The sequence below is a fragment of the Cornus florida genome, unplaced genomic scaffold (genome assembly GCF_030987335.1).
Source record: "Cornus florida cultivar Cherokee Brave unplaced genomic scaffold, ASM3098733v1 CherokeeBrave_3.0.0_Hap2_Chr05, whole genome shotgun sequence".
NCBI lineage: Eukaryota > Viridiplantae > Streptophyta > Magnoliopsida > Cornales > Cornaceae > Cornus > Cornus florida.
Window position 1 is genome coordinate 55947966 of NW_026775575.1, and position 72089 is coordinate 56020054.

The 72089-nt window shown below is 35.9% G+C and overlaps 2 protein-coding genes and 1 pseudogene across 2 annotated transcripts; 2 read left to right on the forward strand and 1 right to left on the reverse strand.

Annotated features, from left to right (window-relative positions):
• The first annotated feature begins 12674 nt into the window (after nt 1-12674).
• Nucleotides 12675-15781, forward strand: LOC132306528 (cytochrome P450 714C2-like). Its single transcript, XM_059803938.1, has 5 exons — nt 12675-13069; nt 13550-13776; nt 13872-14119; nt 14336-14690; nt 14777-15781. The coding sequence occupies exons 1-5, from the start codon at nt 12775-12777 to the stop codon at nt 15200-15202; spliced, it is 1551 nt and encodes a 516-aa protein (XP_059659921.1). The 5' UTR covers nt 12675-12774; the 3' UTR covers nt 15203-15781.
• A 12962-nt stretch (nt 15782-28743) lies between these two features.
• On the reverse strand, nt 28744-28842 carry LOC132310771 (small nucleolar RNA R71; annotated as a pseudogene).
• Nucleotides 28843-52491: 23649 nt separating this feature from the next.
• LOC132310158 (cytochrome P450 714C2-like) lies at nt 52492-56028 on the forward strand. The gene is made up of 5 exons (XM_059808377.1): nt 52492-52780; nt 52946-53172; nt 53279-53529; nt 55049-55403; nt 55603-56028. The coding sequence occupies exons 1-5, from the start codon at nt 52492-52494 to the stop codon at nt 56026-56028; spliced, it is 1548 nt and encodes a 515-aa protein (XP_059664360.1).
• Nucleotides 56029-72089: the final 16061 nt, after the last annotated feature.

Here is a 72089-nt window from a genome sequence, read left to right on the forward strand (position 1 = left end):
GTATTCGAATGTGCTTTTGTCATGTTGTATGGACTACTCTAGACCTAGTTCAATTACAATTAGAAACATGATTCATGTTAACTATAAACTTGTTGTATTAATTGGATTATTCCAATCTTAATTTGTTTCACATATATATATACATTATGATTCTTGTTGTTTATACTCCATGATAGCTTATGATGATCCCTGAGTCTCACTTTGACATAGATGTTAGGTGGCATGATCCCTTTGAACTATATCATGTTAGTCCTAAAAATCTTCAAGAAATCGAGTCATGCATGCTCATCCTCTACGAATAAACTTGTTAGACTTGTTTATTCACCCCGAAGTTACTGGATGTTTTACAGGTAAAGAAGCTTTGTTGTGGGATACATAACACTCTTAGACATACTAGAAGTCTTGGAGTATTTTTTATGATATTGAATATGCACATGTTAGCATATCATGTTTACTTTTGTGTATTTTGACAAAACTTGTATTCTTTGATTCCACATATGTAAAGTGTACATAAATACACTCTTTTTCATTGTATTCAACATGTATAAGATGAGGCTGGAGGCTAATATCATGTATCTCGTATTCTATACACTTGTGCTTTCAAAGTTCATATGGAAATATTGAAAATTCATGTGTTGTTATGGCATAACTTTTGCATTGGGCGTGCGAATTCCATTCTGATTCTTTCATAGGGTCTCATTAATCATATATGAAGTATAGCCAAGGGCCAAACGGTCATTTGAAGTCATTCATTGATTTTGGTTTTCACTTTTCTCGTTTCAAGTTAATTTTCGCATTTTTAGCCGTTGGGGGGTTGGATTTTGACTCGGCCATTTTCGGGAGCCGCGGACTATTCCCGCGTACTTAAAATCATCATTTACGTTTGCGTAAATGATCGTTTCCATGAAAAACCTTTTCATTTGTGTTTTGAGCCTCCAATGGACTCATTTCACCTTTTGTTGAAAAACTCATCCCAAGGGCATTTTGGGGATTTCCTTTGGGGTTCTCGACTCTGTCACATAGACAATGTGATTTTAAGGAGAGTTTCTTCACGATATTTTTCCGAAAAATGTCATATTGACCTCGAAAATCGTGCTCCAAACTCATTTTTCTGTTAAAACACTGTTTCTGCTGCATTTTTAGCATTCAGTTAAAGTTGAACCGATTCAAGAATAGTTGAACCGGTTCAAGGTGTCATTTTGGTTTAGCTTGGGTGTACTGCCAAAGTTGAACCGGTTCAAGTCTTCCAGAGTTTTCAGTTTTGGATTTCGAACTTCAAACTAATGTAACTTCTTCGTTTTAACTCCGAATTGGTCCTTTCTTGAGTCTAAACTGACCGCGTCGAAGTCCGCTTTCCAATGGTACTAATTTTAGTTTCAGATTCTTTTCCTAACTCGAGATATCCTTATTTTAGTGAAAGGGTGTCAGTTTTAGTTCGAACCGGGATAGAATTCTTTTGAGATTTCTCTTCCTTTGGCCTTGGGACTTCATGTGAAATTGCCAAAGGTTGTTTTTGAATGTTTTTGGATTCATTTGACTTTTTGGAAGTCAAATTCCTTCCTCTTAGGGTAAAATGACCATTTTACCTTTGGTCCTTCCTTCGGTAGGGTTTTCATACCCTTGTCCTTGTGTTGCTTTCGCACTTTGTTCCTTCGGGTTCCGTGACCTCATGAAAGGTTATCAAAGGGTCTTAGAGGTGTGTTATGCCTTGGGAGATCATTGTTTTGTTTCTTGCTTCAGCATCTGGATCCGTTAACGCGTCAATCTTCTGTTCATCACTGAACCACCGGGTTGAATCAAAACCCGGGTCGTTACAAGTTGTATCAGAGCGTCCGGGTTCGAATACCTTGGACGACGGGTTTTGGGTGCATATCATGCTCATTTATTTTGCTTTGATATGTCATTTATATCTTGATAACATGCCTTATTTGATAACATGTTTTGTTTGATAACATGTTTCGAGTTGATAACATGTCTGTTTGCTTATGTGGCAACTTGTTTAGAAGCTTACTGTGACTGTCTTAACATATGATATATGCTCATTGCCTTACATGGTACCTGTTTATTATCTTAGCATATAGTATATGCTCATCAATCTGAGTAGATTGCATATACTTATTCATCTTGACATGATTATATGCAGCATCTCATCATGCTTTACGTCCTTCTCCTGTATACACTGACATGCTATATGTGATTCTTACTACTTGTGTGGGTAGATAATTCGTTGTTATGTTACATTCTAAATGTCTCCTTTTATGTCTGGTTTTGACATTGTCTCGCAGAATCTATCGTATCCCTTGGATGCATTCTTGTTTCATGAGTTGCTTCCTTGAATAGGAGAAATTCATTTTGTAAGGACCTATGTCAGGAACTTTTTTTTGTCTGTCTTTTTGTCTATTCTGTCGATTGATGCGAGTAAGGCTCATATGAGCATAAAGGACTGCGATTCATTTTTTTTCCTTGTCTGGTGGAATGAGACGTGGGCTAGGGAGGCACCGTTTCATTTCCTTTTTCCTTCGTGGCTTCTAGATCTAAGTCCTTAAGCGTAATGGTGCTAGTGTCACTGTTATCAGAGTTTTGGAATTAGTTACCCCAACTCTCACAGATGTCTGGTTCCCGTGGTGCTTTTGGTAATGATCATTTTTGACATTGATGTCATTTGTATCGAAAAGTTCCCTTCTGAAGCATCTTACGAACTAGTGCATTATACTATCATGCTACCTTACTGACGAGTAAGTGTGGGCGGGTTCTGGTTACTGTTCGTACTGCTTTGTCACTCTTGTCTTTCACCGCGTTTGACGTTTTGTTTTTTTGGGATTTTCTCAGTGGTTGACGTTGAGTTAATGTACCTGTTCATATGAGGTGTTGTCTCAGTTCTTGGTTTCGCGTTCCTTCAGTTGATCTTTAGACTTCAGGATTTATCCTTCAGTGCGTTGTGAGCTGTCCTTTGATTTGACCTTTTGTTCGGTCATTATTCTGTTCTCTCTGGTATGTTCCTAATTTCGGGGACGAAATTCCTTTAAGGAGGGTAGTGTCACGTCCTGACAATTCCAATAAAATCCATAATTTATTCAAATACAAATACATCAAAATACACCCAGGATCACAAATCAAAATTCAAAACCCACTAATTTTAATAAATAAATAATTAAATTAAACAGTCTAAAAGTCATAAAATAATTAAATTAAAATTTCAAAAATTCAGGTTATCACAGGTAGGTTGTAACGACCTGGTCATTTGCCTTCCTTTCATTTTTCCTGAAATTTTACAAATGAATTTTTTTCGTTTAATTTTCTTTTCTGAGCTCTGTTTCATGTCGCTTAGTGTCATCTCGAGTGCTCGGAATTGGTTTCTGAGACTCTTTCATGTGAATTGACAACTTCTTTTGAGGATCGAGTCATTTTCGCATTTTCACTTTTTGGACACTATGCGCCTTTCGCCCTTTTCCCTGTTTCGTCTTTTTCCCTATTCTGTCTTTTCCCCGTTTGTCATTTGTTTGGAAAAACCTCACTTTTCATGCTCGGAGTTAGTTTTTGACTTCACATGCCTTCATCTTGAGTGATTTCCTCAAAATACGTATCTTTACTTTTGCAAGAAAGTACTCTGGTTGCTCCCGGTGTCCATAGGGGCATGAATGCACAATTCTTCAGAATCTTTTTTATTTCTTGGGGTATTTTTCATAAATGTCTTTTGAAGATATTTTATTTTAGGGTTATCTAAGAAAATATCTTTTGGAAAATATTTTCATTCTACGGCAGTTTCGTAATTAACCCTTTTTGCAGGGGCCATTGTGCAATTAACGAAAGTTATTGTAAAATGCCTCGTCTGGAGCCTGGATCCTCGTATGGGATTTATTTTCACATTTTGTCAAGTTATGGACTCTTAGAATTCCGTTCTGGTCGTTTTTCTCCAGTTTCAGAGTTTCTGGACCTGGTTGCCTCTGAACTTGTTTGGGGCATAACTTTCTATTCGGGACTTGGTTTTTGACGCTATTTCTTTCGTTATTCATATTTTCTCATTTTGAATCTTTTTTTGTTCACACAGTTTTGACGTTTAAGCGCGTTTGCTTAAATTTCACTTTTCCGGATCCGGCGGGGCCCTTTCAGGGCACTTTTTGAGATTTCTATAAATAGGTTGCCCTAATCTTTAAAATCAGATTTTCAGCCTTCTTCTTCCTCTTTGGCCGGCAGCCATGGGAGCCCCTTGAGCTGCCACTTTCTCTCTCCTCCTTTGGACCACTTTTCCTTGGTAAAAATCCTTCGCCTTAGGATTTGTTGTTCGCCTCGTCGTGCTCTTCCATTACCCCTTATTAGAAACCATTTTTGGCCAAGTTTTGAGTTTGGGTTTGAGGCCAAGTTTGGATTTTCATGGGGCTTTTTGGGGATTCATATAGATCGGGTTGTCCCTAACAAAACCTAGGAGTTTCATCGGATTCGGAGCCGTTTCAATTCGGTGGGGATTTGGAATTTTCATCTCAAATTGAGGTAAGGGGTGTTATAATACACTTTCTTGCTCTATTACATGCTTGTGATGCTTATTCAACTCAATTGCATGCTTGGATATTAAATCTAGAATTTTTAATTATTTATTTTCTAGTAAGAAATTTAATTTTCCCGGCGAGTTATAGCATGTTTTAAACTTGTGGCTTGACATTATATTACACCTTGATATGTTAATTAACATATATTAAAATTGGAGCATTTGGATAAGAAATGAAGATTTTATTTAATATTTATCTTGAATGAAATATTAAATCATATGGCCTTATCTAGCTTGAAATCAATATGTGATAACATATTATATTAGGCCTTAGCATGCTCTTTAACATAGTTTAACTTGAAAGTAATTAGAGATATTTTGAAATCTAGAGATTTTTAATTAATTTGATTAATTAATTTGCCCCAAGTGCACTATTCACTCCATTTGAATTCTGACTTGATATTCTTGATCTACATGCCATATAGCTTCACATATATTTGATTTAGAATATTTGGTGAGGTTTTGAAACCTTTAATTTAATTAATTTCCTTGTTTAAGATTTAATCCTCATGGTGATATACAACTTGGAATTAAATTGTGGCATGCTAGAAAATTAAGCTTTGGTATGGTTGTTTACATATATTAAATTGGGATTAATTGCATGAGAATTACAACTTTTATTTTATATTTAACTTTAGTGAAAGTTTAATTCACATGGTCGTAAACTGAATGAAATATACTTGTAATGTGATATTACATTAGTCCTTGGCATATTGTCTAAGATATGTTAAATTGAGAGCATTTGGTTAAGTTTGAAAATCTAGAGATTTTAATTAAAAGAATTAATTAAAATCTATTTTGTGGTCCCATTAGCTTAATTAAGATTTTAACTTGATATTTGTACTGGCCAGGACTTGTTTACTAGTGTATATTAATTGTGGGCCATTTGAAGTTACTTTAGAACCTTAGTAATTAAATTAGCATGATTTAATTAGAGTTCTACTTTGTTATTCTAATAACCGAATTGAGTTTTAGAACGGATATAGGTGATGACCATGACATGTTCTTTAATATGTATTAATTTGAGGTTATTTGGAATTGAATTAGAATTTAGGGAATTTAATTATTTTTATTTAATTAAATTCTATCTAATTGAGTCATGGATTTAATTGTGTTTGAAAGTCGTTTTTATATCAAAATCCTGGACGTGGACTTGTTGTATATTCATTTGGTTCTGTTTTGAGCATTAGATAACATAGTTGCTATGTTTATACTCATGAGAATATGTTTTCCTTATTGCATATATTGTTGCCTTGTGTAATGATTTGCATACTTCGTATTTAACATCTTTCATGCATAGCGTGTAACGAATCGCACACTGAAGATTCGACATTCATCATATCATATTAGTTGTGGACTTAGAGCATGTATTGTATAGGTTCCCAAATTTGGTTGTGCTTGGTAGATAGTTGATTATCTTGTATATACATGCTGATGTATATGTTGTTGCACAATTTGTTGATTTTGGAAACTTGGGGATGTCGTTGTTTGGCTACGGCTAGGACGTAGTTCTAGTACGGGAGATAGTACCTCTATGTAGTCTAGTGCACACATAGAGAGGTTTACCATGGGCTAGTAACCCTAAAGTGACCAAGGTGTCGGCCTGATCCGACTGATGTCCGAGTATCCACTTTATTTGATTTCGCATTTCATTTTCAAGTTGATAACTAGATGATGTTGTAACTTGTTGTTCCTTATTTGTTTTTCCATTTTAAGTTACATGATGTTAACTTTGCGAAATTGTGCTTTATGCGTTGCATTAGAAGTTCCAATGTAGGTTAAATTGCATAAGTATTGTAAATTGTGTTTTGATATTCTAATATAGCTTAGGAGTGATCCTATAGATACATTGTGAACATAGACTTTAGGTGGCATGACCTACTTCTGTTAATTTCATGCTTTAGATTTTGAGTTGAAGGCTTTAAGAGTTTATACTTTGTTGCATTGTATAACTTGCTCTTAGGTTATTGAATTGTATGGATAATGTGATTCTTGTTAACTTGTATTCAAATATGCTTTTGTCATGTTGTATGGATTACTCTAAACCTAGTTCAATTACAATTGGAAATGTGATTCATGTTAACTATAAACTTGTTGTATTAATTGGATTATTCCAATCTTAATTTGTTTCACATATATATATACATTATGATTCTTGTTGTTTATACTCCATGATAGCTTAAGATGATCCCTGAGTCTCACTTTGACATAGACGTTAGGTGGCATGATCCCTTGGAACTATATCATGTTAGTCCTAAAAATCTTCAAGAAATCGAGTCATGCATGCTCATCCCCTACGAATAAACTTGTTAGACTTGTTTATTCACCCCGAAATTACTGGGTGTTTTGCAGGTAAAGAAGTTTTGTTGTGGGATACACAACACTCTTAGACATACTAGAAGTCTTGGAGTATTTTTAATGATATTGAATATGCACATGTTAGCATATCATGTTTACTTTTGTGTATTTTGACAAAACTTGTATTCTTTGATTCCACATATGTAAAGTGTACATAAGTACACTCCTTTTCATTGTATTCAACATGTATAAGATGAGACCGGAGGCCAATATCATGTATCTCGTATTCTATACACTTGTGCTTTCAAAGTTCATATGGAAATATTGAAAATTCATGTGTTGTTATGGCATAACTTTTGCATCGGGCGTGCGAATTCCATTCTGATTCTTTCATAGGATCTCATTAATCATGTATGAAGTGTGGGCAAGGGCCAAACTGTCATTTGAAGTCATTCGTTGATTTTGGTTTTCACTTTTCTCATTTCAAGTTAATTTTCACCTTTTTGGCGGTTGGGGGGTCGGATTTTGACTCGGCCATTTTCGGGAGCCGCGAACCATTCCCGCATACTCAAAATCATCATTTACGTTTGCGTAAATGATCATTTCCATGAAAAACCCTTTCGTTTGTGTGTTTGAGCCTCCAATGGACTCATTTCACCTTTTTGTTGAAAAACTCGGCCCAAGGGCATTTTGGGGATTTTTTTTGGGAAATAAATTCCGTTCTTGACTCCGTCACATAGAAAATGTGATTTTAAGGGGAGTTTCTTCATGACATTTTTTTGAAAAATGTCATCTTGACCTCGAAAATCGTGCTCCAAACTCATTTTTCTGTTAAAACATTGTTTTTGCTGCATTTTTAGCATTCGGTTCAAGTTGAACCAGTTCAAGAATAGTTGAACCGGTTCAAGGTGTCATTTTGGTTCAGCTTGGGCGTACTTCCAAAGTTGAACCGGTTCAAGAATGTTGAACCGGTTCAAGTCTTCCAGAGTTTTCAGTTTTGGACTTTGAACTTCAAACTGATGTAACTTCTTCGTTTTAACTCCGAATTGGTTTGTTCTTGAGTCTAAACTGATTGCGTTGAAGTCATCTTTCCAATGGTACTAATTTTAGTTTTATATTATTTTCCTAACTTAAGATATCCTCATTTTAGTGAGAGGGTGTCAGTTTTAGTTCGAACCGGGATAGGGTTCTTTTGAGATTTCTCTTCCTTTGGCCTTGGGACTTGTTGTGAAGTTGCCAAAGGTTGTTTTTGAATGTTTTTGAATCTCATTGACTTGTTGGAAGTTAAATTCCTTCCTCTTAGGGTAAAATGACCATTTTACCCTTGGTCCTTCCTTCGGTAGGGTTTCGATACCCTTGTCCTTGTTTTGCTTCCACACTTTATTCCTTTGAGTTCCATGACCTCATAGAAGGTTATCAAAGAGTCTTAGAGGTGTGTTATGCCTTGGGAGATCATTGTTTTGTTTCTTACTTCCGCATCTGGATCCGTTAACGGGTCAATCTTCGGTTCATCACTGACCCACCGGGTTGAATCAAAACCCGGGTCGTTTCATTTCCTTTTCGATGTTACACTGATAATAAGTAATTTCATGTTAATCAAATTTTCATCGACACACTAATCAATTTCGCATTGATAACAAGCAACACGTGCCATAGGGGTTAAGGCAAATTCTCTCCCTTTGCTTTTTTAATATTACTTTGGTCCCACCTTTAAGGGTAGAATGTGAAATTATAGTAATAACCTCTACGGTGTTGATAGTTAATTCTACTATGACTATACCCATGACCATGTCTATGACCGTGAAATGAGCAGATTTCATTTTAGAAATCGTTTTCGATTTAGTGGGACTGGTAATATCACAATAAAAGCTCATAATTTTACTCTGCCATAATCGAACCTGATATTAGCTGTACATAAATCCACGCATTCCCAGCATGATCATTGGAGTATCTCTTTGTCAATATATAACCTTCAGTAATATTTTCTCCACATCAAATATTTCATAAATCTACGCCCTCGACGTGATAAGTGATATTCTTTTCAACATATATTCATGAGTAATTATTTCTCTACATCATCTCAATCTAGCTGATTATAAATAAGGCCGAATTATATTCGTCAATAATTTCATAATCCTACAACCACAGTTGCATCCATTCATACTGAGTTTTTTAGAAGGATCACAATACTCTGTGTTTTTTTTTTTTTTTTTCCTCCCATAAAATAAGTGGGTCTATCACCGCAAGATATTCAATTTTCAAGTTATTATAAAATTGAAGTACCATAATCACTATGGTATGTATAACAATTTAATTAAAAAATTAGGTATAATAAAATTCCAATAGTGATCATATAATTAATTTGTACTTTATTTGATTGCCTGTAAAAATTGTCCAAGACAGGGGTAGTACCATGGTTATAACTAATGACAAGTGATTCGGTGGTTTATAATTACATTTAAGTGCATGGTTTGATTCTTAAAGTAAACATTCTTATTAACAATCTCTGTTTATGTTCCACCCACTTCAAAAAACTCAGTATGAATGGATGAAGGAAATTCACTTGGGGATATCTAATAATACGAAAATAGAAATTAAAATATACTCCGTAATAAATTTCTCTTTATAATAGAATTCTTTATATAAACAAAATCCAAGATAAAGATTATCTATAAATGAAAACTACTTGATCACTGTTAGTGATACATATATATATATATATATGCTCAATGGAAATATACTTGGCTATCTTTCAGAAAATAAAATTTTCATTTTTATTGTGTTTAACAAAACAAACAAACCCAATAATGTATCAAAATTAATATCACAAGTAAGATATATGAGTTGAGATAGAGAGAAGGAGAGTTGAGATAGAGAGAAGGAGTGTGAGCTTCTTGTTCAAGTCTCAATTGGTTAAAGACTCGTGCTGATAAGTATTGTGAATCTAATAGAAAATATAAAATATAAAATTATTTCTACAATATAGAGAGAAGAATGTAGAGAGGGTAGAGAGATATTATTCTTTTCTCTTAAATCCAAATACATCCATATAACAATAAACAATTCCTATTTATAACCAAACTTTGTATTAGTCAACATTCTTAATGCACCATTAACAAATACATTTACCACTTACATAATGCATACACATTCACATCTCAATTTACTACTTACATAATAATTACTACTTACATAATACACACACATTCACATCCCAATTCATATGGTCCCCACATGATTAGATATATAACAGTATAACACAATGTGCTTAATTGGAGTTTGATGTAAGGCTTAGGTGTGTTAATGCCTTTACAATAAAGAATAAAATGTATGTTAATTAGTTGTAACTGAAGCTACGTAAGAATAAAATATATTTATGTGATATGGTTAAATTTATTTAAATGACAAATTGTAATAATAATATTATTATTTATTATTAATGAATCTACAAGAGAAAAAATTTATTTATTCAAACAAATTGCAAATTAATTTTGTTCTATTATTATTATTATTATTATTTTGATAATTCTATATAAGGGATTTTAATAAAGATTATCCTGGTATTACATGTACCTAGAGTTTCTATACATTTTTTTCTTGTCTTTTATACAGTAATATTTTATTATAATTAATTATTTTTACCAAGCTAAATTACTTTAATAATTGTCTTTAACTATTAAATTGTATTCAAACTTGTAACATTATAGAGTTCCATCAGAATAACCAGTGTCTAGGATATATAAATCAGTTATTGTATCCTACGTACTCAAACTTCTTCTTTTTCAATTCTATACATTTTTTTTTTTTAGAAAATATCAACAATAGAGTTTAATGACTATATATACACAATTACACATTTAAATTAAAATTATTCCTTGGTAGGTATATATTAATCTCATTCCGGACCCAATTCAATTTTTTTTTTTTTTTTTGAAAGATATTCCAAACCCAACTCACCAGAAAGAAAAAAAACGATACCAATCTAACGTCCATAGTGTACTAAATTGTTGTAATGGATAGGGGTTTGTCCATTTACCTAAAAGCTTAAATTGTTGGGTAATTTACATACCCACATATTTATACATCTTTCACTTCCTATCTGAATCTGATGTGGGATAAGTATCCCTTGTAACATTCTCCCCCACCCGAACTCGCAATGCCTTCGTTGTAGTTGGTAGGGGCAAAGCCAGGAATTCATTTTAGGGGGGCTGCCGTATTAAAAAAGATAAATTATGTTTTTCAAGTGAATAGTGCTGCAAGACAATAAGCCAAAAAATAGAACTGTAATAATGGTGGAATAATAGCATTTAATTTTTGGAAAAACAATTATTTTTTAAAAAAAAAAAGAAACATAAAATACCGATCTTAAGAGTCCTTTTAGCAACAAATGTAATTACCAAACTTTGAATAGAAAAAAAATATATAGTTTGAATAAAGGAATGCAACTTTTTTTTAAAGAGAAGAAGAAAAAGAAGAAGAAGGAGGAGGAGTAAGAATGAAAGAAAGGAAAAATTGAAGATATTTTTAAAAAAAAAATTATTTTAGTGGGCATTTTTTGTAAAATTTTATAAATTATAGGCCTATTTGCAATAAAAATTTATTGGCCCAAGGGTAAATAATTTTTTTAGGGGGTAATTTTCACTTTTTAATAAATTATTGGCCTATGTGTTATAAAAATTAATGGCCGTTTTTTAGAAAAAAAAATTGTTTTAGGGGGGCATTTTGAAAACTATTACAAATCATAGGCCAATTTGTAATTAAAACTAATGGGCTAGCATGGGCGCAGTGGGGGCATGCGCCCCCTTGGGCGTATGCTAGCTCCGCCCTTGATAGTCGAGCCACCCTACCTATCTGGATAACTCACTCAAACATCTTTTGGATCGGGCGCTTGGCGTGACACTGGATTAAGGTTTGGGTTTGACTCTGACACCAACTGTAATGGACAGACGTTTACCTTTTTACCTATAAATTTAAATTTTTGAATAATGTTACATATTAACTCATTTATACTTATTTCACTTTGTATTCAAATTCGATAGGACACAACTACCCTTCTACCTACTAAGAATTGTCCTAATCACTAAAAGTCTACAATCAATATTGTCTTGAGTGGAGGAAAATTCTGTCAAAATAGCTGGGACTACGTAAGCACTGCTTACAGAAAGTCGCATCCCCCGATCAATAATGCACCTCTCTAGGCCAAACAACAAAGAACATCTAGAACGCATAGCTTGGTCATATTGTCTTCCAATATATATATATATATATATATATATATATATATATAGTGCGTGCCTATAACGGAGTTTCGAGTACTTGTTTTAGCTGGGTACTAAAACAAGTGTCATATTTTTGTATTTTGTTGTTTCAAAATAAATGTCTCATTTGATTCAAATACTTGTTTTAGTTGAGTACTAAAACAAGTGCCGTATTTTTGTATTTTTAATAATTTCAAAATAAGTGTCTCATTTAAAAATGCAATGTTCATTTTATAATATTACTAATTTAACATTCCTGTATTGAACTTATATAAAATAAATAACATCGCTGCACCTAGTTTGATAATTTATTCACTAATAGTACAATAATAATAATAATACTAATAATAATAATCACAATTTTAAATAATTAGACTCCGTCGCATGGCCAGATCAATAATGCATCTCTCTAGGCCAACCAACGGAGAGCCTCTAGAACATGTAGCTTATTGTCTTCCTATTGTGTGTGTATATATACACACATTCATGTGTGTATAATATTCCGAGAATGACGTGACCGAATTAAATAATGACATTAAATATCATACAAGGCCAATTATATAAAGGCCGGCCTCGGAGGTGGGAATTAAGATGAGAAAGCCAAGTCTCCCCATGGAAAAGAAATTGTGTTGTGTATGTGGAGACTTCATTGTAAACTGAAAAGAGTTTTTGGCCATGGAAGTCAATACCCTGGTGAAGATGTTCTTGTCACTTGCTTTAGTTGCTGTAGTAGGATTGTTTGTACGTTTGTACAATTCGCTGGTGGCGAAGCCGGGGAGGCTCCGATCAATGCTGAGGAAGCAGGGGATCAATGGGCCGCCGCCAACCATTCTACTTGGGAACTTAAGGGAGGTCATGAAGGCCCGAAATGGCCCTCAAAAGGCTCCGGCCGCCAGCGCTGAACCCCCCGTTGACCACAACTGTGCCGCAGTTATCTTTCCCTTCTTTGAGCAATGGAGGAACCAATACGGTATGCATTGCTATGTTTTGAGTTTTTCAAGTTGCATGCATCATCTCAAAGAAATAGTCATGAAACCTTCAGTTATAAAGATGGGAGGAAAAAAAATTAATGATAATAAAATAAAAAATTGAATTCAGTGACCAATCCAAAAAATAATTGTAGTAAAGTAACCTAAATTCATGCTCATTGAACAAATAATTATTAGCAAATTAATATGATCCCTAGAGTTTGCTAGCTTTATTTATTTATGTGGAGAGTTGAACCATCAACTTTTTACTTTGGAAGACGGTAAAGTAGCCTATTATTTTATTTATTTTATTATTTATTTATTATTGTATGGCAAAATAATTATTCACTTTTGTTCACGCTTGGAATCAAATCCTCCTTCCCTTCCTCTTGGAAAATAGGAGGTTATACCGTTAGACTAGATATCATATGACCATACAGATTGTTAACTAGATATGTTCCAATCGATCTATGTTTGTACAGGTCAAGTGTTTATGTTTTCACTTGGTGGTACACAAATCCTACATGTGAATGAACCTGATACAGTGAGAGAGATAACCACATGCACATCCTTGGACTTGGGGAAGCCTTCATATCAACACAAAGAGCATGGTGCTTTGCTTGGCCAGGGAATACTAACTTCTAATGGAGCTGTTTGGGCTCATCAGAGAAAAATCCTTGCTCCTGAACTGTACATGGAGAAGGTTAAGGTATGATATACCACAGTATACATCACATTAATTAGGTTGATTATAGCTTTCTTTTGTTATAAAATGATGGCATTTAAACTAAAAATTTCTTGCAGGGAATGATGAATCTTATAACAGAGTCCACAATCGCACTATTAAACTCATGGAATAGTAGAATTGAAACTGAAGGTGGAGTCGCGGACATAAAAATCGACCAGGACATGAGAAGCTTCTCAGGAGATGTAATATCGAGAGCTTGTTTTGGGAGCAACTTTTCCAAGGGTGGAGAGATTTTTAAGAAGCTTAGAGCTCTTCAAGAAGCTTCATCCAAGAAATTTCTGTCTATGGGGATCCCTGGCACTAGGTACGCTGTATACGTATCCTCGTGACTAAAATCTAAGTTTGATACGTATCCTCGTGACTAAAATCTAAACTGTTTGATACAATGCTAAAAACTTATACTCAAATTTTGATTTTTAAAATAGTCAACATTTACAAAATAATATTTAGAAGTTGGATATATTCTAGAACTTTACTAGCAATAAAAAAGGAAAATAAATAATTGAATGGTATTTTTCAGGCATCTTCCTACCAAGAGCAATAGGGAAGCATGGGCATTGGAAAAGGAGGTCCGCACATTGATCCTCGACGTAGTGAAAGAGAGGAAGAAAATTGGATATGAGAAGGACCTATTGCAAATGGTTCTTGAAGGTGCTGAGAATAGTGACCTGAGCCAAGATGAAATTGATCGATTCATTGTTGACAACTGCAAGAACATATACTTGGCTGGGTATGAGACCACAGCAGTTTCAGCAACATGGTGCCTTATGCTTTTGGCTGCAAATCAAGAATGGCAAGCCCGTGTTCGCGCTGAGGTTGTTGAAGTTTGCGGAGGGAAAATCCCGAATGCTGATATGATTCGAAAGATGAAACAGGTATATATTACTAGCTAGCATTACTCAAGGCATCAAAATAAGGTAGCTCTCCTAGATATTATACTAACTGAAATTTTGATTTGCAGCTAACAATGGTGATTAATGAATCCTTGCGCCTTTATCCTCCTGTATCTGTGGTCTCAAGAGAGGCCTTGAAGGACGTGAAATTCGGAAACATACAAATCCCACAGGGTTTCAACCTCTGGACCCTAGTGGTGACATTGCACACTGACCCTAAAATTTGGGGTACTGATGCCTGTAAGTTCAATCCAGACAGGTTTGTGAATGGCATCACTGGTGCATGCAAGCTCCCCCACTTGTACATGCCATTTGGGGTCGGACCCCGGGTGTGTCTTGGACAGTATCTGGCCATGGTTGAACTCAAGACACTGATTGCTCTCATTCTGTCCAACTTCTCCTTCTCCCTCTCACCCAAGTACGTCCATACACCGGCCCTTCATATGGTTATAGAGCCCAAATATGGAGTAAATCTCCTGGTGAAGAAGCTGTGAGCTTGTGAGATTGAAGTGAAGCTATTGATTTTCCAATTTCAAGCCTAGATATTGTTGTCTCCATTTCTTGTTCCAGTGTTTGTTTTAGTTGGTGTATACTTATTCAGAAAGAAGAAAATAAAAAAGGATATAAATTTCTTGTTCTTCAAAATTGGTTGTTAAAAATATTTTTTTAGCTCCTGTTACAATATCAATCAATTACAGTTACAAAGGTCTATCCTTATTTTATTATTATTCTGTAGTTTAAAGTTTAAACCACACAAGGTGGTGCTAAGGAACATGCCTAGAGGAAAATGGAGACCACAATTGGCAGAGCAGCTAATATTTGAATGGGGTGAGTCAAAGTAGATGGTAAACTCCAAGAGCTTCCCAAGATAAATCTGCTCACAAGAGTCTTGGACCAAAAACTAAATGTCAGATTTTTGGCTTATGCAATTCGTTGAACAAATAGAGGGCCGATAGGGAGTCAATTGCCATACCAGAAAAATGTAGAACTTGCAGCTGGTTTGACTTGAATTTTTTTTCTCCATGCTGAAGCTTTGAAGCTTCAACTTTGTGAAGTTAATTTATGTGTGTGTGTGTAAATATATATGAGTAGTGATTTATGGACAATTGTCGGATTCATCGATCGCGGTCACGATATTGATTGCAGTGTAATGAATACGAGCGAATATTTATATAAACCAAATGATTCATGAAGGTATGTAAAAATATCACACATTTAAAAACGAATAGCATATCAGCCAATATTGCGATCTGTGGTAGGATCCCATTTATCTAGTGGGTTGGTAGGCTCCACGGCTCCACCACCTGACATCTCATAAATGGTGGGCTGAATTCAGCCCAGAAATTATAATTCTCTATATATATTGTATGGTAGTAGTCCACATCGTTAGCAAAACAAAGATTTTCAATTGCTTATTTAACAGAACACTGAAGGCTACCAACTTCCGGTTTGATACGTGTTTTGATTTTAGTGTTTTTGTTTTTGTCCGTAACAATAAATGATGAAAAAAATGTGTTCAGTAAAAATAATTTTGTTTTATATAGTATCAAAACGTTTCATGAATAATATTTTTACATGTTCTGGTACTGAAAGATACCCAAAGAAAAAAATTCAAAATTTTTTAAATTATCTTTTTAAACTAGCCATTATATTAAACATGCAACATTTTTTTTACAAAATATGTTTTTTATGTTTTTATTTTCAAAATTTGTGCAATAAATAGACATTCACAAACATACCTCCAATTAGTATAGCAAAATAGTTATTTTGTTTTGGGTTAAAACAAAAAACCTAAAACAAAATACGTACCAAACATAATTTTATTTTCTGAATATTATTGCAAGTGTTTTAGCTCCACAATATTTTTAACTCATGGGCCTAGTCCGTTTAACATTAGGATAGTACAAATTCAAAACAGACTTGGCCCAAACAAGGCTCAAAGGCACCCACCCAAAACCAAAAGACTACAACAAAGATTGGTTGGGATTAACGTATTGACCCAGTTGGCTTAAAGAATATATGATTAGACCCCAGAAATTAGTTTTTATCCTCCTCTTTCTTTTTCTTTTTTCCGATATTTAAATTAGAACTTAAAACTAACACACAGAGACACACAACTACTAACACACACAGACACACAACTGTGCATATGACAATTGACACCAGAATCGACTAGGTTTGGTTGGGATGCAAATACAGATGAAAAATGTTGACAAAGATATTTGTAGCAAAAAAAAACTAATAAATTCATTCTTTTAGTTAGTCAACTATTTTAATATTTTTATTTATACTATATTCTTTCTTTCTTTTTTGACAAAAAAAATAAAAATAAAAAGAGCTGCTGCCTATTATATAGATGAAAAGCGTGAGTTGGAGGATGAGTTCCTTCATGCATGCGTCCATATCCAACTCCTAAGGCAGCAATCATCATCGTCATAACTCCACACCCACCACCGATCGTTGTGCAAGAAAGGAATCTAGAATGAGCTAAATGAATGATGCTATTATTTTTCCAAGTGAGGCTTCTAAAGCAAGAACTGAAACTTCATTAATTAAGGCGAAAAGTAATAAAAAAAAATTGCACAAAATCAAGACGCAAGGATAGGTGACGACACATATGTGAAGGTATTGGAAAAGTTAAAGATCAATATTTAGTATCATGGATAGGTGACGACACATATGTGATGGTATTGGAAAAGTTCAATAATTGAGACTACAGTTAAAAGTTCATTTAACTTTGTATTGGAAGGAAGTAAGCTTCTTGTCATGGTCTTCATTCCACTGACAGGCAAAGAATTTCAGATAACATCTCACAAAGTTGGCCATAGCGGCAACAAATCAAATACTTGAGACTAGACAGTGATAGAGTAATTGCATACGAAGACTTTTGTAATATTTTCTTAATTTATAATGAATTCGATTCATATATTAGTTAATATAAGAGTTCATTCTTAATTATCAACAATAATTATTTATGATTGCTATTTATATACTTGTATTGGACGCCTCACATGTACATAACTATCAAGTGGAATCAAGTGAATAACATCAATTCCTTAATGAATTGAAACATAATATATTGCATTCGTCAGTTGTATACAGAGTAAATATAATTTCAGATAAGCTAGGAACATAAAACTTTATAATCTAAATAGAATTCGCTATGTCAAGGCATACAAAAACCAACAGGGCGCATCATCAATCCGGATGTTTTTGAACATTCTAATTGTGAGTGCAATGCGACTCTAGGTGTTTAAAAGGTTTTGGGATATTCCAAACATCATGGTGAAGCTGGATCTTCAATTCAACAATTGAATTTTCTCAGGTAAAATTTCTTACCAATTGACAGGAAAATGTGAAAGGGCAAAATGATGATATGATCGTTTGAAAGACGGGATTGGTTGATCGGTTACTCAAAACTCTAATTTCATAAGAGTGTGTTGTGTTTGAACTCCTTAATTACTTAAAACCAACGCTAAAGATCTATTTTTCAATTGCGTCACCAATAGAGATCCACAATCAAATCTCTTTCACATATGTATTCCCTAAAAAATAAAAAATAAAAAGATCATAATGGTGAATTTCGCTTGCTCATCTGACCATCAGATCTTCATGAGTTTTGGCTATAGGTGCAAACTGGATGCACAAGTGTCTTTTGCCAATGTTTTGGTCAGGACTAGAATAAACAGGAAGGGTAACAACTTTGTCCTCATAAGAAACTGACAATCTGCACTTGAGTATACCTAGCACCCTGCCACATAGTACTCATCAAACGTCCAACCGTGAACACCCAATCTCACCCGAAATAAAATTGAACTTCTTAAACACAAGGATATGAACCACTCAATACAACATGCATGAAACTTCTAATCACATGGAACCCGTACTCATATCTACATAATCTCGCCACAAATCAACCATCTCGCACTACCCATGCCATTGGGAAACCATAAGGGAACCCAACACCGAAACCTCGTATAGTCGATGCTAAACAAAACGAATCTAACACGCAACTCCTACACACTAAGTGCAAAACACAGCCCACAACAGGACTACAATACAAGAGCGCCAATGCTCGCAACCTACTAACACCAGGAATGATCCCTACCTGTCGGACAACATGTCCTGATCAATCTAAAAATAATCCTTCCCAAATGGAACCTCTGTGCCGTAAAACGAGGCTTCGACCTCCATTCCATCTCTACTTTCCCAAGTGACACAACCTCCAACACTATACACTGATAATCATAACCTCAGTTAGAGCAACCCACTGACTCATCAGAAAAATGGCCCGCCTAGATGGAAACACGGTCCTTACTAACCCCAAGAGGTGAAACTAATCACGACCGTCCTGACTGTGATATCCCTCGATTCCGGAACACGGATTGATCAGGTCCGCACACGAGACCAAGTGATATCAAACAATTAATAATAAACAATTATAGAATACAAGAGGAATAATAATAATAAAATAAATAAATAAATATCGCTGAAAGGAAAAAACTATAATAATAATTAAATGATAAATCCTCTGATACCATAATCTCCAATAAAATCCCATCATAATAATAAATCTCCAGCGTACAACTCAGAAATCCAAATAACATGGACCCCTAAATGAACTAGTCTCATAAACTGAAATAATAATATTCTAGTCTAAACACGAAATAAGCCAGATAATATCCTACGTTGTCAAATCCGGAAGAATGAATAGGAATGTCTCTGATCAGCACGAATAAGAATGTCTCTAATCGGCACGAACAACTTCTAAGTCTGGAAGTGACCTAGACCTGAAAAATAAATTGTGGGTTAGACTCATGAGTAAGCCCTTTCCACTACAACCCAATCAGAGAACTGATAATTAATACATCCTTAACCAAACTCATGTTATATCTATATAGTCGATATATACATAAATACATACTAGGACTCTCACTAAAAATAGGGCAGCCTCAACCGTGTAGTAGGCGTTATGTAAGGCGCACACAAACTGGTCATGAATACCATCATCTTCAAGGACACACACATCTCCTACTCCAGCTACCCATCTAGATCCGACAATATACACCTCGTACCTAACTATAAATCCCGAGACCTCAAGCTCGTATCATGACTCCCATATATATATATATATATATATATATATATATATATATATATATATAAAATATCAATAAATAAATACCATATCTAACAATAGCACAATGTAGCGTGTCTTGACTTATTAGTTAATCTCTCTACTCATCCAATATCAAAGCCATATCCAACAATGACGCATAATATCAAAAAGCGTAACTTATTAACTATCTCAATAATCACATCACGCACAACCATTAATCTCATCCGTAATATATAAATCAGAGATGTAATAAATACCACAGCCATAGATCATGTTTATAGATCACAAGGATATCAATTCATATAATTAAATCATGATTAATAATATGAAATTAATTAAATAGATATAACATTATTCCAAAATGATTTGCAACTTAATAATTAAATTAATCATTTATTAATATAATTACGTGTATTTAAATAAATATCACGTACCAATTTAAACATTATATCCATTCTCCACTAAAGTAGTAAAATCGACCAACCACTAACCTAGTGTCCAAAAGTGGTTATATTAATTATTTAAATAATACGTTACATGTTATATAAATATTTCGGACTAATCGACCAACATCTAACCAATGCATCATTATCCTATTGGTTATAATGTATGATATAATTTTACCAATACATAACAATGCAACGTTATTCAAATAGCCAATAACCGCTTAACCAAAAGCAAATACCATTTACAGCTAGTGTTAAAATAAATCAAAAACCATTAAATTCAAACAACAAAAATATGTTACCTTAATAGGAAGTTTCGCTCAACTGATACCCTCATTCGGTCGGCCGAAACACCCACGTCAGTCAACCGATACACTCCATCGGTTGACCGAAACATGCTGTCTGCTACTTCGCGACTTCTGTTTCAGACTTCCAACTCCTCCGTTCAGGTTCTAAATCGTTGTATCTAAGTCTCATATCATCACCAATAATAATTACGACAAAAATACATAAGCCCCAACAATTAAAACAAAGAATCATGCATTAATTTGATAAATCAAACAAGTATACGTATATATATATATATATATATATATATATATATGAAACCATGTAAAACAGTTTACCCAATTCATATAACCTTAAATAATTAATCTGTTTCATTCTCTATTTTAGTCCCTAAAATTTAGCATTTAGATGTAGAGACTACAAATTCAAGGGGGAAGAGATATAAAAGAGACTTGCCTTAAGGTTTCGGATTGAAAACCTTGAAACTCCTTTTTCTCTAGCCAAAACCTCAACGCCGGTAGCCTCTGTTTGCCGTTGTCTGCATCTATAGGTCTGGTCTTAACCCCACGCACAACTTCTCCTTCCTTCTCCTTGGTTCAACCTAACCTTTTTGGCCAAATCTCACTTTTTCCCTATCTGCACGCTTCTCTCTCTCTCTCTAAAACTTTCTCTGTATTACTCTGCGTGAACAAGGGTTTGTAACCCTTTGGTAGACCTAATACATACATATATATACTAATATAACTAATCATAATCATATTCCTTCCCCAATTCTAATTCTGTCTTAAAGAAGAAAAAAAAGAAAAAATATAATAATTATAGTAATTATATTACTAACTATACACGTATACACATAAATATATATATATAAACATTTAATATATATATATATATATATATATATATATATATATTAGTAAGGATATTATTAGTATTATTATTATCAATTATCAATATTATTAATGATATACGGATAGTCAGATAGTCAGATATTATTAATGATATATTGATAATTGATAATAATAATACTAATAATATCCTTACTAATATATATATATATATATATATATATATACACACACACACACACACACTAATGCCCATGGGTCATATCCATACCCATTTAGGCTTCCTATCCAAGTAATCCATGTGACCCATTTGGTTGGTCCATTACTACTATCAAAATTCATCATTTTAAATAAAATAAAATAAATAAAAATAAAATACAACATCTAAACCTATCAATTAATTACAAATAATTACACAAAATAATAAATAATTTCACACAATTAAATTAATTAAAACAAACAATTAAAACACATACTCATTTAAATAATTTAAATCAAACAATACATAAACAATTAGCCACATAATCAAATAAATGCAATAAAAAAATACAATTAAATCCCTTAAAAAATAGGGGTATTACACCGACCGATGCATAACCCCATCATACACTCAACCATGGTAAGCAAGCAGCCATTGCTTTTAGCCAGACATTTAAATTGTACCCTAAACCACCTTACTCATTCGTATCAAAACATCACACCATAACACCTCTATCTCCAGTCTTCCCGAATGACAACTCAAACTTCTCATCCCATCGAAACAATAACCAACGACTAGTTAACTTCTCCTTTAGTATCCCTAAGATGATACAAACACAGTGCGAGAGTACTTATATATTACTCTCGACACCCCCTACAACAACCACTAATCCGCCATGAGGATAAGAATCTTTATACAGCAACGCCATATCGACGAATCCCAAAAGAGAAAATGAGTACCGTAATCATAATGATCAACACACCACAGTCTCCCAAGGTCAACCACGAAACAATAATCAGTTTCGGACATCTAATCGGTCACTCAATTTGCCCTTTTCACAGTAACCTAAGTACCAGTCAAAAAACTTCATGCCCTAGCTTCAACATACCATTATCTCTCCCCTTTGCCGTTTCTTAGAACATCTTTGGCCCCGATAGAAAGTCAAATAAGGCTACTTCCTAAATATACAATGTCACCCTCGTCCCAAATCATTCTATATAATAGTTTATCATTTTGGATCCTCAAACAATGAGTACTACCTTCTAACACCCTAAGCACATCTGAAGTACCACTCCAGTTCATAGCCATATGATTTCTAAAATACGATCCACCAAGTAACACAGTACTTACCATCCACTACCTCATCCGTAAACAACCAAACGCTTCAATAACCACATATTATTTGCATTGTGCAACTCCGTACCATCCTACTAAAATTGACTGTTATGTGCAACCTCATGACTCTATCGACAACCGCGCCGACCTACCAACCCATTCATCAACTGAGCTAATCAAATAACTTACCGAGAGTCAAAACATCCTTAACGCATCCCTTTAGGTTTTCCAAAATAGAAATCACCTCTTAACCAGTTAGCCCCTAAAACGGACTCCTTGCAAGACCATCAAATGAATCCCAACAATCAGTCAGTCACCCATCAGGAATGACTCTTTACGATACTTACATCAATCTACACTTACTAGTACCAAACAAGTATCCCTTAACAGCAATAACCAATACTCTTCATCAAACCCCGCAGAGGCACACGAAATATACATTCAAAATCTGTATACAATGCATGAGTACAACCGATATCTATCTCCACGACCCTAAAATCGTACTCGTGACTCCACTAACCTCTATCACACCTACCACAAATCGGTTCAAAGAGAACCTTCACCCCAAATCGTGATCTAAAACCTAGATACTGAATCTTTAAAATCACACGTCCTTTACGAAAGTCCCATATTATAAACCCGACCTCCACGGTCATAAGACCCCACATACCGATGCATGAAACTCATACATAACATGAACACCGTGTCATGAAACACGAACCCATTCTAAAGTCGTGCCCCAAACACCACACATCAATAGCTCAATCCATGAGCTAGAAACCCATGTCATTCGTTCAATAAGAACTAATACCCAAACAAACTTTGGAGCAACCGAACTCCTCGTCTACTTAGGTCATGACCCTCAAAGTGAACTACACCGTCAATAAGTACTCAACCATACTAATAACTATCACATACCCATCCGCATACTCTTACACATGCATACATTTATATATATAATAACCGGAACATATACCCTAACACAACCATGTCCTATCACATCAATTTAAATAATGTGTCCATTAAATCATTATGTGAAATTAAACATCCCGTTCATCTTCATCATCCTTCCATATAATACACGTTTACACAACCCATGCTCGACTATCCGTCACATTACCATGCACAACATACTTGGCATCATATCACGTATAAAATGCTTTTGTCATTTACAAACAACTTAACATATAAACATGTAACTCAAAGATCACGCTTTAAACAACTAATTAATTCATGAATCAAGTAATCCGTTCACACATAAATATTCTACATAAGTGCTTCTAAATTTCATGCAACTTTCATTTACATGACCATGCATTTAACATATATCAGCATTTAAACACATACGCACTTAGCAAGTAAACATGTTTCTCAAAACCGTAAGCACTTAAACATGAAACATGTAGTCAATGCAAGTTAACTCTCTACCCTGTCTAGGTAGGCCACTACCCATCGTCTGAAAGGTATTCAAACTATGCTCTGATACCAAGTTTGTAATATCCAGAACTCGAGGGTTCAAATCATTATCCTGGTTCTTAATCGAACCCAAGGTCGTCTAAGGGAAATATAGTCATTTTTTATGTTAAAATACAATTCATGCGTCTTACTAGTCCTAATGATACACCTTAGTATCACTAATTGGACTGGACTATGTAAAATAGAAGAGAAAACAAAAATGGAGGGGCAACAGGAATCGGTCGATGTGTGCAAGGTACACGTCGACCGGTTCATGCAAATTTGCCCCGTCGACTAGTTCTCTACTAAGGCTGCTTTCAAGTTCTTTTTTAGTGTTCAGGCCATTGGCGACTTTGTTGGTTCATTCATGGACTTAAATACGATGCAAACTTGCCCCTGGAACATGCATAGAATAACCATTCATCAACTTTTAATATCAATCTAACATTATATAATTTATTTTGTATCCAAATCCTTAAATGATGTTAACATGGCTAATGCTTACTTGAATCGCTATTACATGGTTCATATTTCATCAAATGATCCCAAAAGAATAAGGTTACATGCGTAGGCCCTTAATGCGTCAAATACAATGCTTTGCAAAAGAATAGCCAGAACTAAGCATTGATTACAAAAAAAAAAAAAAAAAAAAAAAAAAAAAAAAAAAGTAGAAGAAGAAGTTATATCTATGTCATTCATCCTTGGGAAGGTCCGTCATCAACCACATCCTTGCCATGATCTGAAAAATGTTAAAGAAAAGAGTGAGCACGGAAGCTCAGTAAAAGATATCTAAGGCACCAACTTTGAACTCCCTTGAACCATACATCATATGCACATTGGGGAAAAAAGAGACCGGGATCATACATTAGGGATTTTATGAAATTTAAACCACATTCCAATCTAACTAAAGGCACAATTACGACTTTGCACACCATGAAAGCATATGCAATGCAATGCATACCCATCCTCATACTTGGTCTCAAACTAACCCCATATCCCACTTACACTAAATGACTTTACCGAGCCGGGATTGACGTTATCCCTAGCCTCTTGGCCATTCAAGGCCTAGTATCAACTTTTTTACGTCTTACACCGAACCTTGCCTCCTCTAGGTCAAGTTAGCACCAGGCTCGCGCTGCCTGATCCATTTCTAAATTTCTCTTTCCCGCCCATCCTAAGATGGCTAACTTGTCAATCTCTTTCAATTTCCTCACCATTCTAAAATGGCCCAAATATCTTTCTTTTTCAATTCCCCCACTATGCCATACACATTAATGCAATTGCATCAATTAACCTCAATTTTCTAATATGCAATAGCAATGACATCAACATTCCTTATAATTTTACACACAAGTACTGCATTCTTAATACTCTAATTACAAGCATGCTTCCTATGTAATTCATACCAACAAAATCATGCCATAATCATCATTTAAACAAGTTTTGCACCAAAGCTATGTTATACACATTGATGAGCGCTGAAAAGTGCGCATTTAAACCTCCCTAAGCTTAGGTATTATAAAACCTTTATCTATCTTATTTTCCCGCTTTAGATTGATTTTGTATTATTTTAATTTTTAGGTACTTATCCCCAAAATAAGCTAACTCAGCTAAATAAGAGCATAATTGAAGCAATCTTGAGATGAATCAAAGAAAGGAGCAAAGTGGGAGCAAAAGGAAACAAGTGGTGGAAATTCAGCAAGTTCGATCAATCTCAGAAAATATTCGATTGATCGAAAGTTCATCGATCTCAGCATTTCAAGATGGATCCAAGCTCTTTTGTCCTTATCCAAAGATCCCACAAAGTTCGATCGATCTAACTTTTTTCCGATCAATCGAAAAGATTCCATCTTATCCAGTTATACCACCCTACCTGCCACACTTGTCTCTTTTCCAAAAATATCTTCAAAATATCTCAGATTTGTCTTTATCCAAAAAGGCGCTGCCATAGAGGATCGATCCAGCTTAAATTCGATAGATCTCAGCCATGTTCGATCGATCTCACCACAAGTTTGATCGATCGAACTTCCTCAAGCCCGAGAAAATCTAATTTCCAACTCATTAAAAGTTGTCTCATATCCAATTATTGGAAGGAATATTGGTGTACGAGCCCAGCTCATTGGGGGTGACATTTAACCTACCTATATAAGGAATATGAGCCATTCTTGAGATATACTAGATACGTACACTAGAGACACAATTTCCATATTCTTAGTGAGGAAGAAAAAAAAGGAGGAGACTAGAGACACAAGCTTGGAGTTCTTCCATCAACCAAGAAGAGGAGCAATCTCTACCATGGAGTTAGCCCTTGAGGGTTGGAGGACACCATTCATGAGTAGCTAGACATCCTCTTGGGGCTAGAGTTAGCCCTAAGCATGCTTTCTACATCTTGATTTATGTATTTTTGAGGGGATTTGTATTGTGATAGATGTTTTGACATATTTATATACATAGATCTTCTTTATTCAATGATTTGTGTGGTTTAATGCTTCCAATTGACCATTTCATTCTATCCATATGTCTATGTATGCTAGAATAGAAATTCATGTGTTTGACTCTATTTCTTGTGTTATTGATGCATGTCTATGTGTACTAATGCTATAGATCTAGAGATTGTCAAGACATAGTGCTTAATGGAATGCTCTTGTGGTTTATTTGATGGTTCATACTCATTTCTTGATAGATTATGCCTCTCCCTTAGTTTAATTAGTTTAATTTCATGTCATTAACTTAATTGTAGTGTAGTTGTAATTTAGATGTTAAATGGGAAGACAATCCATGCTTGTTATTTGATGTTCCATACTTATGAAAGCAAGTAGCATATATCTCTAACCTTGTGATGTGTTTGGATTGTAAGCTTAAAGAAATGATTAATGGCTTAGTCTGATATATTGTGCTATCCACCATATTGCTTAGACAATATATGCTAAATTTGTCATCCATGTTTATTGAAACAACCACACACACACACTATGTTGCAATACATGTTTTCCCCCTCCTTAATCATTCATTAAGAAGTGTAGAAAAGCTATGCCTAGTGGTAGTCTCTAAACCCCAATATCTCTCTCTCTTATTTTTTCCCTATTGCATTTAACTGTTTACTTTAGTTTAAATTGCATCTTAGTGTAATTCAACCACCGACCAATCTTTTGATCACTTGACCTACTAACCCTAATTTCGATTCCATAACCTAATACGACCCACCAATCCCTTGGGATGATCCCTACTCGCCCTAACTATATTTTTAGTGAAAGGTAGTAGTGGCAATTTATAAATGTAAAACTTGCCCATAGGCTAACACCACTATCTTTTGTACAAGCTTCGCGACAAGCCACACCAAGTTTTTGGCGCCGTTGGCGGGGATTAATTGAAGGCAACGTCGTATTTGTGGAATCAATTAAGAATTAATACTTTTTTTATCGTATTTTTACTTTATTTTCATTTTGGTTACTTATTGTGTTGGTTCTTGTTTGACTAGGTGCATTGAGGTAGAAGGTGGGCAAAGGAGCATTTCAAGCCAGGAGCTAAGCAAAAGTAAGGAAAAAGCTGAAATCTAAAAATTTACAAAGCTAAAATTGAAAATTGAATTGAAGTGCTAAAGGACCCTTTGCGAGCTCTTTCTTAACTCAATCTTTAGTTAAATCGTCGGCCCGCGTGGAGGCTTGTATTTCAATTCTTAGATAAATCGTGAGCCCGCGTGGAGGCAATTTACTTTTCTTTACATATTATTGATAGCATGGGAGTATGGGATCATTGTATGTGGAGGAAGTTTGTTGATTGTTGATTTATTACGAAAGTGAAGTGATTGTTCATTACTTATTGCTTGTTTTATTTTGTTGTGCATGTATGGTCGTAGATCATTGAAACCTACTCTTGTCCCTCTTAATTTTCATCTTGAATCTGTTGTTCGAAACCCTAGGGGAAGAGGAAGTTCTAGTCAATCCATTTCGTCAATGGAAGGACATAATGAAGACCATATGGAGGACCTTGGTCACATAGACCAACAAGGTATCCTCCACCCCAATATGCATCATAATAACATGCAAGTACCATTAGGCATGCCAAGGCCATTCATTCACCCACCACAATAAGAAGGCTAAGTTCTGTTGGGAATGCCAAGGCCAATCTATGCTCCACAACCTCCCATCATTTAAGGAAATCAAGGTGCCCATGTTGCACCTCCAATTGCTAATCCTCCCCTTGCTTTAAGAGATCACTATGTGCCTAATGACTACAATGCACCCCCATGCATTCAATTGCCACCATTTAAAGCACACCACTATGAGATCAAACCACAAACCATTCAAATGCTTCCTAACTATCATGGACTTTCAAGTGAAGAACCTTACAAGCATTTGGATGAGTTTCTTGAAGTATGTTCCACCGTGAGATACACAGACATGCCGGAAGAGGTCTTAAGGCTTAAACTTTTTCCATTCATCCTTAAAGACAAGGCAAAATATTGGTTTAACAATCTTAGGCCTTTTTCAATAACTTCTTAGGCAGAAATGCAACAAGAGTTCTTAAGGAAGTACTATCCAGTTTCTAAGACCAATGCCATGAGAACCTCAATTCGAGAGTATTCACACGGGGATGGGGAAACGTTCTATGAGGCATGGGAAAGATTCAATGAATTGCTTAGGAAGTGTCCACATCATGACATGCCTAAATGGCAATTAGTTCAATATTTCTTTGAGAGCTTATCTGACAATTATAAGGGCATGGTTGATGCTTCCATGGGTGGCTCTTACATTGATAGGCATGAGGATGACGTGTGGCGTCTTTATGAGAGCATGAGTGAAAATTCTTTGCATTGAACTTTATCTTCTAAGAATGGTAGGAATTCAAGTGGAAGGAAGAGTGTTGGCTTACATCAAATTGACCATTCCAATAAAATAGCCACCGAGATGAAATCCTTATCTCAAAGGTTTGATCAATTCTTGATCTACCAAAACTCGGCAAATCAAGTATCTTCCATCCCCAACCATTCTCATTATGCATCCAATGAACATGTATGACTTGTTCAAGTGCTTTACATTCTACTTCCAATTGTCCTCATGGACATGTTCAAAGTGAGCATCATGAACAAGTCAATGCAACTTTTGTTAATCAAGGGAACAATCCTTATGGCAATCATTATAATCCTAGTTGGAGGAATCACCCGAATTTCTCTTCGAGAAACCAAGGGGAAGGCTCAAATCCTCCCCAAGGTGGTTTCCAAGGGAAGTATATTCTACCTCCAATGCAAAACCAAGGTTTCCAAGGTTTTAGATCATCATTTCAATCACAAGGAAATCAATTTTCTAATTCTCATTTTCCTAATCAACCATCATATTCTCAAGGAAATGATAGGAGTCCCGCTTTTGAAGAGAAAGTTTTGACCGCTCTAGGCACTCTAGAGGCGAACACTCAATTCCTTCATTCTCATTCTTAATCCATTGCTAAGCTAGAAACCCAAGTATGGCAAATAGCTAGTATTTTAAATGCTAGAGAGAAAGGGAAAATGCATTTGAATGCCCCACAAAAGTAACAATGTGTTGTTGAGACTCATTCCTTGTCAGAAGGTCACACAATAGAACATGTCAATGTGGTGACAACCTTGAGAAGTAGGAAGATTGTGGACAACCAAGTAGGTATGTCCAATGAAGAGAGTGAACCGGTGCAACCACAAGTTGACACCCATCCCGTTTCTCATCCTATTCCTCCTTCATTGCATATACATGATCTTTCAAATGAGAATATCTTGAAAAGTGATTTTGAAAAGAAAAATTTGCAAAATGATTTCAAAACTTCTTGTGTTGAAGAGACTTCAAAGACAATTTCTGAAAAGGTTTTTGAGCCAAGAGCTCCATTTCTGGATGCCTTAAAAGGATCCATTTCAATTGATAAGCAAAAGGCCAAAACAAATGAAATTATGGATGTGTTTAGGCAAGTGAAAGTCAATCTTCTACTTTTGGATGCAATCAAGCAAATTTCGGCTTATGCCAAGTTTTTGAAAGACTTATGCACCCAAAAGAGGAAGAACAGAAGCCAAGCACCTAGGAAGGTGGTCTTAACCTGTAATGACCCGGATTTTTCGGATAAATTTTTTTCGTTGTCTTTTCCCTTCTGAGTTTGGTTTCTTGTCAATTAGTGTCATCTCGAGTGCTCTGGAGTGATTTCTGAGACTCTTTTCTGTGGATTGATAACTTCCTTTGAGGACCGAGTCATTCCCACATTTTTCATTTTTCGACACTATTCACTTTTTGTCTTTTTTCCTATTCCGTCTTTTCCTCATTTGTCACTCTGTTTGCGTAACCATACTTCTTGTGTTTGGAGTTGGTTTCTGATTTCATATATCTTTATTCCCAATTATTTCTATGAGATACGTATCTTTACTTTCGTGAGAAAGTACTCTGGTTGCTCCCGGTGTCCATAGGGACATAAATGCAAAGTTTCCTTGGAAACTTTTTCTTTTCTTGGGGTATTTTTCATAAATATCTTTTGAAGATATTTTATTTTAGGGGTATCTAAGAAAATATCTTTTGGAAGATATTTTCATTTTGGGGTAGTTTCGCAGTTTTCACTTTTTGGAGGGGTCATTGTGCAATTAATGAAATTTATTGCTCAATGCCTCATTTTGAGCCTGGATCCTCATATGGGATTTATTTTCACATTTCATCAAGTCGTGGACTCTTAGAATTTCCTCCTGGATGATGTTTTCCAGTTTCAGGGTTTTTGGCCCCAATTTGCGCCAAACTTGTTTTGGGTATAACTCTCTACTCGAGACTCGGTTTTCGACGTCATTTCTTCCGTTGTTCATATTTTCTCATTTGAAATCTTTTTCATTCATAGAGTTTTGCCGTTTGAGTGCGTCTGCTCAGATTTCACTTTTCCGGATCCGACGGGGCCCCGTTCGGGACACTTTTTGAGTTTTTCTATAAATAGGGGGCCTTTAAGCGAAAAATCATATTTTTGCTCTCTCTCTTGGCCGGATCTAGAGGTAGCTATGGCTTCCATCTTCTCTCTCTTCTTTTGAGCTTCTTCCCTTCAACGAAATACCTTAATGCCTTAGTGTTTATTGTTTCCCTCGGCGAGGCCTTCGATTCCAACCAATTGGAATCTCGTTTTGGCCATTTCTTGAGTTCGGGTTTGAAGTCAAGTTGTGTTTTTTATGGGGCTTCCTTGGGATTCATGTTCGTGGTGTTGTCCCCGACAAAACCTAGGAGTTTCGTCGGATTCGGAGCCGATTTATTTTTGTGGGAATTTGAGATTTCATCTCAAATGGAGGTAAGGGATGTTTTAGGCTTTTGTGTGTATTGTATTGAGTATTTAGCATGATTATACAACTTATATATGTGCCTTGTATCAAATTTAGAAAGTTAGTAATTTTTATTTCTTTGTATAAGATTTAAAATTTATGATGATGTGTAACTTTGATTTGAATTGTGGCATGGTAGAAAATCTTATTTTAATATGTTGGTTAACATATATTAAATTTGGATTAATTAAATATTCATGGCCGCACCTTGCATGAAATTGAGTTGTATTATGCTTCTAAATTAAGTTTTGGCATGTTTGTTAATATACTTTAATTTGAGAGCATTTAGTGGAGTTTGGAAATCTAGAAACTTTAATTAAGAGAACTAATTAAAATCTATTTTGGTGGTTTCATGGGATTAATTAAGCTTTTGTGGGAATATATGTAATGACCATGATATGTCTATTAGCATATATTAAATTGGGGCCAATTGGAAATGGTTTGAAATCTAAAGAGTTTAATTATTTTAATGTAATTAGGTTCTATCTTGTTTATCCATGGATTTAATCATGTTTTAGAAGGTGCTTCTATTTTAAGATCATGGATTTAGACTTGTGAAGTATCACTTGATTGTGTTATATGCATTGAAGGGCATTGTTGTTAAATTTATATTCATGAGAGTATGTTTCTGTATGAATATATTGTTGGCTTGTGATTTCGTAGCATTATGGATATGAAATGCTTATTATGCACAATTGAGAGTTATATTGCTAACTTGTTACTATGTAGTAGTAATATGTATAAGTTATGAACTTATTTGGCTTATTTTGGAATATTAGAACATTATTGAGTTGAGATGGCTAGGGTTTGGCTCTAGTACGGGAACGTGAGTCCTCTAAGTCATTGAGATAGTACGCACTTAGGGTGGTCTTCCCTGCAGGTTAGTACCCGGAATAACCATTGAGGTCTCGGTAGAATTCCGAGCGTGATGTCCAAGTCTTCCACTATTTGCTTTCGCATTCAATTCTAAGTTGACAATCATGTTTACCTTATTGACTTGTGGTTTTGGTTATTGACGATTTTGATGTTGTTAAGTACATCTATACTAAATTGATATATTTAGTTGATTTCACACTTTTAGATTTCTAGTTGATAACCTAGAGAATCTATGTCTTGATGTGTGGTATTAGATATTCTAATTATGCTAAATTGTTATATTTAGTTAATGTTACATTTTAGACTTCAAGTTGATAACCTTGAGAATCTATATGTTGTTGCTTCGTGTAAACATGGCCCTATGTTGTTAAAATTGCATGAATGAGGTGATTGATGCTAGAAATGATCTTAAGTAGTTAGGATGCTCCTTGAGTCTCACCTTTGACATAGACGTTAGGTGAAATGAACCACAATAATTAAATCATGCAAACTTGTAAAACGTAGGTCGATGCATGCTCATTTCTCAGGAGTAGCTTTATGTTACTCACCCTTACGATATTGGGGCATATTTCAAGTACAAGAATTAAAGTTGAGACTTCCATATGCTTGGATGACTTGTGGACTTGAAGACTTCCATTTTTGTGAAGGTTGGCTCGGAATGCCAATTGTAGTCTTAATTGTCAAATGTGTATATTTGATTTGAAACTTGAAATGTGTGCCTAAGCACACTTTTGATTCTCATTTTATGTATATGACATGAGGACAAGGCCAAACTTCTTTTAGAATCACATTTATATCATGGATGTTGATTTTTGCCTTTAATGAGATTATATGAAATTCATGCGTTTTAGTACGCTATTTTGCACCGGAGCGTGTATTGTGTATGAAATTCATTATCTAGAATTCATTTAACATGTATGAGGTGTGGCCAAAGGCCAAACGGTATTTTGTAGTCATTTCATAGTTTTGAATTTCAAGATTTCATTCCAAATTACATTTTTGGCATTTTAGCCGTTGGGGGGTCATATTTTGTATCAGCCATATTTTTGGGCTATGGACCATTGTAGCACATCTTACTAGGTAAGTTACGTTTGCGTACATGGTCGTTTCTGGACAAAGCTTCCTCTTTGATGAAATGAGCCTCCTACGGACTCATTTTTCACTTTTGTTGCATATTCTGACTTAAGGGTATATTGGGAATTTCTTTTGGAAAATAAATTCCGTTCTTCACATAGTCACTTAGAAAATGTGATTTTAGGGGGGGTTTCTTCTTCATATTTTTCCATAAAATGTCGTCTTGGCATTGGAAATCGATCCCAAAGTTCAGCTTCTGTTTTTCCATTTAGCAGCTTTTTGGACCCTCTGGACTAGTTTTCTTGAGAGGGCATTTTGGGCATTTCACAATGCTTATTTTTCAATTTTTCTTAAAATTAATGTAGAAAACTCAATTTTGAGGGGGGTTTATTCTTTGAGTTTTTCCAGAAAATGTCATCTTGGCCCTCAAATTTCCATTTTTCCCGGAAAAATCCCCGTTGCCAGGTTTTTGGGTTGCACCTTACTGCCCTCTTCACATGTAAACAGTTACGAGGAGTTTGGTAACCGGTTACATGTGAATGGGCAGTGTTTTGGTCGAGATTTTTGGCCTCCTAACCGGTTAGGAAGGTCTCCTAACCGGTTAGATGTTCTTGGTTGTCACCTTTTTGACCGTTTTGCTTCTTCTTCCGTTAGCCATATCTTCTTCATCCGGACTCCGAATCAAGTGATTCTTGAGTCTAAATTCATTAATTTTTTGTTGTCTTTCCAATGGTGTACTCGGTGGCACCCACTTTTAAGCTAAAAATTACAATATTGCCCCTAGGTTCATTCTTGTTCGTTTTTGAAACGTTGTTTCCGCATTTGATTCCTTTGGGTTCCATGACCTCGTTGAGGGTCATAATGGTGTCTTAGAGCCATGTTGTATCTCTAGAGACCGTTGTTTGTCTTTTGCTTCAGCATTTCAGATCCGTTATCGGGTCATCTTTCGGTTCATTACTGACGCATCGGGTTGAAAAACTTGGGCCGTCACATAACCGAGCAAGTAAGCTCAATTTTGCAGCATAACACTCTTCCAAAGTTTAAGGACACCCGTTCACCTACCACTTCATGCATCATTGGAGATCATATCATTAATCGGGCTTTTCTTGACTTAGGAGCAAGTGTTAACCTTCTTCTATACTCGGTATATGTCAAATTAGGCTTAGGAGACTTGAAACCGACGTCGGTGGTTTTGCAACTTGTCGACCGATCCATCAAAAAGCCTAGGGGTATCATTAAGGACGTATTGATTAAGATTGATAAATTCTTCTTCCCCGTTGATTTCATTGTCATTGACACGGAACCCGTCCCAAATCCTAAGAGCCAAATTCTCATTATCCTTGGCCGTCATTTCTTGGCAACCACGAATACCAACATTAATTGTAGGACGGGGATAATGAAGATCTCATTTGGCCACATGAAGGTGAAGTTGACTATCTTCAATCCGACCCTCAATTCATTTGACAAACATGAAGAAGTGAATGTTGTAGAGAAATATCATGACCTTGAATGTGAAGGAATAGAGTCTTTGTGTGAAACCAAAATTCCAAAAAGTTCATCTTCAACCCTGAATTCCAAGAAAGTTGTTTCAAAATCTTGTTTTGAAAGGGCATGGAAGCCCAAAGATCATTGTGACCATGGACCAAAAAAATTTTTAAGCCTAATCCAACAAGTTCTCTAGGGAACCATTTGTTGGGTGGAGTTCAAAGCACTTATCACCCCATCAAAGAGGGGATGCACTATAAGATGTTTGAACCGGGCTAAAAGAGCCCAACGTCTTGCTAGAGACATTAAAGACTAGTACATTTCGTAGGGTGTCATAACCCTATTCCTCCCTCATTTCTATTTTAAATTTCATTTCTTGCAGAGTCTAGATATTTGGTTTAGGTTTATATACATTGCTAGGAACTGTGATTAGGATTGCATGCACTTTCATGTTGGAAATTAGCATTTTGCGTAAGTTCGATCGATCTCCAAGGAGGTTTGATCAATCGAACTCCATACCTACAGCAACCTGCATATTTTAGCTCTCTGTCCCATCGATTGAACTTGTTCCTAGATCGATCTTTAGTTCTTCGATCGATCCAACTTCATCTTGGATCGATCTGCAGTCCCAACACGTAGAAAATTTTTGAACTTGCATCCAACCTGCATATTTCAGCTCTCTGTCCCATCGATCAAACATGTCTGCAAGTTTTTACATCTTTAATCGATCGGAGTTCATCTGAGATCGATTCTTTAAATATAATAAAATAATAAATAAATAATTTATTTTATATTCCAAAAAAATATTTTATTTTATTTTATTTTTGTTTATTTTTATTTTATTTTTCAAAAATCCAAAAAAATATTTTTCATTTTTAAATTTTTGATTTTCAAAAAAAAAAAAAAAAAGCTTCAAAACAATTTTGTCTTTTAGTGAGGAGAGATCGATCATAGTTCGATCGATCTGAGATTTCAGTTCGATCGATCGAACTGGTAAAAGAATGTTTTTAAAAATCAAACCTAGGGTTTTTAGATCGATACCACAGATCGATCTAACACCCCCATCTTCATCCCTCGTCGCTGCAACTCACTTCCTCACCTCCAGCGAACCCTCCGGCGAGTCCACCTCATCTCGAATCTCTCCACTTCATCTCGGATCTCAGATTTCATCTCCCTCTCATCTCATCTCTCGGTTTTGGGTAAGATCCGAGCTCCCTCTTTTGATTCAAGCTTATTCTTCATGAATCCATGCTTTATATGATAGATCTATGATGTCTTGATGATGAATCTTGCCATTGATGAAGCTTTGAAGCAATGTATATATGTGTATATATATGTATATATAGGTTTTATATTTTTTTGGTTTTAATTTTGATTTTGGGGGTCATGGGCCAAGGAAAGTGACCAAATTTGTTGATTTGTTGTGTAGAGGGGCCCACAAGCTTGTTTATAAGGCCCCCGTGCCATCCACGTCACAGATCTGTGACTTTTCGAATTTCACCTCACAGTTCGATCGATCGAACTTTTTCTCAGATCGATCTATAACAGATCAATCTCACTTATTCATGATTGATCGAACTTGTATCGATCTCACATTTTTTGTGATCGATCGAACTTCACAGATATGCATCACACATTTCACACACCATCTCTTGTGTTTCATGCTATCTTATACATGCCCAATGCATGTGTTTTCCACATTGGATGCATTCCATACTTATACTATCTAGCTTGCTTCACATCATGTCACTTATTCCTTGTCACTTGTATAGATTCATGATCCTTATTTGTTTTGTCTATCTTATTTGACATATATGATTCTATAAACTGTGCTTTAATTCTTTATACCGACACTGACTTCCTTTTTGCAAGTTTTCCTATTATTTTGCAGGCCATGGCTAGGGTTAAGACTATTGCTCATGGAAATTATCACCACAAGGCTAGGCGGAGATTGGACGATGAGGCAAGTCCATCTCACGTCCAGGACCCCATTTCTGAGCCCGACCCAGCAGAGCTTACTCCACCTCAGTCTCCATCCACTGACAATAGACTATAGTCTTCAGCTGAGGCATCTTCTTTACAGGCTGGTGTTGAGGCTGAGCACATACCATCTTCATCACCACCACCAGCTCAGCCAGCCCAGGACTTAGACTGGCCATTGCCGAGATACTCACGCCTTCGAGTGGCGCATGAGTCGGTCTTTGACATAGACTACTTCTCCTGGTCTGTTCTTACCAGAGCAGCATATGATGATATAGACCGGAAGGGCATCTCAACCATACTAGCCCCTGTTACATACCCAGTGTACCCGAGGTTGGTCCGGATGTTCTTCCAAAACCTCCGACCTGCCTCGAGTCACCTGGTGGAGCTACGAACTACCATTGACGGCTACCCTATCAGTATCATGGTGGACACTCTTTCCAAATCTTGCCGTTATCCACACGTCTGCCCTCCCAATCTCCCGGATACCTATCTTACTCTATGGCGGCCCTCATATGCAGACATGGCCGTTGCACTCACAGGTCATTATGTAGGTGGTGAGATTTTTGCCACTCGGACTTATCTGCCAGACGACTTGTGGTTCTTCGATTCGGTGCTATAAGAGCTACAAGGCTCTTATCAAGAGTCTACAGGATGATGCTGTAGAGGCAGCTGAGGAGCTAGAGAGAGAGGAGTTGGAGCAGGCAGCAGCAGCAACGGAGCAGGCGGCAGACGATGTACCAATCGATCCGGCTGCCATGCACATGGATATTGACTTGGAGCAGCCCGCAGAGGACCCAGAGCATCATTCTCCGGTTGGGTGGCCCGTTCATGATGAAGAGCAGGCTCAGGATCATCATTCTCTTGCTCCAGCAACACCTGAGGCTCCATTTCAGATACCCAGTTTCGGAAAGCGTCTTCAGACTCTAGAGGATGGCATGGTTTCCATTCGGGCTGATATTGCTTCACTTCACACGGATGCCATAGCTGCATTACGTGATCTATTCAGAGACATCCGCGGAGCACGCCCTGCTCTTCTTACCTCCTCCACTTGATATTTCCATATCTTCTTCTCTTATTATATATCTGCGATATCTGTCATATTTTTTATACTATTATATGTTTGCGGCCAGTCTGTTGGCCTAGACACTGGATGTACTGTACTATTCTTTATTTCTCTTTTATGCATACTTTGTTTATGGATGTCATATATGTGTATTGATATATCTGTCTGTGCTTGACTCCATCAGGTGCATCCCAGTGACTTCAGTGAGAGAGAGTACTGCCCGATTTTTCAGGACCACGCTTTTTACTCTCTCCTTACTTCAATTTCTTATCCCATTTATACTTGCATGTCCACTGTGCGTTGTTATTATCCCCTTTGTTGTCTAATGAACTTTTATCCAGTGCCATCTTTTCAAGACCATAGTTAATTTCAAGTTTGGGGGGGCTATGCCACCTATTTTGGATACTTGTGTCCTGGTCATTCTTTGCTTAGCTGCACTGGTATACTCTTTATTTTGTTCTCTTTACACATTGAGGACATTGTGCCATTTAATTTTTTGGGGGGGAGGGGGTAGTGGTGTTAATTACAGTATTTGCTTCAATTCAAAATTTTGAGCATGACTTGTGTATTTGAGGAATTTTCTATGATTGATCCATGATTAGTTATGATTTTGATCTTTTGAGAACTATATTGCTTAAAATTTAAAAATTGCTTGACTTGAGAGTCCAATACTCCTTGTATGCCTTGTGGATGCCATTTACGAGTCAATTTTTTGAAAAATTGATATCTTGCTTGCACTTGTGGTCCACATCATCCTGATTTTGTGATTGTTTTGAGATTCACTCTAGAATTCTACATTAGCACAGGCACACACTAGCATTCATTTGTAGGGTACATGTTTTGTTGATTATTGAATTGGTTATATCCCAATTGGACTAGTAGTGCATTGAAAGCTTTCATTTTGATAAAGGTTAATAACAACCCTTTTTCACTAAGTAGCCGGGATTCTAGCCTCATCAAGCACTGAACTTCTCACGTCGAAAGGTGAAGGGCCCAAACTCTAGGTTAATAATTGAATGTTGAAAAAAAAAAAAAAAAAAAAAAAAAAAAAAAAAAAAAAAAAAAAAAAGAAGAAGTTGTAAAAGTAATAAAAAAGTGAGGACTTCTCCCAAAAGGTGAGAAGTGGGAAATGATTAGATGGAGGTTGTCTTGATTTGTAGCCTAGTTGATTTAAGCTTGTAAGTCCTTAAGGGTGTTTGAACGCCTAATGCCCTAAAGCCGTCTGGTTTGGGAGTCATTGACCTAACGCTCGACCTCATGGATCACTAGAAAGCTTAATAGATCAACACATTGCACCAAGCTTCCATCTTTGATCCTAAAAAAATAAATAAATAAAAAAATAAAAAATCGAGTGAAAAGAATAAGCACACCTAGAACAATAAAGCTTTAATAAAATGTTCACTTTTTGTCTTAATGATCGGTACTAGATTTGTGTGTTAGTTTGAGGGTAAGGATGTGATCATTTCTTTAGTTAGCTTAGATAGCAACATATTTGATGTCGGTCCACTCAAAAAGGATTCTAGAGTTGTTTTGATTTGCATAATCATTTTTTTGATACGTGAAGGACCATATTTGCTTGCTTGATGTTGAAATTTTGGGAAATTGCTTGGAAATGTTTAAACAATTGCATACTTGAGGTAGTCTTCTCCCGATGCTTGTTTGCAATATTGGTATCTCTTTTGAAAGAATGAGCTTAATGTTTGTGGGTATCATTTCTGGAAACCCTCACGAGACTTCATTTGTCCAATAGGGGTAACCTAGGGGTTTAAAAGGCTTGTTTCATATCATAAATGTAATCGTGTTCCCTACGAAAGTGGCGTTATCTATTTATTGCTTTCTAGTTCATAGTTGTATAGTTATTCATTTCATTCCTTTACTTTCTAGTTCATTGCTAAGGATTAGCAATATTTAAGTTTGGGGGTGTGATGAGCACTGAAAAGTGCACATTTAAACCCCTTAAGCTTAGGTATTGTAGAACCTTTATCTATCTTATTTTCCCGCTTTAGATTGATTTTGTATTATTTTCATTTTCATATACTTATCCCCAAAATAAGCTAACTCAGCTAAATAAGAACATAATTGAAACAATCTTGAGATGAATCAAAGAAATAAGCAAAGTGTGAGCAAAAGGAAGCAAGTGGTTGAAATTCAGCAAGTTCAATCGATCTCAGAAAATATTCGATCGATCGAAAGTTCATCGATCTCAGCATTTCAAGATGGATCCAAGCTCTTTTGTCCTTATCCAAAGATCCCACAAAGTTTGATCGATCCAACTTTCTTCCGATCGATCGAAAAGATTCCATCTTATTTAGTTGTACCACCCTACCTACCACACTTGTCTCTTTCCCAAAAATATCTTTAAAATATCTCAGATTTGTCTTTATCCAAAAAAGCGCCGCCATAGAGGATCGATCTAGCTTAAATTCGATAGATCTCAGCCTTGTTCGATCGATCTCACCACAAGTTCGATCGATTGAACTTCCTCAAGCCCGAGAAAATCTAATTTCCAACTCATTAAAAGTTGTCTCATATCCAATCATTAGAAGGAATATTGGTGTACGAGCCGAGCTCATTGGGGGTGACATTTAACCTACCTATATAAGGAATATGAGCTATTCTTGAGATACACTAGATACATACACTAGAGACACAATTTTCATATTCTTAGTGAGGAAGTTCTGGTATTTTGGTTAATTATTTAATTGTATTTTTAATTATTTATTGTTTAATTGGTTAATTTAATTGTATATTATTTGGCTTTTTGTTTTGCTTTAATTGCTTAATTATTTTTATTTTGCTTTAATTGTTTACTTATTTAATTATTTTTATTTTATGTAATTGTGTTAATTATTGATTTAATAGTATGAAATTATTTAATTAAAGGTAATTGTTTTCTAACTTCATGTTACAGTAGGGTTGGTTGCGTATATAGTATACACATAAGTAGCCGACATGATTTTCACCTAGATTATGTTATGGGCCGAGTAATCCGTTAGGGTTTAACTAAGTCTAGGGTTAGTGTGTTCTATAAATACTCATCTAAGATGTCTGCCTAGGGTTTTAGAATGATATTACGCCATAGTAAGATACAGAAAGTTTGAAGAAGGTTGGGAAGGAAAACTGAGAATTAACAAAGTATTCGCCGGAAAATATAGACGAATGTTAGTGTAAGGAAAGTTCTATCCTTACTCTCTCCCTTAGGCTTCATGTTCTTTGCATTCCTAAATAATTCTAGGGTTGATTATATTACTAAAACGTTATCTGTTTATGCTAGAACTTGAATTAAAACAGTATGGTTGCATGCTTGCTTAAACTGTTAACACGTGATTTTTTGCTTGTTTAATTCTCTGCTTAAACTAATGTGTGGATTATATTAAAGACTTAAACATGGACTGGGAACCTACTGGGATTGAGATTAAGACTTCTGGAAACCATAGCATAGGGCAGAGTAGTTGCAGAAGGTGTTTGAGGAAGAGGGAAGACGAAAAGACGAAGCAGAGAGGGAGAGAGCCGACTCTCCCTCGGAAGGAGCCGGCTCCTTTTGGATTGGATGCAGCTCCAAGGCCTTTGGAGGTGGCTCCAAGGCACTCGGAGGCGGCTCCAAGATTTTGGAGCCTACTCCATGTTGCTTCCCTCAAATTTTTCACGTTCTGTTTGCTTGTTTTCCAATTTTTAGTGAGAAAGCTTCATGGTGGTTGATCTCTTATGTTTTCTGAGGAGAGTAAATACTGGAATGGATGTTTTAGAGGATGTCCAAAGTGAGATTAAAGTCTCAAAGGATAGAATGGTGTGGAATTGGACACGGAGTATTAATCGTTAAAACAGTATGGAATTTATTGTCTCTCGCAAATTTAATGGATTTGGATATTTTAAATTCTTATTTAGGTTGGAGATTTCTGTGAGGGCTTGGCCACTGCTAATTATATAATCGTGGTATGGAAAACATGTTGGGAATTTACACTTCACTAAAGATTAATTGATGACTAAATTTTTAGTAGTTAGTGCATCAGTTGTTGGACATGTAATTTAAATGTAAGATAAATTGCTTATGTTTGTTTTGCAAGCCATGGAATAAAGTGATATAAAATCTATTTAGGCCTTGTCCATTATATGGATACTGGGAGCATTTTGGTATGGATAGTTACTGTTTGCGTGGACAAATAATGGCTGCTGTGTAGTGGTTTTATTTAAGCATGTTTGTTGATGTACTCTAATATGCTTAGAATGGAGTAATTGATATTGATACTTATACCATCAACGCTTTATCAACTAGTGGTTTTATTTAAGCATGTTTTTTAATGTACTCTAATATGCTTAGTATAGAGTAGTTGATATTGATACTTATATTGTCAATGCTTTATCAATTGGTGGTTTTATTTAAGCATGTTTGTTAATATATTATAATATGCTTAGTATGGAATAGTTGATATTGTAATTTATATTGTCAACGCTTTATCAACTGTTGGATGGTTGGAGTATGCACCGGTATGGGACGGTGGCGTACTAGGGACGGTTCGGGTTCAAAATACCAAAACCTACCTACTCTGGATTTAGGAATAGATTAACTAAAAGTTAAGTCCTATTTAATTGTAGTGTCATGGCAACGACTAGTTGAGCGGCACTACTAGGGATTCTAGACGGATTTTATATATATTGTTATGGTACCTCGATATGGCTTGAGTCTCAGGATCGATGGTTAGGGAGCGTATATACATAGGGATGCATAGCTGGCTATGATGGTTGGAGGTGTACCTTGTCTAGGTTTAGGTACACATGCCCACTTCAGGTGTGTTTTAGCATGTTACCTCTATTTAGGTTGAGACCGGCCTGTAGGCCAGTGAGAGTCCTTTAGTATGATTATATATATACTTACGGACTATTAGCTATTGTTGAGTTGTTTAGGATGTACATGCGTATCGGGCCTTTGTTTGGATTGTAGTGGTTTAGAACTTGTGCGTGGGCCTGACCCACTTCTATTTTTCAGGTACACGACAGTTCCAAACTTAGACGTGTTCGTGCTGAGCAGAGGTTTCTATTCACTCTACCGATGATATAGGACTCCTCTTCATAGCTTACTTAAGGAATGTTCTATCAGTTATATTCAATACTATTTGGTTTTTATTAGGGGTCCATTGGAGATGGATTCCCGAGTTGTACTCTTGGAGGTTTTGGAGTTGGATTGTTTAATCTTTATTTTTTGAGAATTTTATTTTAGTTTCTTTCAGCTTAAACTTTGTTTCTAAAAATCATTTTGTCATCTGTGTTCGCATTACATATTAATTGTTTGATATTTCCCTCGGGTTTGGGCCTGGGCCTGATCAACCCGTGTCCCGGATCTGAGGGGTATCACAGGAGGCTAGAGACACAAGCTTGAAGTTCTTCCATCAACCAAGAAGAGGATCAGTCTCTACCATAGAGTTACCCTTGAGGGTTGAAGGACACCATCCATGAGTGGCTAGACATCCTCTTGGGGCTAGAGTTATCCCTAAGCATGCTTTCTACATCTTGATTTATGTATTTTTGAGGAGATTTGTATTGTGATAGATGTTTTGACATATTTATATGCATAAATCTTGTTTATTCAATGATTTGTGTGGTTTAATGCTTCCAATTGATCATTTCATTCTATCCATATGTCTATGTATGCTAGATTAGAAGTTCATGTGTTTGTCTTTATTTCTTGTGTTATTGATGCATGTCTATGTGTATTAATGCTATAGATCTAGAGATTGTTAAGACATAGTGCTTAATGGAATGCTCTTATGGTTTATTTAATGGTTTATACTCATTTCTTGATGGATTGTGCATCTCCCTTAGTTTAATTAGTTTAATTTCATGTCATTATCTTAGTTGTAGTGTAGTTGTAGTTTAGATGTTAAATGGATGGACAATCCATGCTTGTTGTTTGATGTTCTATACTTATGAAAGCAAGTAGCATATATCTCTAACCTTGTGATGTGTTTAGATTGTGAGCTTAAATAAAGGATTAATGGCTTAGTTTGATATATTGTGCTAGCCACCATGTTGCTTAGACAATATATGCTTAATTTGTCATCCATGCTTGTTGAAACAACCACACACACACACACTATGTTGCAATACATGTTTTCCCACTCATTAATCATTCATTAAGAAGTGTAGAAAAGCTATGCTTAGTGGTAATCTCTAAACTCCAAGATCTTTCTCTCTTATTTTCTCCCTATTGCATTTAATTGTTTACTTTAGTTTAAATTACATCTTAGTGTAATTCAACCACCAACCAATTTTTTGATCACTCGACCTACTAACCCTAATCTCAATTCCACAACCTAATATGATCCACTAATCCCTTGGGACGATCCCTACTCGCCCTAACTATATTTTTAGTGAAAGGTAGTAGTTGACCATAGCCTAACACCGCTATCTTTTGCACAAGCTTCGCGACAAGTTACACCACACATCTTTGGCAAGAAAATATACACATCCTTACATCATACACTAGCATGCTTTCATAATTAACACAGTCATTTTAAATTCACATTTCTATGCAAGAAGGAATTCAAGAGGATTCAAGTATCTTTGTTCAATAAAAGGCAAAGTTTAGCGTATTAGGAATCCCTACCTTAAAGTGTGCTAGTGATGAGTGCTGAATATTGTATATTCGAGTCATTAAACGTGCATGTGTTACGACCCTAAATGATACTTTTATCTAATTTTAGATTGATTTTAGTTTACTTGCTTTTGTAGGTACTTTCCCAAACAAAAGGATAAAATCGGGATTCTGGAGACTTAAAGACTGATATCGGGGCTTATAGAGTTGTTCCCGATCATCTAAAGCAAGCATGGAGTCAAAATGGTGATTTTGGAGAAGTTCAAGTGCAAAAGCTCGAAGATAAATATCTTAACTCAAGCACAAAGTTCACTAAAGCAAGAAAAGACACTAAGACAAAAATGCTCCAGCAGAGATTTTCCTGCTTGAGTAGAAGTTCAACGTGCTCGAGCCTTTTCCAAAGCGGTCGAGCATAAACTCTCTCGGAAGATGAAAAGACGTTTCGAAAGTTCCAGTTGCTAGAGCTCGAGTAGAATGCAAAATGCTCAAGCATTATCCAAAAAGCTCGAACATAATGCAAAATACCCCAGCCAAGGTGATCGGGCACCCTAAAAAAGAAGTCTAAAAATATTCTAAGTGTTGATGAAAAAGAATTTTGACTAAGTAAGGAATTCCTACTCGAGCCTTTCCCAAAAAGCTCGAGCATAGCTAGAAAAGCTCGAGCACAATATTTCCTGCTCGAGCCTTTTCCCTTCAATTGGACTTTTTAATTAATTAAGTCCTAATAAGTCTTAGACAGGCCCAAATGACCCCAAAAGACCTAAAGCTCATCCAATCATTGATAGAAGTCAGTTGCTTCTATAAAAAGATGCACAAGGGCACAGAAAAGCTCTCTCGTTTTGCTCTAGTTTATTTTTCTTCTCTCTTAGAAATAATTAGCAGTTTTTAGGATTTCTAAAGTTTCTCTGAAGCATTGAAGGTGAAGATCCTCAGAAAAGAAGTGCAGTTCATGATGATGAATCCATAGCAACACAAATGATATCTTTCATCGTCATGAGTAGCTAAATCCTCTCTTAGGGCATTGATGTAACCCAAATCCGATTACTACAGTTTGATTGTTCTATACTTTGGGATTTTAATTGTTAGTGTATAATTGATTGCATGATTTTGAGTAATTGACTTAAATCTTCTAAACAATTAGGATTTTATTTAATTAAATTGGTTTTTGATAAATTAATACCTTGTCTTTAATTTAATTCTTCTAAAACCATATTCAACCTATTCTTATTGTGTGAGATTGTTAGCTAAGGGTTTCTCGGACAAGAAGAATAGAGATCATGTAATGGTACGTAAACCGATTTTGTGAATGAATGTTTTTAAAGTCTATGCCTAGGGAAGACGGATTATACTTTAACATTAGTTAAAAGTAGGTAGGTAGATAATTCGTGCCAACCGAAGAAAGGTTATTATTAACTGAAATTTATGATTTATCTTTCTTTAAATTGAATTAAACAAATGTTATTGAGTTTAATTCCGAGTTATACAAAATATTGAAATCCCAAGGTTGGACAATTGACCATAGTATGAGGTTCGTGATAAAGTCAATCCCTAAGAGTTTCTTTTTTTGATCTCAATCCTTTACTTAGTTTAATTTTTGTTCATGTTATTGAATCATATCACATAACAAACAAATCTTTCTCCTAAAATAAAATAGTAATTAATTAAAAGCTTGATAAACCACCATAGTCCCTGAGGTTCAACATCCTCTAAGTAGCTATATCCTGCATAGGATTCATACTATTTGTGAGTGGTGTAAATTCTACACATCAACTAGCCAAACAAGGGCTTATGGAAGTGAATTTTGAAATCCCTCCAAGTCCTAGCAATAGTGATCTCAGATGATAGCCTCCCCATGCTCCTCCACTTTCATTTCTATAGCATCATCAAAATCACCCTCTAACCCCTCTAAATCTAAGCTAGAAGCATGGAGGTTTATGTGTGTTTGTACAGAAAGATATAGAGAGAGAAAGAGGAATTTTAGACAGAGAGGGAGGGTCTGCTGAATGAGGAGGGAGGGGGGGGGGGGGTGTAGGGAATGTCTTCATTTTTGACTTGTGATCTCAATGATGCCACTTGTCAACAGTTGGGTGATTCCTCTTTAAGCAAAGTTACCATAATGTCCTCCCTCTTCGAACACAATGACATGTTTGTCCCATAAATATCTCCCCAATGTCTAGATACATGTGTATGTATATGTATGAGAAAAGTCTATAATGCCCCTCACTTAAAATGAGGAAACTAGGAAAAATTTCCGAACCCAAAAATCGTCCTGACTATCGAAATTTTTTAAAAATAACCCGTCGCTTCTAAATGACTTTAAATAATTAAAAAAATGCATTTCTAAAACTCTTACCTCGAGAAATGACCTAAACGGCCTTCAAAGCCCGCGTGGCATTCAAAAAGAGGCACGAAAAATAATTAAAATAAAGATTAGTAAAAAAATCCAGAAAAATTCGAGACTTACATGGGTAATGCCCATCTTCTAAAGTTCTTTAAAGATTTTTTTATTTTTATTTTAAATGAGTGTCTAAATATTACTGGTCCACCTTAGCTGGGAGGATAAGGTTTGTCTTCTAAGTAAAAGACTCAAGTATTGTCCATATATATATATATATATATATATTTGAGAAAGATAGCCAACATTTTTTTTTCTCAACTAAGGGTCCAAACTCCAGTGTGGCATAGCCACATAGGATTTGGATGGAAGTCGGACATTTTTAGTGAGTGTTTGGGGTTGCTTCTCTACCACTGAAAAGCACTTTCATTTTAAAAAATTGCAATTGAATATGTTTGGTGAAAAAATAAAGCGCTTATAAGTTAGAGGTTATGTCAAAAAAGCGCGAGTGAAGTTAGGAATTGTACCTTTAAAATTGCGGTGCCGGTTGAGGTTTATCATTTTAGGTAACTAATTTTTTTTAGACAATGTAATCCCTTTCTATTTTATATAAATACAATTTTGTCCATGTTACAAACAAATAGAAAACAAATATTCTAGTTCTTCTAGAACTCTGCAAAACGTTATATAATTAAATTTCATTTTTAGATAGCATATGAATGAGTTTGCTTATTTTATTTTATTACTTGAAGATCCTAAATCAAATACAAATTAATAATCATTAAATTATGTTTAACTTATTTATATTTTACTACTAAATAAAAATAGTATATCATAAACAAAATATGTGATATTTTAAAAAAATAATAAATAAATAAAAAAAAAACAAAACAAGTTGATCATCATAAATTATTGAACTCAATGGAATTTTATAATATTTAATTTAATATTAAAAAATTAACACATGTTTATTAGTGCAAGGGTAATATGGTAATGATAAAAATATTTTATGTAACATTATTACCAAACAAATTTAAAACTGTTTCAAGTATAAAATGTGCTTTATACAATGTGTCATCAAACGCATAACTGCGTTTTACTGACAGTAATTTTATGACAGCTCTACTAATAAAAGTGCTTTTGACATTTTAACAGCAATTCCAAACAGACTCTTAGTCCAACACCATATCACTACTCTATTTATTATCTCAGTTCCAATATTGTCCAATTCTAACTTTTTTTTGACAAAACAATGTATTTTCTTCTTCTTTTTTCCATCAATACAATATCGATCTCTTTTTAAAATTTCAAAACTGCCTTTTAAAGCATAATATTAGTGATAAGTTTGGAACAAGATTGAAATTTCAAGATGGACAAAATTATATAAGGGAGGGAGTATGTAATTGTCCGGTTAAAAAATCATCAGATTCAGCCACGTCAAGATTCTTTAAATTTGTATGCCGGGGACCACTAACCACAAAAGTAAATAAATGAAAAATAAAAATCTTTAAATTTGTATACAGTGGATCACTAGCCATAAAAGATAAATAAATGAAAATAAAAAGTAGATCCAGTATTAAAAAACAATAATATGATTAAACTTTAAGCTACCACATGCATCTCAACTTCCTAATTAAGATCAACAAAATCTGTTTATATATTGTTTTATTTATTTTTTGTTAAAATATTTGTCAGCATCAATATCCAAACAAATATTTTCAATTCCAAATTTAACGGAAATAATGGAGTTTTCTTATTTTTGAACATTGTTTAAGCTGTCCAAGATCTCAGTGCATAGTATATCCAATATCTCAGTTAAAAAAAATACTATTACTTAATAATAAAGTACATGGTGCTTTGCGTAGTGAAGCAATAAACACCTTCCCCAATTTGGATTTACTGATTACAAGTCATTGGATTTGTTTCGCAATTCGGGCGCATATATATCTTCCAAATCTCAAAGTTGACCCAACAGACAAGATTTATTCGATCAAGCATCTACTAAACTAAAGAATCCCAGCGCAGAAATGAATTAAAAAAAAGGGCTATAAATGAGTTAAAAAATGGATAAATGTCCTTGAATCCCGGGGGACCCGGATCAGTGATCCAATCTCCATCCATGCTGTCATATATATATATATATATATGATCCATTTTTTAACTCATTTATAGCCCTTTATATATATATATATATATATATATATATATATATATATTTGTTGTCTTTTGTCCTAATATCACTTTCTGACTTTGCTCTGATGTCACTTTGTTGAAAATGGTGGGCCATGCAAACAAATACAACTTTATATAATTTGGAAGAAAGATGGAGGAAGAAATATATTATTTCACTTATATCCTACTAAAACTGCTAGAGTACATGATTATATAGACATTGAGAACACCTGTCTATGAATTACATATAAATGCCGATAACTCTCATTTCTCCTACTAACATAATCTTCAATAGACATAACTCCCACTAATTCACTAAAATGACCATTACTAGTTGTAACTCTCATGACTCTTGATTTTACACAACCTTAATTCCCACTAAGATAATTTACTAAATTCACATGCATCATAGATATAAAAATATCAAGTTTATTTTTCAACACTTCCCTTTAAGCTTGATTTTGTAACTTGAAAATAAACTTCTTATTAATCTTGGGGGCTTGATCAAAAGTTCGATAGTTGATCTTCAATTCCACCTCCTTTAATAGCTTCAATCTTCTTGGTCATTTTCATTGATGTGTAAGGCTTGCGAAACTTCTTCAAATGTCTGCATAATGCCCTCTTATGATCAACATTTATTTTCTTCACATGGGTGCACCATCCTTTTTCTCTCTCTTAAACTTCTCATGTGCTTCTTTTTTTGGAATAAAAAAATAACTGTATATTCACCCAACCTGTGTCAATTACAAAATTCTCTAAACCATCTTGTAAAAAATAATTCGAAAAATTCTTCTCGCCTTTAACTTTAATTTTATAATTAATTGGAGCAATTTTCTTGAAGAGAAGTTCATCATTCTCCACAAAATAAGTATTATTTGATAAATATGAAGAAATAATAATTTCATCAAATAAGTCAAATATAACTTTTTTCAAGGTGGAATTTGTAACCATACCTGAAAATGTTAACTCACCAACTTAAACTTTTGCCTCTTCTTTAGCACTTTCTTCTTCTAAATCTTTTATTTTCACTTCAGTCTCCTTAACTTTTTCAATCTCTTCTTCAACACATTTCTTTACCTCTTCCTTATTTACCATTTTAAGTTTTCCTTTCATTTTTTAATCTTCAAAACGTTCAACTTCATTTGCATGGTATTCCTCTTCATTCTCCACAAATTTCTCCTCAAGACTTTCATAATCAATCTTTGTAAACTCATCATCCTCAAAGCATTGTACTCAATACTTTATATGTAGTGATTCACCTCTATGATTGGAAGTGATGGTCTCGAGCATCTTCCAAACACAACTTGGAGTTTTGGACTCTCCAAAATACTCCCAAATTTCTTGATGTATTGCCTTTTGCAACACTACAAACGCCTTCTTTTCTTTCTTTTCAAAAAGCTTGTTTGATATGCCATTCTTTGGCTCTTGTCCAACAACATCCCACAAATCACATGCTTTGAGGTATGAAGTCTTGATGATTCTCATTCTTTTGTAATTAAAGAACATCATCTTCTCACTAAGAAAATATATTTTCCCCTCTTCATCGTCATCAAGGAGAAACAAGTTTTTCTCAAAATGTTGAACCTTCTAGGATCAACTTCGCCAAACCTTCAAGATCGTCTAGGCTCTAAACATGAAACCGGGCATTGATCATGTAACCTGGCTCTGATACCACTTTGTTGGCTTTTGTTCTAATATCACTTTCTGACTTTGCTCTGATGCCACTTTGTTGGAAATGGTGGACTATACAAACAAATACAACTTTATATAATTTGGAAGAGAGATGGAGGAAGAAATATATTATTTCACTTATATCTTAATAAAATTATTAGAATACATGATTATATAAACCTTGAGTACATGATTATATAGACCTTAAGAACATCTATCTATGAATTACATATAAATGCCGATAACTCTCATTTCTCCCATTAACATAATCTTCAATAGGCATAACTCCCACTAACCCACTAAAATAACCATTACTAGTTGTAACTCTCATGACTCTTGATTTTACATAACCTTAACTCCCACTAAAACAATTTACTAAATTCACACATGCATCATAGATATAAAAATACTTGAAAAAACTAAATATTAAAAAGTTTATTTTTCAACAATATTTATATATATTATGATTATAGTGAAATTATACTACAAAACTCACTATATAATGAACACTTGAGTAAGTAAACTAATGCAAGTATTTAGCTAGTTCCTGAGAAAGAGAGTAATAGAACAATTAAATGGGAGGTCCATGTCATGTTAAAACTTTGTGTGTCCATTTTTTTGGTTGGTGTTGCGGGAGTGTTTGTGCCGGTGTATAGCACCCACAAAAGTAAATAAATAAAATAAATGAAAAATACAAATCTTTAAATTTGTTTACAGTGGGTCACTAACCATAAAAGATAAATTAATGAAAAATAAAAAAGTAGAGCATTAAAAAAGAACAACAATATGATTAAACTTTTAAGATACCACATGCATTTCAAGTTCTCGACTTTCTAAGGTTAACATGATCTCTCTCTCTCTCTCTCTCTCATTGTTAAAGTATTTGTCCACATCAATAGCAAAACAAATATTTTCAATTCCGAATTTAGCGGTAATAATGGTTCGAGGGTACATATTCTTATTTTTGAACATTATTTTACATGTTTTAGCTGTCCAATATTTTAAATTTATCCTTCGTTATAATTCAATATCTTGGTGCATAATTTTATCCAATATCTCAGCCATTTTTTAACCTGATTTTTGCTGTAACACCCTGGTCTGAGAATGATAATAAAATGACCAAGAATGAATACCATATAGTTAATATTCCAAATCTAACAGTTCAAAGTTCTCAAAGTGAATTTCCGAAACACTTCCATAAAGCTCTGGTTAGTTAGATGTGTGATGAAAAGAAAATAAATTTTTTATCTTGTGTTTGATTAGCATGAAAACTTTTCAAAAAAATTATACAAAATTACTAATATCTTATAATTTGAACAATGTGAAATTTACTTATAAAAAAAAGATTTCTTGTAGAAACATTGTATGAAAAAGTTAGGTGATTATGCAAAATAATTATCTTTTTTCCTGTTAACCAAACTTGTTTTAAAAAATTTCATTGTTTTTTTAACGGAACCTAATTCTCCCTAATCACATGATCAATTCAACTCCATTACTTAACTCTTCTCTCCATTTTTTTTTTTGGGGTAAGTAAGAGCTACCCTCATTTGTCAATATTGAAATGCCTTTAAAGAACTAGGGGATCATTAATAAAATCATCATCCGTGTCGTCATATATATTTATATCTATTATGATTAATAGGGAAATTATACTACAAAACTCAGTATATAATGAGCACTTGAGTGAGTAAACTAAGTACACACACCAAGAATTAATACATTATTAGATAGTGTGTGAGGATTAAGAGTGATAGAACAATGGACATGGAGGTCCATGTTATGTTAAAATTTTGTGTGTCCATTTTTTTGGTTGGTGTTGTGGGAGTGTTTGTGCTTGTGTATAAGGCTCTGGTGATGGAGCCGGAGAGGGTTCGATCCATTTTGAGACAGCAGGGAATAGGTGGACCGCCACAAACTTTACTTCTTGGTAATTCCTTGGAGTTCAGAAAGCGGCAATCCCCGACTGCAGCCAAGTCGACCAGTGAAACCACACTCGACCACAATTGGATTGCCAGTGTCTTTCCCTTTTTCGAGAAGTGGAGAAAGCAATATGGTACATACATATATGTATATGTATATGTATATATATATTTCAATTAGTATCTATTTATATATATACATGTTAGCATATGTTTGAGTTACAAAAGTGTAGATATATAAATGATTGCTAATATATATGATGTGTGTGTGTATATATATATATCTCCATTAATTGTAGGTAACTTGTTCGTATTTTCACTTGGTAGCACACAAATATTATATGTGAACCAAGCTGATTTGGTGAAAGAGATAACTACCTACACATCTTTCGACTTGGGGAAGCCTACATATCACAGCAAAGAGTTCGGTCCATTGTTTGGTGACGGCATTCTAGCTTCAAATGGACCAACCTGGGCTCATCGCCGGAAAATCCTTGCTCCCGAATTATACATGGACAAGGTCAAGGTACGAATCTACTAATTTTGAACTAATTAGTAGGTTTTGCTACTAGGTTTGTTTGACAAAATTAAGTATCAACATACATGTGTAATTAATTTATTAAATCTTACAGGGAATGATAAACCTAATCTTGGAATCCACTGATATACTAATTGATGCGTGGAAGAGTATAATTGATCAGAGTGAGGGTGGAACATCGGACATACATATAGACGAGTTTATGAGAAGTTTCTCCGGAAATGTAATCTCCAGAGCTTGTTTTGGAAGCAATTACCTCAAGGGGAAAGAGATTTTCGTTAGGCTTGAAACTCTCCAAGAAGCTATCTCAAAAAAAATTATGTCTATCGGGGTGCCTGGTTCAAGGTAAGCCTTCGTCTTCTCCAACCAAACATTTGAGCTAGATGAGAATTATTTATTTATTTATTTAGAAGTGATTTAAGAGATCAAAGAGTTAAAAGATATTTCAATAAAAACAAGAATCATAATAACCAGTCTGGAAGTCGGATGCAATTGATTATTTTATGTAAGTCGAGATAATATCATTAAATATAATGATTATTTAGTCTAATAATTGTCTGACCATTTCGCGTTAACTTCTTCAAATGGGGCATATTACACTTGACGTGAAATCAGCGAGCGTTAATGCCACTGGTGCCGGTTCAAGGCTCATAACCACCACTTTGGAAACTATTTATGTAGCATGGACACGGACATAATACGACACGAATACATCGATACGTCAAATTTTTAAAAAAGCAGAATACGTTTACGGCATGAACACAACTACATATAAATATAAATTTTTATTTTTATACATTTATTTAGTAATAGTATTATAAAACTTTAATTCATTTATAATTTCTATACTAAGAGTTGCTATAAAATGAATTAGAAAATGATATTATGTCATTATTGTAATAATTTATATATTATATATACCATTATTTCACTACTTTGTTGTGATAGTATTTATATTATTTTCAAGATTACTAGGTAAACTTGTGTTAGAAATGTTTAAGAAGTGTTATGAAAGTGTCGACGAAGTGTCTAACAGTACCAGACTCCTACTTCCTAAATGGAGGTCTTTGAGCCTCAGTGGAAGTATGTGTGTGTGAGTATCCAACTAAGAAAAAAAAAAAAGTGTGGGGAAGTGTCCGAAAAGTGTTTGCGAAGTGTTTGAAATAATAAAATTAATTTTTATTTATGAACACGTATATGAAGTGTCGGACACGTATTCGAGGAGTGTCCAAGAAATGTCGGTGTCCGACATAAATACAACAAGGGTACGGCTCTTTCGTAAAAGTATCCGTACTTCCTAAGAAGCTACAAAAAGTTTCCTCTTAGAATTTTCCCATGGCCGAATCAGATAATGTCTGATCCTTCAGATAATGTCTGATCCTTTATATAGGACATAAACACCTACTTAATATAAAAAAATAAAAAATAAAAACCCCCGTCCCATATTAGTAATTCAGTATTTCTTTTTTTAAGGTGTTTCAAATTAGTTGTCTCATTTGATATGTCAAAACAAAAATATATTAATTTTTCATAATTACCTTTTTAAAATTTCAAGAATTCCAATCCACTTTGTAAGCACACGTTTAAATTTATAAGGATAATGTGGTAATTTTAAAATGGGATAATACGAAGGTACAACATTGTGATGACAGGTTACTTTACAAGTCAAATAGTGTTCTTATTCTACTTCAGCGAGTGATATTTGGCTACATTTTTATTGACATGTCCTTTACAAAGTCATAATAATATCAAAAGTGAATTACTAATGTGGGACATAAGAAGTACGGAGTATTAATTATGATTTAAAATGGGGGAGTTAATTAATTAATTAATTATATGATTCTAGCTATATTATATATTTCAGATATTTTCCTACTAAAGCCAATAGGGAAGTATGGGCATTAGAAAAGGAGATCCATGTATTGATCCTAAAGGTGGTGAAGGAGAGAAAGGAAAGTGGGTATGAGAAGGACCTGTTGCAAATGGTGCTTGAAGGTGCTGAAAATAGCGAGCTTAGCCAAGATGAAATGGACCAATTCATAGTCGATAACTGCAAAAACATCTACTTGGCCGCGAATGACGCTGTTGCAGTTGGTGCTTCATGGTGCCTCATGTTATTGGCTTCAAACACAGAATGGCAAACTCGTGTACGTTGCGAAGTTCTTCAAGTTTGTGGAGGCCAAATTCCAAATATGGATATGCTTCCCAAAATGAAACAGGTATAAGTAACCAAATGGGCAATAGCATAGCTAACAGCTGGTACATGCCCTCCTCCTCAAATGGGAGATCGGGTATTCCAGCCTCAGTAGAGGCATCAGTGTGTGTATACGTATATGTACATATGATGTCGACTATAACAATTAGAAGGAAAAAAAAAGAAGTATATCACTAAGTGCAAATTCTAATTTTGTTACGCAGCTAACAATGGTGATTCAAGAAACGTTGCGCCTGTATCCGGCTGCACCAACACTTTCTAGGGAGGCCATGAAGGACATAAAGATTGGAGGCATTAACATACCAAAGGGTGTCAACCTCTGGACCATGGTGGGCACGGTGCACACTGACCCTGAAATATGGGGACCAGATGTGCTCCACTTCAATCCTGAGAGGTTTGCGAATGGGATCTCCGGTGCTTGCAAGATTCCACACTCATACTTGCCGTTTGGATTTGGGCCACGACTGTGTGTTGGACAAAACTTGGCCATGGCTGAACTTAAGATACTGGTTGCTCTAATTCTCTCCAACTTTTCTATATCTCTCTCTCCCAAGTATGTGCACTCACCGGTTCAAATGTTGGTCATAAAACCTGAATATGGGGTTGATCTCTTGGTGAAGAAGGTTTGAACTGTGCTTTTAGAATTAATAAGGAGTTGTAGTTTGGGAGAATAAAGGTATAATTTGTTTGTATTAAGGTTCTTAAATTACATCTTAAGTAAGTGTTGTTCCCTATAAAATGGTTGGTTTAGTTTGTATGCAATCATATATGCATGTATTCATGGGTTCTGATTAATTTAGTCTTGGTTTATTGTACAATTATAATTAATTGTGTCTCTATAATAGTTAATTAATTAAATTTAAGTATTCAACTGCTCCCTGATAAGTACTAATCAGTATTCTCACTTTAAATAGTAACTTTTATGCTATGTTTGGTGTGCAGGAATAGAATGGAATGGAATGCTCATTTCAACCATTCGTTTGTTTGGTATACAGGAATGGAATGGAATGAAATGGAATGCCATTCTAACCATTCGTTTGTTTAGTATGCAGGAATGGAATGAAAATCCATTCCATTACTAACCTATGGAATGGTCATTCCATTCCATTGTAAGATTAAATATTTTTGTAGTATTTCCAATAAGCCCTTCATCACATTCCAATAAGGCAACAATATTTTGAATAGACCAAAAATCTTTCACATTCTATTTTTCACGTTTCTCGAGCTTCTTTATTAAACGTGGTAAAGGTTTTTCACCTTCCCTCTCTTCTGAATATACCCAGAACTGCCATTGACAAAAAGTTACAGGACCTTCAACCATATTATATATATATATATATATATATATATATATATATATATATATTAGCATTTACATCAGCTTCTTAAGTTAAGTATTCAATTCGTTTTTGGATAAAATTGTATTGACAAAATATTAATTAGATTAAATTCTTGAACCCTGATAGATACCAATCATATATATATTAATGTCAAAGACATTATATGACTACATGTCCACCACCATCCCAACCCTCTCAACCACCTTCATCACCACCACCATTCCTAATCAACAGTGTTAATTGGCTCTATAGATAGCTTAACCCCTCCATCACAGTTTTCTTGTCACTTGAATAGTCCACATTTTCCTCCCATCTTCTAATAAGCAATCACCTGCGAATAGTCTTAGTTCCATCCATGAAGGAGCTGAGGAAGGTGAGTGGAATGCTGCAGCTGAGGATGCCAAAGCAGTGGCTGAGGCAAAGCTAATGTTAGAACAAGCTCCTACTAAATCACTTGCTAATGTAAGAACTGAACTTGCTCTTGCCAAAGAGAAGATTGCTGAGTTGGAGAGAGCCCTTAACCTCAAGGCTGAGACCCAAAGAGGGAAACAACCACTTGTCACTGTGAATGAAATGGCTACAGACCCTCTGCTTGCTTCACATCTTCCAGATGACAATAGTAGTTTGCCTTCAAACTTGGCCTCCTCAAGTAGGGGTAGAGGTAAAGGTTCATATGGAAGAGGTAGAGATGGAGGAAGGAGATCTAACACCATTGTCTCTCAACACCAGCACCAAAGGAGTGCCCACGCGCTACCTCTAAAGATGAGTAATGCTGCAGCCCCAGAGTCAAACTTTGGACTTGATGCTCCAGCCCAAGCTGTCCCTTCACAAAGTGACTTTCCCCCATTCCACCAGAATGAAAATATTGGTTCTCCTATAGGCTATCCACATGGTCTGCACACTGCTCAATAACCTATTTTTGGACCTGTTTCTGGACCTGTTGATCCTTGAGACAACCAAACCAGCTGGTCAAAAGTGGCTGCCACAGGTAATGGTTCTTTTGCTGACAACTGTAAGATGAAGTTTGAATTTGTCCCTCCTAATGTCAGTGAAGGATCACCCATTGTTATTGATCTTCCTGCTAATCTAGCTAAAGAAGGAGTTCAAGAATGGAATGCCAGTTTAGTAGGCTATTTTTTGCAGAAAAAAACTCCCATACTCATTAGTCCTTAAACAAGCCCAGAAACTTTGGGGTTCAATGGGTTTTGATGAGCTGCGTGGAGATGATAGAGGTTTTTACATTTTCAAATTTTCAAATGAAGATGAATGTAAAAAGGTCCTTGTTAATGGGCCATGGATGATTATCGGCAGACCAATCATTCTAAAAAAATAGGAGAAAGGCATGGAGTTCAACAAGGAAACCTGTAGTACCATACCTTTATGGGTCAAGTTTTTCAGCATTCCATATGAGTACTGGACTGCTAAAGGCCTAAGTTATATCACCAGTGCTGTGGGGAAGCCCTTATTTGCAGATGAACAGACTGAATCTATGACAAGAATAAGCTATGCAAGGGTTTGTATAGAAGTTAATGCTACTAAGCCTATTGTGGAAGATTTTTAAATCAGAATTGAGGATGGTAAACTTATCACCATTGATATTGAGTACCGGTGGATACCTCATGTTTGTGATGTTTGTAAGTGTTTCGGGTATTCCACTTCAAACTGCAAGTCCAATGTTGCTGCTAGGGACCCTAACCCCTTACCTACTAGTGTTACCCTTCCTGTGAGTGCTCCTGGTGGTGCTACCTCTGAATAGAAGATGGTTCAGAAGAACAAGAAGGTTGACCCATCTACCAATGTTGAGCTCCTTGACCCTGGCACCAGCACAGAAACTTGCTCAAAGATTATGCAACCCTCCAATGATTGTGTTAATCCTCCACCTTCCTTGTTGGCTGCTAACCAATTCTCCTCCTTGAATTCTGATATTGAACCTCCCCCTACAGGTTGTACTCCCCTAATGGTGCCTGAAAGTGAACCTAGTTGCTATAATCAAGACTAAGAGACTTCTTTTCATGGTGATGATGTTACTTCTAGTACTGAAGAGGCTGAATCATCTCACACTTCTAGTGATACTGCAATGACCTCTGCAAACTAGGATAGTAAGGCTGTTACAAATAATGAAAAATGCAAGGAGGTTGAGATGGAGAAAAAGAAGAAGAAGAAGAAGAAGAAGAAGAAGAAGAAGAAGGGTAATATTACCCAGGAAATGCCTATTCTAGGCTTTCCAGGCCTAGTACTTCAATCCTCCCAATGATCAGTACAGCAGCTTGGAACATCAGGGGTCTCAATTCCCCTGAAAAACAAAGAGAAATAAGGAAGCTTATTTATGAATTTAAGCTCCAGTTAATTGCTATTGTGGAACACAAAGTCCAAGAAGGAAATGCAACTTCTGTGCTGAAGAACATTGCCACTTCTTGGCAGTTACTCCACAACTATAGCCATTCCTCTCTTGGGAGGATATGGATTTTGTTTGATCCGCGGCTCATCAAAGTCCAGAAATTAAGTGATAGTGCTTAGGCTATCCATTGCTCTATCACTATTGATAGTGATCATACTAATTTTAGCTTTTCTATCATTTATGCTTACAATAATGCAGACTACAGGAAAGAATTGTGGAAAGATATATGTCGACTTGCTGTAGCTACCCCACAGACTCCATGGCTTCTTTTGGGAGATTTTAATGTCATCAGGCACCCTTCAGAGTGTTTTGGTGGATCTCAGAGATGGATTCCAACTATTGATGAATTTAATAAGTGTATTCACACTTATGAACTTTGTGATCTGAGGTATTGTGGAACCTTTTTTACATGAACTAACAAAAGCCCAGGTGTAGCCAATATATCAAAAAAGCTTGATAGAGTTTTGGCAAATGACAAATGGCTTACTACTTTCCTTATTTCTGAGTGTGAATTTTTACCCCATGGAGTCTCAGACCACTCTCCAATGGTTGTTAAAGTTGGTAATCCTAATCCAAGAAGAAATAGTCCCTTCAGGTTTTTTAATTTCCTTGGGAACCATAGGGATTTCTTGTCCACTGTCACCAATGTGTGGGATGTTAGGGTGGATGGGAACTCTATGTTCCAAGTGACCAGGAAGCTCAAGTCTTTGAAGCAGCATCTTAAGCTTTTAAATACAAAAGAGTTTCGTGAGATCTCCTTAAGAGTTATTGCAGCTAAGGATGACCTGAACCTTTATCAAAAATCTCTTGACTCTAGACCCTCTAATGAACAGCTGAGGACTAAAGAGAGAAAGCTTCTTTAGGTTTACACTGATCTTGCAGCTGCTGAGGAAATGTTCTTTATTCAGAAGTCCAAAATTAATTAGCTCAAGGAAGGGGATGGCAACACAAGCTTCTTTATGAAAGCTTTCAACAATAGGTGTAACAGGAAAAAAATTATTTCTCTCCAACTTGCTGATGGTACTACCACAAGCAACAACCATATGATAAAGCAAGAAGCTCTCAACTACTACAGAACCATTTTTAGTGGGGGAACTAATAATTACTCTGGCATTGATGCTCTTAGATCAGTTTACCAAAAAACTATTCCTGAAAGTTTTGTTGTTTCTCTTTGTTCCATCCCGTCTAATGAGGACATTATGAAGTGTTTTTTCTCCCTCAAGAATAACAAATCACCAGGGCCAGATGGATATAATGTCTGTTTCTATAAAAAAAGCTTGGTCTGTTATTAGTAATGATGTAACCAAGGCTGTGAAGGATTTCTTCTCTACTGGTCTCTTACTCAGGGAGATAAATGCAACTTACCTAGCTCTCATTCCCAAAGTACAAAATCCTAATTGTATGAAGGACTTCAGGCCCATTACTTGTTGCAATACTATCTACAAGGTTATCTCAAAGTTATTGGCTAACAAACTCAAACCTGTTCTTCCTTGTTTTATGGACAAAGGCTAAACTGCGTTCATCAAGGATAGAAGACTTGGGGACAGTGTGTTGCTGGCTCAAGAATTGATAAAGGGTTACCACTCTAGCTCCAATAATCCTATATGCACTCTCAAAGTTGACCTGCAGAAAGCTTATGATACTGTTAACTGGTGCTTCTTGCTGGATACTCTTTAGATCCTTAATTTCCCATCTATCTTTGTTAATTGGATCAAGGCTTATATTACCAATCCAGGGTTTTCAATCTCTATCAATGGTGAGCTCCATGGTTTTTTCAAAGGCACCAGAGGGTTGAGGCAAGGGGACCCTCTATCCCCTTTCCTCTTTATTATTGTGATGGATGTCCTTTCCTCTATTACCCAACAGGCTATTTGCAATGATCCTAACTTCATTTCATTGGAAGTGTAAGAAAACCAAGTTATCCCATCTCATGTTTGCTGATGACCTCATGTTTTAATGCCATGGTGATGTCCACTCACTCTCTGTTATAACCAAGTCTATTACCACATTTTCAGAGCTATCTGGGTTTTTCCCTAACCTCTCTAAGAGTCTTTTGTTTACTACTAATGTGCCAATGGATACTCAACAACAAATGGTTAGTATGTGTGGTTTTGAGTTGGGAAATCTACCAATCAAGTACCTGGGGATGCCTTTATGCTCTAAGAAACTCAGTGCAGCTGATTATAGAACTCTTGTTGAAAAAGTTACAGCTAGAATCACTTGTTGGACAGCTAGCTTCCTCTCATATGCAAGGAGATTGCAGCTCATTAAGTCCATCTTGCTCAACATGATTGGTTTTTGGTGTAACCTATCTATAATCCTTAAGATGGTCATTAACCAACTCCACACTGTGTTAAGAAATTTTCTTTGGACAGGGGTTAATTTGAAAGCCACAGGAGCTCAAGTTGCTTGTTGGAATGTGTGCAAGCCAAAAGAGTTTGGGGGCATAGGCATACCTCAATTATCTGCTCTGAACCGTATCTCCATGCTCAGGCACATTTGGAACTTGTTCAAGGATAGAGGCCAATCCATTTGGTTTGAGTGGGCTCATGAGAACCTCATCAAAAACCGCAGTTTCTAGACCTTGAAGCCTCCTCAGGTGTACTCTTGGAATTGGAGGATGCTTCTTCATCTTAGAGGACTTGCTAGACCTTTCATCAAGCACAGGGTAGGTGATGGTAAGGATGTTTCTCTTTGGCATGACTACTGGCTTCCATCAGGGCCTCTCGATACCAGAATTGACCATAGCCTCATTGCTTGCTTGCAATGGGATAATGGGGCTAACGTCCAATGCCTCATTAGACATGATCAGTGGAGAATTCCACGCTTGTTCAAAGAATTGGTTCCCTCCATTGGGACTACAGAGCATCTTCCTGTGCTGAGAAATGAGTCTTATGACTCAGTTAGTTGGACTCTTTCTTCTACTGGTAGTTTCCACCTTGCTACTGCTTACTGTGCTTTTATTTCACCTTCCCCATCTATTCCATAGCACTCTGTCATTTGGTTTTCTAATCACATTCCGAGGTTTTTTTTTATTGCTTAGGTTGCTCTTAGTCACAGACTCAAAACTAGGGATAGCCCAACTCTAGCAAAGAAGATTGTTCCCAATTACTGCTCATTGTGCCTTGCTACTGCTGAGAGTCATCAATATCTCTTTTTAAAGTGCAGGTTTGCTTCTAAAATTTGGATGTTCTTCCAACACCTGTGTGGGATATATGTTGGAGACTTCAACTTATATGACATAACCAATTGGAGTGCATCCATGTGGAAGGATGGAACAAAAATGCCAGAAGCTTATGTGTACAAGCTATGCCTCACAACCTCTGTATATTTCATCGGGAGTGAGAGGAATAGAAGAAATGCCACGAACCAAATGGCCTCCACCGCTTCTGTTACAAAGCTGATCTATGACTCTGTTCGGAATCGTCTTATGTCTTGCAAGTTTCGTGATTCTAAAGCTGTGAGAACCATTGCGGCTTCATGGAATCTCACTAGTTCCGTGATTGAAAGTGCTCTGTAGGAGTTGCTTTATTGTTGGTGTTTTTCTGTGTGTAGACGATGATGTCTGTTATTGCTGCTGCAATTTTTGTTTTTGTGCTTTGGCTGGGCTTGGTGGCTTAGCTTATTTTGTGGCCTATGGCCTTTGGGCCTTTGCCCCTTCTCTATATAGTTTTCTTTTCCTTTAATGAATTGATTTACCAAATATATATATATATATATATATACATTAATTAGATTGATTTTATTTTTAAAAAATGAAAAGGGTATTTTTGAGAAAAATCATTCCATTCCATATTTAATGATAGTCAACCAAACAATAAAATGGTAATAATCATTCCATTCCATAACGATTCACCGTGCCACACCAAACATTAGAATGGTAATATTCATTCCATTCCATTCTCATTCTCATTCCATTCCAAGTTGTATTCCATTACATTCCTGCACACCAAACGTAGCCTTAGATCTCTAGTATTAAAACTAAACCAAAATAACTAATTAAACACTAAACAAAAACAATCTTCCCGGCAACGGCGCCAAAAATTGATGTATCTCTCGCAATCGTACGATATCATGTAGGATATAGCTCTATGCAAAGAGGATGTCGAACCCACAGAGAGATGGAGTTTGTATTAGCCTTTAAATTAGTCGCATGGTTTATAGAAAACTTGATTATAGAGTTTGTTGGTTGTCACGATTTAACAAACTTGAATTAAACAAAATATCAACTAAAGCAAATTAAACAAAATTAAATGATCAGAGAGGGGAAATCTTAGGGCTTTGACTTCACTACAATCGTTATACTATGGTCAATTGAATCAACTCTGTGATTTTAACAGATTTTGTTTTCCAAATGAACTGAACTCAATAACATTCGTTCAGTTCGAAGTTTAAAGAAAGATATTCTACAAATTTAGCTAATTATAACCTATCTGCGGTTAGCATGGACTATTCACCTACCTACTCTACCTACTTTAACTATTGTGTGAATGAACCACCTTTCCTAAACATAGATTATGAAAACGTTCTTTTGCAAAATACATTGGAATATCATTATATGACCTCTATCCTTGTGTCCGGCAGGGCTCCGCCAGATACCGTACAACAAGGTAGGTTGAGAATAGAATATAAATTATTATATCTAAGACAAGGTAATAACAATTTATAGTCTGCTAATGCATGAAAAACCACTTGAGTTGTCTCAAGTGCTCATAATCATATAATGAAGAAAACATTGTATATTAAAATAAACCCAGAGTCAAAACAATCAAACCATAATATAACGTTGGGTTACATCAGTGCCCTAAGAAAGGGATTAGCTAGTCATGACAAGGTTGGATAGCATCTGTGTTGAGTTCATCTCCTTCGTCACGGGCGGCACCTCTCTTCTCAGGATCTGCACTTCTAAGGTTTTAGGAACCCTAAAAGCTACCACACTTTCAGCCTTCTGAATAATACGTAAAAGAGATTGGAATTTCAGACCTCTTCTATCAAGGCTTACGCCTTCTTTTATAGAAGAAAATATGTATTTAATGGGCATTTAGGTCTTCTGACCCAACTGGGATGAGATACGGCGACTAAAGGAAGGAATCCGCAACTTTTAGTCTGACATGTCATGCATTGCTTGAGCTTCAGGAACGAATGCTCGAGCTTTAAGGCTCATGCTCGAGCTTCAGGAACAATTGCTTGAGCAATTCTTAATAGATGCTCGAGCATCAATAAATGGTGCTCGATCATTACATTGACACTTAGCCAATTTTTCTTCAATTATTTTCTGAAGCGTCTTTTCCTTTAACATTGCTCGATCCGATCTTTTTGGGCTCGATCACTAGGTACCAAGCTCGAGCATTTGGGGCTCAATGCTCGAGCATCAAGGGATGATGCTCGATCCTCTGTTGATAGTGCTCGATCATGGAAGTGATGCACGAGACCTGGAAGCATAGCCTTCAATTCAAAATTAACTCATTAATTTTCGACGCATCATGCTCGAGCTTCAGGGTAAAGGCTCGAGCACCTTTAGTTAAGGCTGGAGCACCCTTGCAGCATTGCTCGAGCTTAGAGCTCTCTGTCTAGGAGGAATTTTCCTTCCCTTTTTGTCTGCCCCCTTCTTAGCCTTAGGTCATTTTCTTTTATAGGACAAGTAAGGGTGGGTGATGTCATTGATGACATCACATGTGGTTCATTAACAAAATAATTAAAAGAGATTAATTTTTTAAATAATTATAAAGTAATGTTAAATAAGATGGAGTCAAATACTCGGGAGTCAAAATAGTATTTCTCTCTCTGCAAATCAGGCCGAGAATCGACTCGGCGAACCCTGGACTTCAACCACCAAACCAAAACCTCCTCAAATCCCAAGGAATCCTGAGTCCTGCTCCCAACTCAGGTCTTTGTTCTTCTATTTGAAGCATGTTGATGCCGTGGCAATTTTGATCGTTGACCAGGTTATGTGGGCCATCGTTACTGATGTAGCGCAACTCGTTGACCATTTTGACCAAGCTGTGTGGGCCATTGTTGATGATGTGGTGTTTTCCATGTGGATTAGAAATATAGGTATCAACATTAGTCCCCCTGCATGAGTAAGCTTCGTAGAAAGTGGAAGGTTAGTTGGGCATAAAATGATGTGTTGTAATCGTAAAAAGAAAATGAGGAATCTTTCAAGATTCCTAAAGGAAAAAATAAAATTTATAAGAAATACATTTAAGCAGCAAAGTGTGTCTCCATATGACGTATCTCATCTTGGGTAAGTGTTCTGAAGTTTGACCGATGCTCTAGGTCATTTGATTTAAATGTTATGATGGTTCGCTCGAGGCTCTAGGTCGCTCAATGATTGGGTTTGTTGTAAGTCTGAGGCTCTGGGTCGTTAGGTGGGAGTCGGATCGAGGAGGAGTCCGTCGATCAACTGGTGAGTTCAGGACTGAGTCATTCAATGGACTTAATTTGTTTAAAGACTTGAATCTCTGGGTCACTCGATAGTTTGGGTTTGTTTTAACTCTATGGCTCTAGGCCGCTTGGTGGGAGTCGGATCGAAGAGGAGTCCGTCGATCGACTAGTGAGTTCAGGACTGAGTCATTCGATGGGCTTGATTTGTTTAAAGACTTGAGGCTCTGAGTCGCTGATGGATTGGGTTTGTTTTAACTCTGAGGCTCTGGGTCACTCGGTGGGAGTCGGATCGAGGAGGAGTCCGTCGATCGACTAGTGAGTTCGGGACTGAGTCATTCGATGGACTTGATTTGTTTAAAGACTTGAGGCTCTGGGTCGCTCGATAGATTAGGTTTGTTTTAACTCTGAGGCTCTGAGTCGCTCGATGATTTTGAATAGTGAAGCCTGATCGATGCCTCCGGTCACTTGATTAACTTTTATGATAGTTCTTTCGAGCTAGGCTCTGGGTCACTCGATGATTTCAGGCTTGAGTCTATGTCGAGGTTGTGGCCAACTGTTGATGAGATGTGATATGTTGCTATCATGTGGACCACAAATATACAGCTACCAACAGTAGGGTAGTCCCCCTACGTGAGTGAGCTTCGTAGAAAGTAGATGGTTAGTCGGGCATAAAATGATGTATATTTAATTTGGGGAAAGCGAATCGAGATATTGTATCCATCAATCGACTGCTGGTACATTCGAGGTTTTATGTCGGTCGATGTCCAGTTTTGGTGACCTGGTTTGGATGCCAGGGTTGGATGACTCAGAAGTATGGCCCGTCGAGGTTTTGGATAACCAGGTATGGATGTTAGGGGTAATTGTAATACCCCTAATTTTAAAAGGGTATTTCTGGTATTTAATTGCATATTTTTCTGATATTTAATTGCATATTTTCTGGTATTTAATTGCATTTTTTTTTTTTTTTGGATCAAGTGTGTTTTATATTGTGGTGCTTTAAGTGATTATTATTTAATTTGAATTATTTGTTTAATTTGAATTATTTGTTTATCTGAGTTATTTGTTTTATTTGAATTATTTGTTTTATTAAATTAATTATATTATTTATTTGTGATATTTGAATTAATTAAATTAAGTGCTTTAATATTACGTAATTTAAACTGTTTACGTTAACTGTTTTAATACTATTAGGGTTTTACTTTACACAGATGTCGCCGACTTGGCTAGAGAATGGATTCTAGGGTTATGTTTCCTGTTCCTAAAGGAATTAGAATTGGGTTAAAGTCTAGTGGTGCCTATATATATATATTCATTATACGGTTGTTTAGGGTTACACACAAAATCCTATTCACTTATACTGTGAGATAGAAAGAAACAGAGAGCAAAAACTAGAAAGGTTACCAGAGAGGTTCAAGGATAATTGGACGAGGTGTTTCTGGGTTGAACCAAAGCACTGGAGGAGCAGACTTGCAGTTTAGGACACAAACGTATCATACAGAAACTGTGGAATTAGAGTTTCAAATCTAAAACTCAAAGGCAAGTCTCTGTTCTTCTCTTTTCCATGAATCTGTGTTATGTGCATGCTTAGTTAGACTTCATGAGTTAAACTAAGTTTTAATTACATTATTTATACATGTTAAATAAGTTTCTAGCATCATGGAATTAAATTTGTTGCTCGGGGTTATTTGCTTTAAACATTGATGAGTAATTAAACTCTTAATTGTATAACTCTGTCTTGTGTTCAATCTAGGATGAGGATATGACTTTAAAACCTGTAATAAAACTGAATTCAAAGACTGGAAACCACCGGAGTCAGAGAAGACAACAGAAGAACAGACGCTTTCCTTGAAGTGGAGAAGGCTCTCTTTGAAGTGGAGAAGGCTCTCCTTAAAATGGAGAAGGCCCTTTTGTTTCAGAGCCTTCTCTTTTTCCTTTAATATGTAAAACTGATAAATTGAGGTCTGTTTGGTTAAACTGGATTTTTCTAAGGCTGTCTATGTGCTACTGAATAACGTAATTCACTGCTTAAGACTTACAAAATTTTTGGGAAGCAAGCCTACATTTAGATATTTAGGATGGGATTAATCTAAGCTTAAATAGAGAGTTCGTAGGTGGAGGATTGGAGAATTAACTTCTGTTGCTTACTGTTTTTGAAACTTTGATTTCTCTGCAAAATCTTAAATTGAGAATCATGTTTTCAGTTGTGATTTAGGCATATAGTAATTTAATTATGTGTATGCTTAAATGGAGTTAACTGGTGTTTAAATCTATTATACATTACACCAGTATGGTACTGTTTGGAGAGGTAAATTGTGTAATCTTATTTTACAAATTTACAGGACTGGGATTTGGATTCTAACTCTGTTAGTGGATGCATGATTTAGCTTTACACATGTGAAATTGTATTTGTGCTTATTTTGGAATGTAGTTGATAACTATTTATACTGTTTTTGGTCAACTATGGTAAATGGAGGATAGTATACACCGGTATGGGACGGTGGCATACTAGATATCGATTAGTTCAGACACTAAGCCTACCTAATCTGGATTGAGGTTCGGATTAACAATAAAAGTTAAGTCCGACTTCTGTTAGTGTCAGGTCAGTAAGTAACTGAATGACATAATTGGATTTCTGGGATGAATTGTTATACAGATATCGAGCCACTATATCAGATGGATGGTATTCTGTATTAAGAGGGCACGGACTTTATATATTTATGTTATGATGTCATGGTATGAGCTTGAGTCTCATGACCATGGTTAGGGTGCGTATATCACCTAGGATGGATAACTGGACAGAGGTGTTGTTCCCTGGTAGGTCTAGGTACACATGACCACGTAATGTGTGATTTGTATGGTATATCTACTCAGGCTGAGACAGACCTATTAGACTAGTGAGTGTCCTATAGTGTATAATATATACATATATGGACTACTCTAGATATTGTTGAGTCTATCTAAGATGTATCTGCGTATCAAATTCTGGTTTGGATCATAGTAGATCAAGACTTGCATGTGGGCCTGACCCACTCTTTTATTATTTTCAGGTGCTTAACAGTTCCAGGGTTAGAGCTTGGTCGTGCAGAGCAGATATAGACTTCTATTCCACCGACTACGTAGGACTACTTACTTATTAGTTTTGGATCTTATTTCGGTTATTTCATTTTACAGTTGAGATTTTTATTAGGGGTCCACTAGATGGATTCCCGAGTTGTTAATTAATTAGAGGTTTTGGAATTGGATATTTATAACATTATTTTGAGGATTTTCAATTAGAGTTCAGTTTAGCCATTTTTATTTACTTCCTATTATTTCATCTTGTATTCTATGTTCATTAAAGTATTAATTGTTTGATATTTCCCTCGGGTTTGGGCTTGGGCCTGATCAACCCGTGTTGCGAATTCGAGAGGTATCACAGTTGGTATCAGAGCACTCCAGGTTCAAGTGTCTTTAGGATGTTTCGTATTAAGACTTCTGCGTAGCGTTTTCTCTTGATTAAAGCTTAGGTTTAGGATTCATAGTATTCCTTTACGGTTCGTTTAGAAGGTACTGATGTCAAGTTTATTCTGTAATTTCATAATGTTTGGCACTAGGAAGAGGCTGTGGTCCGTGATGAAAACAAAGAGGGACCCATGGAAGAAGAAGGTTACTCCGACGATTCCCCTACGAAGGCCGACAAAGAAGGCGGAATTAGAGACCAAGGAATTTATTCCAATAGGTGTTGCTTTGGAGTACAAGTCAAGGAAGGTTTCTTGTGTGTGGGATTGGCCACTATACTGTGGACCTAACACAACTTCGGTGGTGCTCGAAGCTGAACCAAGCGGAGAGGAAGACCCCGAAGAAGATCAGGATAGAAGAGATACCGGAGCATCCGAGTTGGAGGGCTCCGGAGTTCAAGGGTGACTGCTCTTTTAAGAGTACTTATAATTACTAGTAGTGGATGAGGTATTAGTAAGAATGTAGTACGGATTTAATTATGTACATTAGGATTATGTTAAAGAATACCTTACGGTTATTTGTTTTGACAGTTTTGGTTTGGAAAAGTTCTTAATAAAGTGAACTAGCGGTTTTGGCTATTTTATTGGGTTTTGCGATAGCATTTTTGTGGTATATACACAGGTTGTTTCATTGGACTATATTGGAATGTGTATGTTATGATGATAGATAATTGATTACAGTGGAGTGATTGGTTTTTAACCAGGCAAATAGATATTTGCTTATACGTATGTCGTGTTGAGGTTTACAAAAGAACTGGTGTAAATCAATATGGTAAGTTTGGTTTAGAAGGAGGGATTCCCAAGAATAGAATGATAGTCTAAGTGGGACGATTGCGGAGTATTTCGTTTTACCTTATGTGTTTTGCTCTACAGAGTATTTGGAAACAGTGGATTTTCATGGATTGGTTGGTGACATACATATGCAATAGACCTCAGGATATTTTTACCCCGTTGGGCAATACTGCCATTTCTCATGAGAGTGATGGGCTTGTGACACTAGATATTGGTAGACTCAGACTTCTAGCCAATCTTTTTATTCTGGACATGCACACTCATGATGTAATACTTAGGATGGATTGGTTATCACTGCCATGCTCAAGTTATTTGTTTTGGATGGGTCTATTGTGTTTACCATACCTGGTCAGGATAGGTACGTCATTGCTATGCCACATTCTAGGGGGGGTCACTAGCACCTATTTGTTTAATATGGATGAGGAAACGAAGGAGGGGATTACTGTATCTTTAGATAATATACCAATTGTACAGGATTTCCCGGATATATTTCAGGAGATTCTAAGGTTGCCGCTGAGTCGCGAAATTGACTTTATGATAGACTTAGCTCCAGGCACTACGCATATTGCTAGGGCACCGTATAGGATGACACCAGTGGAGATACGCGAGCTGAGGGATCAGATTCAGCAGCTACTCAGCCAGGGTTTTATTCGCCGAAGTACTTCACCCTGGGGAGCACCGGTCTTGTTAGTAAAGAAGAAGGATGGTTCGCTTCGTCTGTGTATAGATTACCGTGAGTTGAACAAGGTTACTATTCGTAACAAGTATCATTTGCCTAGGATTGATGACTTGTTTGATCAGTTGAAGGGAGCTACCTATTTCTCTAAGATTAATCTACGATCTGGATATCATCAACGTCGGGTTCGGGAGCAAGATATTCTAAGGACAACGTTCCTCACTAGATATGGATCTTATGAGTTTCGGGTGATGCCGTTCGGGTTGATTAATGCACCAGCGGTCTTTATGGATTTAATGAACAGGGTCTTTAAGGCCTATCTGGATCAGTTTGTCATTGTTTTCATTGATGATATCTTGATCTATTCTAGGTCTAAGGACGATCAGGCTAGACATCTACGGATAGTGTTGCAGACGCTTCGTGAACACCAGTTGTATGCCAAGTTCAAGAAGTGTGAATTTTGGCAGCGGGAGGTGAAATTTTTGGGTCACGTGGTGTTAGAAAGGGGAATAGCGGTGGCTCCAGCCAAGGTTTCAGTAGTGGTTGAGTGGGGATAGCCTACTTCACTACCGAGATTTGGAGTTTCCTTGGTTTGGCAGGATATTATAGGAGGTTCATCCAGGGGTTCTCAAAGATAGCAGGACCACTCACTCATCTGACTAAGAAGGGTGTACGGTTCATGTGGGATGAACATTGTCAGAAAGCTTTTGATGAGCTAAAGACTAAGTTGACTTCTGCACCAATTTTGTCTACCCCACAGAGTGGGATAGAGTATCTGGTCTACACGAATGCTTCGTTGCAGGGTCTTGGATGTGTTCTGATGCAGGAAGAGCGACCGATTTCGTATGGATCTTGGAAACTTAAGCCTCATGAGCTTAATTATCCAACGCATGATTTAGAGTTGGCAGCTGTGGTCTTTGCCTTACGCATTTAGAGGCATTATCTATTGGGTGAGTCATTCAGGTTATTTAGCGATCACAAGAGTTTGCAGTACTTGTTCACTCAGCGAGAGTTGAATATGAGACAGCGCAGATGGTTGGAGTTTGTGAAAGACTATCACTTCTATATACAGTACCATCTAGGGAAAGCGAATGTGGTGGCAGATACACTCAGTCGCCGACCTGTTGGTAGTCTTTCTGCTCTGTTCACTACGGAGTGGAATGCTTTGAGAATAGTAGATGAGTTGTCGGATGCTTTCATGGCTTATATGGTAGTTACACCTTCTATCATTCACAAGGTTTTAAATGCACAACTCACGAATCAGCAGTGCATTGACAAGGTTGCAGAGATAGCTTCCAGAGAGGTTCCATTCTACTATGTTGGGGCTGATGGAGGTTTGAGGTACAAGGGACGGTTAGTGGTACCTTCTGCTGATGATTTGAGGAAGGATGTGATGACTGAGACTCACCATTCTGGGTTTTTTGTTCATCCAGGAGGCGACAAGATGTATCAGAATATGAAGCGGCAGTTTTTGTGGGCAGGTATGAAGAGGGACATTGCTCTTTTTGTCTCACGATGTAGTACTTGTCAGATGGTCAAAATTGATCATCAGAGGCCGCCAGGAGCTCTACAACTACTACCGATACCGGAGTGGAAATGGGAG

Bases quoted from the DNA above. Each gene is read 5' to 3' on its own strand.
- LOC132306528 (XM_059803938.1), top strand. From the start codon at position 12,775: ATGGAAGTCAATACCCTGGTGAAGATGTTCTTGTCACTTGCTTTAGTT. The intron at 13,070-13,549 runs GTATGCATTGCT...ATGTTTGTACAG, and splicing joins GCAATGGAGGAACCAATACG to GTCAAGTGTTTATGTTTTCA. The intron at 14,691-14,776 runs GTATATATTACT...TTTGATTTGCAG, and splicing joins TGATTCGAAAGATGAAACAG to CTAACAATGGTGATTAATGA.
- LOC132310158 (XM_059808377.1), top strand. From the start codon at position 52,492: ATGGAGGTCCATGTTATGTTAAAATTTTGTGTGTCCATTTTTTTGGTT. The intron at 52,781-52,945 runs GTACATACATAT...CATTAATTGTAG, and splicing joins GAAGTGGAGAAAGCAATATG to GTAACTTGTTCGTATTTTCA. The intron at 55,404-55,602 runs GTATAAGTAACC...TTTGTTACGCAG, and splicing joins TGCTTCCCAAAATGAAACAG to CTAACAATGGTGATTCAAGA.